Source organism: Arachis hypogaea, chromosome 1 (assembly GCF_003086295.3).
Source record: "Arachis hypogaea cultivar Tifrunner chromosome 1, arahy.Tifrunner.gnm2.J5K5, whole genome shotgun sequence".
Taxonomy (NCBI): Eukaryota; Viridiplantae; Streptophyta; class Magnoliopsida; order Fabales; family Fabaceae; genus Arachis; species Arachis hypogaea.
In genome coordinates, this window is record NC_092036.1 from 103,291,953 (window position 1) to 103,352,900 (window position 60,948).

The window sequence follows — 60,948 nt, forward strand, 5'->3', positions numbered from 1 at the left end:
AGTACCTGACTCAGATCACATACAAGCAATAATCGATGATTTTAATGAAGATTACACTGTATACATTGGTTCGGTAATGTCAAGGCTTGGAACCTTCAAGGTTGCAGAGGCTGAATCTTATCTGCTTGCATTTGATGATATGCTGGATAGATTCAAGAAACCTGATGTAGGTATGCCTGTAGCTCATTATGCTCAATCCTCCTCATCATTTGAATATCAAAGAGGTGGAGGCTTTCGAAGAGGCCATGGCGGCCGCAGTAATCGTGGAGGACGTTTTGGATACACTCAAAATCGTCCTCAATGCCAATTATGTGGAAGGCAAGGACATGTTGTGTGGAACTGCTTCCATCGTTTTGATACAGATTTTCAGCCTAATTCCACAACTAACTCTACCCCAATGCAAATTTCATATAATAATACATGACCACCCCCTCCATCCTCCAATTTTCATCAACCTAGGGCATATCTTACCCATTCCTCTTCAGTAAATGAAGCTTCTTGGCTACCGGACACAGGCGCGAGTCATCATGTCACTTCAGATCCAGGAAATCACCTCACAGCATCATCAAATTCTTCAAATAATGATCAACTCTTTGTAGGTAATGGGCCAGGTATTCTAATTACTCATTTTGGTTCTTCAATTCTTTTTGATTCCTCCTCAAATATTGCTTTTCGTTTAAAGAACTTACTTCTTGTACCACAAATTACTCAAAATCTATTGAGTGTTTCTAAATTCGCAGCTGATAACCATGTCTACTTTGAATTTTGGCCTGATTATTGTGCTATTCATGATCAGGATACCAGAGAACTTCTCCTACAAGGCATGTCTAGAAATAGCACTTACTCTTTTGATAACCTTCAAGTACCAAAAAATTTGTCTAATACCTCAGTACAGATCCTTGATGACCTGTCTAGTTCTAGATCTCAGTATTCTAATGCTTATACTACTACTACACAGCTAGCTAATCAGTCTTTAGATTCTAGTGCATATCCTGTTTTCAAATGTAATCAGAATAACACTGTGGATTTATGGCATAAACGATTGGCCCATAGTTCTCTTAAAACTGTAATGGATGTTATGAATAAAATTTTTTTGCATTTTAGTTCTCATTCTGTTGCTAATCATGTATGTGAAATCTGTCCTTTAGCTAAGATGCATAGATTACATTTTTCTTTAAATGATACTGTGTATATGACACCTTTAGAACTTGTTTTTGTGGATATCTGGGGGCTGCTCCTGTAATATCAAGAAGTAGATTTAGATATTATATTTCTTTTGTTGATACACATTCTAAATATACATGCATTTTCTTACTCACAAATAAATCTCAGTCTTTAGTTGCTTTTCAGAATTATAAAACATTTATAGAAAATCAAACTGAACAGAAAATAAAGGCTTTACAAACGGATTTGGGAATGAAATTTATGTCACGTGCTTTCACTGATTTTCTTGCAAATGAAGGTATACATCATAAAAAATCATGCCCCTATACTCATCATCAACAAGGAAGTGTTGAGAGGAAGCATAGGCATATTACAAAAGTGGTTAGGATAGGCATATTATAGAAAATCATGCCCCTATACTCAGTCTTCAACCATTTCTTTCGACTCAATTGTCTTAACTTCCTCTCCTTGTGACAATTCTTGCTTCAACCCCTCTTCTTCACCTTGAAGATTCAAGTTCACTCCCTCACTAAGCTCTTTGGTTGCTTCCCCACATTTAACAATGGGAGTGCCTTGATTGTGTAATCTTAGGCGGGAGGAGACTATGTTGCGAATGGCTTCCACCAAGGTGGCTATCTTGGCTTCTAGCTTCTTGAACTCCTTTTGGTTCTCTTCTTGCCTTTGGATGTAAGAGTGAACATATCCTTAGGGAGACTCATCCATAGGAGGTGGTGGGGGAAAAGAAGATTCATTGTTTGGGAGGAAAGTTTCATAATTGAAAGTCGGTTCATCTTGTAAGGGTATGGAGGTGGTTCTTGAGAGTAATTGTGTTGGAATGATGGTGGTTCCATGTACGGTTCATATGGCTCACAAGGTGGTTGGTATGGTGGATAAGGATTAGGGTCATATGGAGGTGAATAGTGGTATGAGGCTTGTGAGTATGGTGGAGGGCTATATTGAGGAAGGGGTTCATATGCATGTGGTGGTTGTGGTTGACAATCACAATAAGGGTCATCACACACATTAGATTGGTATGCATTAGGATTTGGATTATACCCATAAGAATCTGGAGAGTGGTCATGTTGGGGGTGGCGCTTGAACGGCTTGGATGGAATAAAATGTCTTTTAGTCCTTGCGCATCTCCGTGAGGAGAGTAGTCATATTTCCGAGCACTTTTTTCAAACTTGATTCGGAAGGAGGTTGTTGCCAAGAAGAGTGATCAATTCCTCTAGGCTCCTCCCACCTTTGATCTCCAAATCCTTGATGCACATCCTCATTGAAGCTTCCATTTCCTACAACATAGTTTGAACCAAACTTATAGCCAAAGGGGTGAGAATTCATGGTGAAAGAGAAAATAAAAACAAAAGCTAACAAGAAATAAAAAAAGACAAAGTCCTACAACTAGTAAAGACTAACAAATAAGCAAAAGACAAACATATTCACAATATTCACAATAGCCAATAATATAACACCATTGCAACTCCCCGGTAACGGCGCCATTAATTTGATGAAGAAAGAATCGTGTTGGTTATGAAGATGCAAGGGGATTTGATTTTTTTTATGAGCAAGAAAGGTAAACAACAAGAACTAAATAAAAGAAATGAAAAACAACTCTTGGCTAGACATAGGTAATTGAGATCACCATCCTTGTCTATAAATCATATATTGACAATTATGAGGAACCAAGCTCATTAAGTCTACTTCCAAAAGCCTTAAGTACGTAATATCTACTCCTAGGCTTGAAGTACGTCAAATGACTTAATCAACATCAAACCATAAGTCCCAACCTATCTACTAATTAGATTAGTAGTGGGTTAGTGTCAATGGGTATCAAATTGATCACCAAGGATTCTCAAATCACCAATTCATTGAGATCCAATGACTCAAGATCACTTAATTCCCTTAGCCTAGGCCAAGAGTAAAGAAAACTATTCAAAAACTAAGGAAAACATTTCATCAAACACCTAGAGTGCAATAAAAGGAAACATCACAAGATGTAAGAATGAGCAAAACCCATAACTAACATAAGCAAGAAATCAACAATAACAAGTGAAGTAAACATCAAAAGACATAGAAATATAAAATTGCATAAGAGGAAATTGAGATCCACCAATTGTCATAAACATAAAAGAGAGCAAAATATGAAATTAACAAGAGAAACTAAGAATATTAAGACAATAGAACACTAAAATATAAAGAGAGTTGAGATCAAAATAAGAATTGAAAGATGAATTTGAGAGAATTAAACCTAAACTACCCTAAATTCTAGAGAGAAGCGAGAGCTTCTCTCTCTAGAATTCTAACCTACAACCTGATGCAAAAACTAAACTATGACTACTTGGTTCATTCCCCCCCCTCAATCCTTGGATTCAATAGCATCAGAAATGAGTTGGATTGGGCCCAAAATGCTTCATAAATCGCCCCCAACGAGTTACCTTTAGTGAAGCATGTGTAACAACCCACGCGTACGCGTCATGTGCGTGTACACGTCCCTAGAAGCCAAGCAACTATAGAAAATTTTATATCATTTTAAAGCCCCGGATGTTAGCTTTCCAACGCAACTGAAACCATTTCATTTGGACATCTGTAGCTCAAGTTATGGTCAATTGAGTGCGAAGACATTAGGATTGACAGCTTTGCGGTTCCTTCATTTCTTCATGAGTTCTCTCACTTTGCATGCTTTTCCTTCATTCCTTCAATCCAATCTTTGCCTTTTAAACCTGAAATCACTTAACAAAAATATCAAGGCATCGAATGAAATTAAAGTGAATTAAATTTAGCTATTTTAAGGCCTAAAAAGCATGTTTTTACACTTAAGCACAAATTTAGGAAAAATTACAAAACCATGCTATTTCATTGAATAAATGTGAGAAAAGGTGATAAAATCCCCCAAATTAAGCACAAGATAAACCACAAAAATTGGGGTTTATCAGTCTCTTCCTCTTAGCTACAGCTTCTTTGCCTATGCAATTTTGGGAAGATGCCTTTTTGAGTTCTGTTTATATCATTAATCGACTCCCTACCCCAGTTCTTGATAACAAAAGTCCTTTTGAGGTTCTTTTTAAGCATCAACCAGATTATACTTTCTTTAAAATTTTTGGATGTATGTGTTTTCCTTTCTTAAGGCCTTATAGTAAAACTAAAGTTAATTACAAATCTGAACCATGTTTATTTTTAGGATATGATTCAAATTTTAAAGGCTATAAGTATATGGCACAAAATGGTAAAATTTATATGGCTCGACATGTGTTGTTTCATGAGTATACTTTTCCATATCAAAAATTATTTTCTAACACCTTGGGCAGAGATGATTCTTCCAAGAATAATCCAGAGAGTGGTAGCCAGCTTAAGGCCCCTGCATTTACCATCATTGATTCAACTCCACCATCAATGTCCTCATCTAATCAAGCTACAAAGTCTTTGAGTATACATTCAGATACTGGATTACAAATTACAAGTGAACCATTGCACAATACAGCATCTCCTTCTCACTCAGGCTTGGACACTCATGACACTACTTCTAGTTATGAGAATGAGGAGATCAGAATTTTAGAATGTCACCCACCTTCAGCATCTCCTACCAATTCTTCTCCGAACATGATTCCTATTAGTGGTATTGAAACTAGCATTCCTTCCATTTCTTCAACAAATGCTCATTCAATGACAACAAGATCGAAATATGGAGTGTTCAAACCAAAAGCTTTGACTGTTCAACAAACTGATCTACTACACAATACTCCAAGGACTGTGGCTGAAGCGTTACAATGTTCTCACTGAAGAGAGGCAATGGATAAAGAGTTTGCTGCTCTTCAAAAGTGCAAAACATGGGAATTAACAGAACCACCACTTAATACCACAATTATTGGAAGTAAGTGGGTGTTTGCTATAAAGAAAAATGCTAAAGGTGATATTCTGAGGTATAAGGCAAGACTTGTTGGATAGGGTTTTCATCAAGTGGAAGGTATAGACTATGATCAAATTTATAGTCCAATGGTAAGGCCTTCCACCATTAGAGTTATCTTAACTATTACTGTTTCATTAAATTGGCCATTGAGACAGTTTGATTTTGATAATGCCTTTCTTAATGGCACCTTAAATGAGACTGTATACATAATGCAACCTCCAGGATACTCTACAAAGGGTGAACAACTAGTGTGCAAGCTAAACAAGGCCATTTATGGTCTAAAACAAGCACTGAGGGCCTGGTATAAAAAATTATCTACTACTCTTCGACAGTTTGGATTTAAAGAAACCAGATCTGATGTGTCTTTGTTTGTTAGATTTTTTGATTCTAATGTAATTTACTTGTTAGTTTATGTAGATGATATAATTGTTACCGATAATAATGCTGCAGAATTAGATAAATTAATTTACCAATTGAACAATATTTTTCCATTAAAGGATATGGGAAAGTTTTGTTATTTTTTAAGCTTGGAAGCTTCATATTTGTCTACAGGTAGTGTTCACATTTCACAAACCAAATATGCATGTGAATTACTTAAGAGAGCTGGAATGGAGACTGTGAATTCGATGCCTACCCCAATGATGTCCAACACAAAGCTTTCAGCTCATTACTCGGAACCTTTTCATGATCCCAAACTGTACAGATCAATAGTTGGTGTACTTCAATATCTCACAATGACAAGACCATATATTGCCTTTGCTGTTAATAGAGTATCTCAGTTTATGCATCAACCAACATTGCTGCATTGGAAGAGTATAAAAAGAATTCTGAGATATGTGAAAGGTACAGTATATCATGGATTATTATTTTCTAAATCTACTGATTTTAGGTTGTTGACTTTTTCAGATGCTGATTGGGGTGGAGATCTAGATGATAGAAAATCAATCACTGGATTTTGTATTTATCTTGGATGCAAACTGATCTCATGAAAGAGTAACAAGCAGACAAAGGTGAGCAAGAGCAGTAATGAAGCAGAATATAGGGCAATGTGTGCTGCACAAACTGAGCTAATGTCCATACATCAGCTTTTGGGAGAGCTTCGAATCCCACAACCTATGTCACCAACCATCTTTTATGACAATCAGAGTGCCTGTTTATTAGCTGCAAATCCAGTTTTGCATAGTAGATGTAAACATCTTGAGCTAGATTTGCATTTTTTAAGGGATTTAGTAAATAAAAAATCTCTCTATGTTGTTAATATACCCTCTCAAGATCAGGTGGCCAATTCTTTAACTAAACCATTGTCTCTAAGTTTGTTTCAAAAATACAGGTTCAAACTTCGACTTCGAGATAAATCGTGCCTCAGTTTGAGGGGGAGTATTGAGAGAACTGTTTAGTGGATAGTTAAAGAGTTATAAATAGGTGTAAGGAATGCATATTTGTGTTTTTTTAGAGTGCTTTTCATTTTACATTTTTTAATAGAATTCATTTTTTCATTTTTCTCAAAAAATCTTCTCTATTCTAGAATCCTCTGCTTCTCAATTTCTTTCTGCTTGGGTTCACTGTAAAGTAGTTTTCTAGGGTTTTCAATTCTTCTTTTAAGTAGAATATTAAAACATGAAACAGAGCTAATTTTAAACACTCAGTGTAATGAACATACTTCAGCAGCACTTCTAGATTTCAATAATTCAAAAATTATATATCTGGTCACTTCTATGTATCATTTCTTAATAAATAAAACTTTTCATTATGTAAAATTCAGCCAAAAAATATATATAATGTAAGACTAATTTTTTTATTATAACATTGTCAAAAAAATTATATATCTGATCACTTCTATGTATTATTTCTTAATAAATAGAACTTGTCATTATGTAAAATTCAGCCAAAAAATATATATAATGTAAGAGTAATTTTTTATTATAACATTGTCAAAAAATTATATATCTGATCACTTCTATGTATCATTTCTTAATAAATAGAACTTTTCATTATGTGAAATTCAGCCAAAATATATATATAATGTAAAACATTGTTAAAAAATTATATATCTGATCACTTTTATGTATCATTTCTTAATAAATAGAATTTTTTCATTATGAGAAATTCAGCCAAAAAACATATAGGACAATTATTTCTTTAAAGTAATTTAATTTTATAAAAATGTCTCTATCTCTAGTTCTCTATAGTATTACCTGAATGACTATCAAAGAATACAAAACATCCTAAAATTAAATATCCTTCCTTTTTGTAAGTTTGAGTAATTTCTAGTTCAATTTTTTCTTGGTGGAACTAATGAATTTTCAGTCTCACCCAACGATAGCATTTGAGGGTAGTTCAACATTGTGCAGATGTCTTAATTACAAAAAACTAAACTTTCAAGTTTGGAAAGATCTTGTAAAGAACCCAAGAATACTTCTAAGGATTGCAATGCAAGCTCTTATTTCCCAAAAAGCAAAAATGCCATCAAGTTTTTTTGCACTTAATGGAAGGCGCATAATGAAAGAATAATACCTGATTTTGAGGCTCGACTCCAGTCATAACAATTGGCATCACAACAGTTGGCACAATTTCATCCCACCACGAACAACCAAATGTCTGTGTTTTGTTCCAAAACACGTAATTTGAGAACTCTTATATATCAGAAACTTAAGAAAACTCAAGTTCTTATTATTAAAGAGTTCTTATTATTGACAATGCAGCCACTGAAATACATGAAATGGATATTACAAAATCTATTGATGCCATGATCTAATTTCTCTGCAGGTCCATAACCATTTACAGTAGGATCATTCATGATTCCCAAAGAGTTGTTCACTTGAGGAGTTTCCTCCTACAGGGGTTGTGTGGAGTCATTTGTGTATTTGCTAGGAAGAATTTTCTCATTGTATGAACCTGGAATTCCATTTTCAGAAGCGACAATAGAAGAATAAAAGGCAGTTGTATGGTTGATACATGATGCAGATTGCAAAGATTCAGATGGTCCATTTCCTATATAGAGAATGTAAATCCATTAACATTGTTAGAATATAATTAGGATCAATTAGGATCAATTAGAATTATTTAGTATATCTGAATATTTATTATAGAATATTAAGTCTTTATTATTAAGATTCTCTTAGCCCCTATAAATACCCTTGTATATTGTATCATTGAAGACAATTTGAATAGACAACTTGAATACACTCAATAATATACCATCCTTTCTCCCGTTTAGTCTCTTGTTTCTAAAATGGTATCAGAGCCATGGTATCCTCCTTGAGGATGAGTTTGAAACTTATTTAAAACAACGAAATAAAGAGGAAAAAAACTGCATAAACTGATAAAACGAGTGCAGATAAAATTTCCGGAAGGAAGCGCAGATGGAACTGCTGCTAGTTTTAAGGAAACACAAACGGAACCGGCGCTAGTCTGAAGGAAGCATAGACGGAACCGCCGCTTGTCTGAAGGAAGCGCAGACGGAACTACCGCTTGTCTGAAGGAAAAGCAGACGGAACTGCCAGAAAGAAACGCAAACGAAACTGCCACAAGAAAACATAGACGAAACGCAAACGAAACTACCATGAGAAAACGCAGACGGGACTACTACGAGAGAACGCAGATGGAATTGCCATGAGAGAATGCAGATGGAACTGCCACAAGAGAATGCAGACGGAATTGCCACGAGAGAACACAGACAGAACTACCATGAGAAAATGCAGACAAAACTGCCACGAGAGAACACAAACGGATCTGCCACGAGAGAACGTAGATGGAACTACCACGAGACAACGTAGACGAAACTGCCGAAAGAGAGCGAAAACTATATGATTTTTTCATGAGAATAGGTAAACAGCGGATGACAATAGTATTTGATCATTCGACTCGAAAAAACACAAGATAGAGAAAACAGACTAGTCAGTGAGGTGAGAAAGCATAAGACAAAAGGGAAAGAAGAATGTCATAGAAAAAAATGCAAAAACTACGGTGATTTCACCACAAGAAAAAAAACTTATCCTCCTCAAGGAGGATACCATGGCTCTGATACCATGTTAGAAACAAGAGACTAAACTAGAGAAAGATTTGTGAGTATTATTGAGTGTATTCAAGTTGTCTGAATGATACAATATAGAAGAGTATTTATAGGGGCTAAGAGAATTTTAATAATAAAGACATAATATTCTATAATAAATATTCAGATATACTAAATAATTCTAATTGATCCTAATTATATTCTAACAAACATGAACTCGTGATAATAGCATTTGCACCACAACATGAGCAAGTTAATAAATAAATAAATAAATGAATCGCAATTAAAACCTGCTGTAATAAGGTATATACACTAGACAACAGATTAGCAATACGCTGGTACTCAAGACCCCCTCCAAGGATCAACAAGCGAGGATATTCACTTGAGGATAATGTCTCAACTCAGAGTCTAACTGATATACACCATACTCATCCTCATCGTCACTCCTGAAAAAAGCGCATACAAGCCACAATATAATCTATTAGAAAAAGCAACAGTCCTAATTAGCTATAAACACATAGTTATTACACACTATTTTTTAGTTTGTCATAGACACATGAAGAATATGATTGGCTAAAGACTATTTATATAAAATATAACACTACATGGAACACACCTAACTAAACAAATATATCAATGCTTTTGATGAACACAAGAAACAGAAAATACATGTTCATAGGGAATTCGAATTGCTTTTGTTATGGATCCCCTATGTCTCTTGCAAGATCATTCCTCCCCCCTAATGGAGGTGATAAACCTTCCCTATCAGTGTTGTTTCCACTCATAGGAAACTGATGCAAGTTCAGACACGGACCCTGTTGCATTTGTTGATAAGGCCAGACTGAATAAGGCATGGAGAAAAGAGTAATGTTAGTACCGTCAGCAGTGACACAGGTTTTACTTGAATTAAGTTTGAAAACTTATTCTCAAAGTTCTTAAATTTTGGAACTAAATTTGATAGGTGATATCAAATCAACTAGACAAAATTCTTATGAATTGTGTAACATATAAATCAGTGAACGTGCTTCAACTTTTTTCTCAAAGAGTAAAGTATTGTTTTTGTTTTTAACATTTGGGTAAATCCTAAAATTGTCCCTAACGTTTAAATTGTACTATTTAAGTTTTTAACTTTTTAAAATTGGCTCATCATTGTTGTTAGGGCTCCGTTAACAGAATTGACGACGCTTTCTTAAATAATTAACTAAGAAATTAGCGATTAATTAAGTTAAAGAAAAATTAAATTACCAAGAAATTGATATTTGATTATTAATGATTTGCCATAGATGTATCTTTGCATGATCAAGGTGGAAGGTGAAAAATATTGGTTAAGTCTCAACATCTCTAAAACTTTAACTCTCTTTTAATCATATCATCTTTTCAGTACTCACTTTTTGCTTTTGCTTATTTTACTGTTTATGTTAAAGCTTTCTAAAAACCAAATTTTGATTGTCTGACTAGAATAATTAATTGACTATTACTTACTTAATCCGTTAATTTTCATGTGAATGATAACCAACTCCTGTGGTATTACTTGAGAAAAATGATGTGGTATTTTACAACCACAAACTAACCGACAAGTGCACCGGGTCGTACCAAGTAATACCTTATGTGAGTAAGGGTCGATCCCACGAGGATTGATGGATCAAGCAACAATGATTGATTAATTGGCTTAGTTAGACAAACAGAAAAGAGTGTTTTGGTATTCAAAGAGCATCACACAGCATATTAAGAATATCAGAAAGCAAGCAACAATGAGTTGGAAATAAAATATGAAGAAAATAGTCAAGGCTTCAGAGTTATCTATTTTTTCTGATTAAATTTTCTTACTAACTATTTTAAACATGTAGGATTTAATTTATGGCAACTATATGTGACTAGACCCTAATTTCTTAGACCTTTCTAGTCTCCTCTAAAATTTATTAACTGCCAATTCCTTGGTCAATTAATTCCAATTAAAAGGTGAAGTTCAAATTCCAGTTTATATACCACAAAAACTCTAATTACCCAAAAATAAAAGGATTATATGTCACGTATCCCGTTAAATCCAGATAATTAAAATTTAGGAGAATATGTTTTCAGCTGTTGTTCAAGTAAAGAGCTTTTCCAAGTTTTACAAGAACTCAAATAGAAAGAGGGTCATACTTCCGTTCCACCCAAATTCATAAAATAAAGAGCGAAAACAATTCTTAAATTATAAATCAATGTATAAATTAAAATAGAAAAAGCAATAAAATCAATCCATACAAATAGACAGAGCTCCTAACCTTAACAATGAAGGATTAGTTGCTCATGGTTCAGAGAAGAAAATAAGGATTTTGGTAAAATGTACAGTGTTCCAATCTGATGGCATCAGATCCCTTTTTATAACTAATCCTAATAAATTTAAAATCTAATATCTAAAATTAAGATAATATCTTTTCCTATTTTTAAATTCAAATTTGAATTTAAATCAAAATTGATCATAACAATCATCAAGTCTTCAGTTGATGGGTGGGGACCACTTGATTCCTTCACTTTGCAGCCTCTGATCTGTACTCTCTGGGCTGAAAACTGGGTCAAAAGCAACCTAGAAATTGCCCCCAGCATTTTTTGCATTTTCTGCCCGTGGCGCATGTCACGCGTACGCATCGATGGTCTTTTTCGCGAGTCACGCGGACGCGTCAGTCACGCGAATGCGTCGCTGTAAATTTCTTCAAATCACGTGTATGCGTCGCCATGGAAAAGCTCCAAATCACGCGTACGCGTCAGTCACGCGTATGCGTCGCTCCTCGCTGCCATCTCCTTTTCTTGTGCTGCAGAAACTCCATCAAATTTCGTCGAATGCTGCCTAAAATAAACAAAATTATAAAAGACTCAAACTAGCATCCATATTGGCTAAAAGATAATTAGTTCTTTATTAAACTCAACAATTTAGATGCAAATTCACTAGGAAAAGATAGGAAAGATGCTCATGCATCACAACACCAAACTTGATTGTTGCTTGTCCTCAAGCAACTAAAACTAATAGAAGTTTAGGATGTGAATTTGCATGAGAATGAGAGTTCGATTAAGCCCATGTCTCTTCTTATAGTGGGGTTTATGACTGCAATCCTGAATAGTTTTGGCATCTCACTCTCCTTTGAATCAGAAGAATGTTACTGTCATCTGGAATTAGAATCTGGATAATATTATGAATTCTCTTATCTTTTGTGATTCAATTTAATCCTTGAACACATCAATTTTTTCTTTGGTGATTTGCACCTTGAGTCTAGCCGTGACTTTAAATGTTTTGTCTCAAGTTTTACTTGACACAGAAACACCACAAGCACTTAACTGGGGAACTCTCTTTAAGTTCTAAATATTTTATTATTATTATTATTATTTTAGTTACTCCTAGATAGTGGTGCTCAAAGCCTTTGGCGTACTCTACAATTGATCTTGACTCTAAATATTTTGTCTCAAGGATTACTTGACACAAGAACACCACAAGCATGTGACTAGGGAAACAACTCTTTGAGCTTTTAATCATGTCTGACATCCCTAACCATTGATGCTCAGAGCCTTGGACCTTGCTTTTATTATTATTATTATTATTATTATTATTATTATTATTATTATTATTATTATTATTATTATTATTATTATTATTATTATTTTGCTGTTTCTTTTGCTTCAAGGATTAAATTTTTGTTTATTTCAGAGAAGTCATAATAATTCTCTAAATTCCTGTTCCTTATACATCAACATCCCTTAATTCAAATTCAAATATGTACTGTTCATATCATGCATTCAAAAAATTACAGAAAATACCACCACCTTTAAGTAAATAAGACTATTCTTAAAATTAAACTCGATTTCTCATGCAATACATCATTTAAATTTTTTCTTTTTAGATTCAAACTCAGTGAGTGGTACATGAGACAATTTATTTTAATTAAATCTAAATATAAGAACTATACGAACTAAAAATCATGCATGCAATCAAAGTAACAGAAACAGAGGACAACAAAATATGAATGGAAGAGAAATATAATGAAAGGAACTTAACCACCTTAGTTATGTTGGTGGCCATTTCATTCCTCCATGAAGAACGTTCATCTCCCTTTGGTGCTAAACAGAAAAGTTATAAGCGAAGCATCAACACCAAACTTAAATGTTTGGTTGTCCTCAAGCAAAGAAGAACTGAAAAGAAAAGAAACAAATATTAATATGAAAGAAAAATAAAAGGATAAAGAAACAAGAGAGAATTAGGATTGAGAGAGAGAGAAAGAAAATTAAAACTGCGCGGCGAACTAGTGTAATTGTGCGGCGCAGGCGACGCGTACGCGTGCAGCACGCGTACGCGTAAGTCGCGAGATTTTCCTCAATAACGCGTGAGCGTCGGGCACGTGTCCGCGTTCCCTTGGTTTTGTGCGATTCGCGCAAAGCCAGCTGCACGCATGCGCATCTCTCTGTTCGCGTGGCTAGGGAACCAATATTGGCATACGACGCGTTCACGTCATGCACGTGCACACGTGGATGGCCGTTTGGTCAAATGACGCGCACGCGTCAGGGACGTGTCCGCGTGACAAAATTTGTGCATCTATCATACTTCCTGCCCCAAGCCAGCATAACTCTTTGCTCAAACACTCTTTTACGTCGATTTTTCAGGTCACGCGTACGCGTCGTTAACGCGCCTGCGTGAATGGTGAAAATCACAAATGACGCGCACGCGTGGGTTTGTTTGTGCTAGAGGAATCATTCTTGCGCCACTCCCGCGTAACCCTCTGTTCAAATTTATTTTTCACGCACACCCATCTGACACGTACGCGTCAGCGACGCTTGCGCGTCATGTGCCCTTTTTTTTTCGGTTCCTGTTCTAAAATAGATGCATGATCAGAAAATTATTAAGAATTCAATAAAAATCAAATAAGTAAGAAAACTACTACTATGAAAAATAACTAAGGATGCGAAATTATCGGGTTGCCTCCCGACAAGCGCTTCTTTATCGTCACTAGCTTGACGGTCAGCTCATCTAAGGAGGAGGATCATAGGGGCTCAGCTCTTCACCCTTACTTTGAACTTCTTTCCTGTGTCTCCATAACATAGCTCAATATGCTCCAGAGAGAGGATTCTGATTACTGTATAAACCCATGCAGGATTGCTGGTCAACACCACCTTCATTCTTGGGGAGAAACCTTCAGTGGGGATCTTTTTGTTTCTCAATCCTCTGGGTACTTTTTTCTTTTTGGGAACCTCCTCCTTGGTAGATGATGCATTCCCAACACCAAACTTAGGTTTGATGTTAGGAGGAATTTTATTGATTGTTGCCAAGGGAGGTTTGAGTTGCAGATTCTGCTGTGTATCATCAGGGAATTTTTGAAGGGTTGGATCAATAAGCTCAGTCTGCATGCACCTCTCTTCTTCACCTGCTGAATGTATATATTTGAAGACGTGAAAGACCAGTTGCTCATTATGCACTCTAAGCACTAATTCACCCACTTCTACATCAATCAGAGCTCTTCCCGTGGCTAGGAATGGTCTTCCTAGAATTATAGAGGCATTCTCATCTTCCCCTGTGTCAAGAATCACAAATTCTGCTGGGAGGAAGAACTTACCCACTTTGACCAAGATATTCTCCACTAATCCGTATGCAGGCTTCACAGATTTGTCCGCCATCTGTAATGCTGTCTTTGTGGGTTGTGCCTCTTGGATTTGCAGCTTCTTCATCACAGACAAGGGCATTAAATTGATACTTGCTCCCAGATCACATAACGCTTTCTCAAAGGTTGTGCTTCCAATGGTGCATGGAATTTGAAAGCTCCCTGGATCTGGCATCTTCTTTGGTAAGTTATTCTGAATGATGGCACTGTATTCTTTAGTCAGGACCACTGTCTCATCTCCCTTTAAAGGCTTCTTCTTTGACAACAGTTCCTTCATAAACTTGGCATAGAGAGGCATTTGTTCCAAAACCTCAGCAAAAGGAATATTGATTTGCAACTTTCTGAAGACTTCCAAGAATTTTGAAAACTGTTTGTCCTTGGTCTCCTTTTGAAGTCTCTGAGGATATGGTATTTTAGGCTAGTACTCAGGAGCCTTTGGCAAAGTAGGATAAGTGTCAAGAAAATCTAGGAATGGGTTGTCCGCACGCATTGGAGGGGCGTGCTCTACTTCTCCCTTCTTCTCCTCTGGAGCTTCTTTTTCAACTAACTCTTCATTGACCTTGGTGTCAGAGCCAGCTACTTTACCACTTCTCAATTGAATAACCTTGCAATCTTCTCCTGGGTTCACCACTGTATCATCTTGAAATGTACTTGCAGACCTCTCAAGTATTTGCTTGCTCAGTTGGCCCACTAGCACCTTTAAATTTCTAATGGAGGCTCTGGTTTCCTGCATAATTTGTGCTTCTGTACTTGCCACTTGTCCACTTATCAAGGTGATAGCCTTGCATTCCTCTCTTGGATTTGGAATTGTGTTACCAGGAAGGCTATTAGTGGTCCTCTGATCAATTTCAGTGACTTTTGTGGCTAATTGACTCATTTGAATCTCCAGGTTCTTGATGGACGCTCTGGTTTCCTGTCTAAAATCTGTCAATATTGCTTCCAAATCATTGTTCTACTGGACACCACCCTGACAACTATTGTTGAAGTTTTGAGGTCTCTGAGGTTGGTCTCTCCATCCAAAATTTGGGTGATTTCTCCATCATTGGTTGTATGTCTTAGAATATGGATCATTGTTGGGATTCCTAGTACCACTCCCCATGTAATTCACCTGTTTAAAAGAAGGTTGAGCATAATCATAATTATCATTTTGCACAAAATTACCTGCCATGTCATAGGAGATTTCTTGTGGTGAATTTTGTGTGTTGATAGCTGAGACTTGCTTGCCACCCATTTGTTGAGTAAGTAGATTTATTTGCTGAGACATCAGCTTGTTCTAAGCAAGAAGAGCATTAACAGCTTCTACTTCCAACACGCCTCTCTTCTGAGGGATTTCAGAGTTCACAGGATTTCTGTTAGATGAGTATAAATATTGGTTGCTTGCAACCAATTCAATAAGCTCAATAGTCTCCTCTGGTGTCTTCTTCTTGTGTAATGAACCTCCTGCAGAATTATCTAAGCACATCTTGGACATTTCACCCAAACCTTCATAAAAGATGTCTAGTTGTGTCCATTTGGAGAACATGTTTGGAGGGCATTGCCTAGTCAGTAGCTTGTATCTCTCCCAAGCTTCATACAGAGTTTCACCATCCTTCTGTCTGAAGGTCTGAACCTCCACCCTAAGCTTAGTCAGCTTTTTTGGTGGGAAAAATTTAGTAAGAAACTCAATAACAACCTTGTCCCAAGTATCCAAATTCACCTTGGGTCGGGAATCTAGCCATAGCTTTGCTCCATCCCTCAGGGTAAAAGGGAAGAGCATGAGTTTGTACACCTCTGGGTTCACTTCATTTGTCTTCACAGTATCACAAATCTGTAGAAAATTGGAAATAAATTGATTTGGGTCTTCGTGGGGTAGACCATGATACTGGCAGTTTTGTTGCACCAGGGTGACTAGTTGTGGCTTCAACTCAAAGTTGTTCGCAGCTATAGGAGGCACCACAATACTTTTTCCATAAAGATCTGCAGTAGGAGTAGAGTAGGAGCCAAGTACTCTCCTTTGTTGCTCATTCCCATTCGGATTGGTCACATTGGCATCATCATCATCATTAGGATCCATAATGGATTCTACAGCCTTGTAAAGTCTTGCTTGTTGCAAACATCGCCTGAAAATTCTTTCAGATTCAGGATCAAAGTCTAAGAGATGTTTTTTTGTCTCTGTTCCTGCGCATAAACAAACAGAAGACAAGAAAAGATGGGACTCTCTACGTCAGAGTATAGAGAAGTCCCTGTGAGGTAACCTATGTAAAATAATAAAATAAAGGTACTAAATAAAATAAATAAATAAATTTCAAAAATTAACAGAAAAAATAAACAGGAAAATTAAAATAAAAATAAATAGAGGACACCAAACTTAATTTTTGAAATTAAGAAAAATTTTAGTGCTATTAAATTTTTTTTAATTAAAGACAAAAATAAACAAAACTAATAGAATATAGAAAAAAATAGAAGGAAACAAAAACAAAAATAAAAGAAAACAAAAATAAAAAGAAAATAAAATAAAACTGAAATAAAAAAAATTAAAACGGACTAAAGTAAAAAAATATAAAAGCAAAAAAAAAGAAATAAACGAAACAGGAGGGGGAACGAACGCAATTGTACGGGAAAGAAAATAAATAAAAAAAATTAATAATAATAAAATAAAACTAATTAAAAGAAAAATTATTTAATCTAAGAAATCAAACAACGAGTAGTTGTCAATCACAATCAATCCCCGGCAACAGCGCCAAAAACTTGATGCGGTATTTTACAACCACAAACTAACCGACAACTGCATCGGGTCGTACCAAGTAATACCTTACGTGAGTAAAGGTCGATCCCACGAAAATTGATGGATCAAGCAACAATGATTGATTGATTGGCTTAGTTAGACAAACAGAAAAGAGTGTTTTGGTATTCAAAGAGCTTCAAACAGCAAATTAAGAATTTCATAAAGCAAGCAGCAATGAGATGGGAATAAAATATGAAGAAAACAGTCAAGCCTTTAGAGTTATCTATTTTTTCAGATTAACTTTTCTTACTAACTATTTTAAACATGTAGGATTTAATTTATGGCAACTATATGTGACTAGACCCTAATTCCTTAGACCTTTCTAGTCTCTTCTAAAATTTATTAACTGCCAATTTCTTGGTCAATTAATTCCAATTAGAAGGTAAAGTTCAAATTCCAGTTTATATACCACAAAAATTCTAATTACCCAAAAATAAAAGGATTATATGTCATGTATCCCGTTAAATCCAGATAATTAAAATTTAGGAGAATATGTTTTCAAGTTGTTGTTCAAGTAAAGAGCTTTTCCAAGTTTTACAAGAACTCAAATAGAAAGAGGGTCATACTTCCGTTCCACCCAAATTCATAAAATAAAGAGCGAAAACAATTCTTAAATTATAAATCCATGCATAAATTAAAATAGAAAAAGCAATAAAATTAATCCATACAAATAGACAGAGCTCCTAACCTTAACAATAAAGGATTAGTTGCTCATGGTTCAGAGAAAAAAATAAGAATTCTGGTAAAATGTACAGTGTTCCAATAGGATGGCATCAGATCCCTTTTTATAACTAATCCTAATAAATTTAAAATCTAATATCTAAAATTAAGATAATATTTTTTTCTATTTTTAAATTCAAATTTGAATTTAAATCAAAATTAATTATAACAATCATCAAGCCTTCAGTTGATGGGTGGAGACCACTTGATTCCTTCACTCTGCAGCCTTTGATCTGTACTCTCTGGGCTGAAAACTGGGTCAAAAGCAGCCCATAAATCGCCCCCAGCGTTTGCTGTATTTTCTGCCCGTGGCGCATGTCACGCGTACGCGTCAGTCACGCGTACGCGTCGATGGTCTTTTTCGCGAGTCACGCGAATGCGTCGCTGTAAATTTCTTCAAATCACACGTACGCGTCAGTCACGCATACGCGTCGCCATGGAAAGCTCCAAATCACGCGTACGTGTCAGTCATGCGTACGCGTCGCTCCTCGCTGCCATCTCCTTTTCTTGTGCTGCAGAAACTCCATCAAATTCTGCCGAATGCTACCTAAAATAAACAAAATTGAAAAAGACTCAAAGTAGCATCCATATTGGCTAAAAGATAATTAATTCTTTATTAAACTCAACCATTTAGATGCAAATTCACTAGGAAAAGATAAGAAAGATACTCACGCATCAAAAAACAATTGTGGAGATCTTGCCAAACAGATGAAGCAGAAGTAAGATAGATAATACTTTTTGTGATTGAGGGAGATATTGAGTGAAAGAGTAAAAAAAGTACTAGGTTATTGCATCTTTTCCAACATAAAGAGAGGGGATCATTTGTAGGAGGAGCTGGAATTGAACTTGTCAAAAGCCATACTGAAAAAATAAAAATTGATGTAGAACTCTGACTTGGATGTGATGGTTTTACAGTGGCTAAGAGAAGAGGGGTTGGATCTTAGCTCATTTTTCACTTAATAACACTTGCTAGTCTTTGAAATAACTTCTGGAGACTTTTTTATTTGTCTCGTACCCAGCCACGAGACTTTTTCTTTTTATCTCGTAACCCGGCACGAGATATTTTTCAGTTTTATCTCCTGTGCAGAAGAAACAGAAATGGAGTAAAAGAGAGATAATTACACCAAGATATATCATGGTTCAGTTGCTAAGTGCAATGCAGCCTACATCTAGTCTCCATCACAACAATGATAGAATTTCACTATAATCATCTTTGATTACATACACCAATTCTCCCTATAAACTACCCTTCCTATCCGGGACAAGTCCAGAATCTAAACCCAATCTTGAACTTGACTTGGTCACTGCCAAGCTTTCAACTGTAAAGTGCTAACCCAACTTACAAGGGGATTTCCACAGAATCATAATACACAACACAGATGTACAAAGGACCTTTAAGGACATCTATAGCTTTTTCTTTTAATTTTGCACTCTCTGCCTTTTTTCGCTCTATGACTTTTTTCGTATAAACCTCACTGTTTGCCTTTTTCCATGAGACTCAAGACAGACAAAATTAAATAGAAAAATACAAAACAGAATACATTGAAGGAGAAGAACTTCTATTAGCTTAGGTAGCTATGTGAACACTGTGCCTTGCACTCTCACTCCTTGCTCCTTACTTCAAGCCCTGGCTGTTCTCCCTTATTTATAGAAGGGGAAGCCTCCACGGTTGAAGTGTTGAACCAAGCCAAACTTCTTCTTCTTCATGCAAACCGGTTCGGCCAGAGAGAGAGAAGAGATAACCGAATGCAATAACCAACATGCAATTACCTTTGGGTCTTCTTTGGTCACCAATCTTCATCAATCCGAGCCTTCCATCTTGCCTTGCACTCCAAGATGGATCCCTAGCCCTTGATGAGTTATGATGATGACAGCTTCATCTGCCCTAACTTCTGCCTTTTCCATCACGTAGTTACTGTAGCTACCTTCTGTGGTGGTTGAGCAAACTCAGAAACAAGCCATACCTCCAAGGATCTTCTCCTTGCTGACCGAGATCTTCTTCATCCATTTTTGGTTATGGAAGGCTTGAGATCACTTTCCACATCTTACCTTTTGTGGTAAAGATCTTAGCCACTCCATACCTCAGATTTTCTTTTTCTTACTGCCATCATCACAATGGCTTCATACTTGCTTCTAGCTTCTTCTTTTAGCTTTTGATAACTTATATTAGCTTCCATTTTTCTTTTGTGAAGTGACCAAAAGCTTAAAGAAAGAAGAGAGAGAAGAGAGAGTAAAAGGAAAGATTTCAATGAATTTGAATAATTAAAATGAATTAATTCACTTCCCCTTTTTTTGCTTTAGGTAGCGTGCAGCACTAATGATGCTATCATATCAATTTCTCTTTCTCTTTCATGGTTCCATGGTCTGCATTAACTCTCTTTGATAAAATTTGAATTCCACCAAGTAAAGAGTGTGGAATCCGTTGGAGCATGCAGCATTATTATTAAAGGAATGGGTTTCATCAAGTTAAATGGATCTAGAAATATATTGTGCCCCATTTCCTTTTGATTTCGGACCAGCCCTTTTGTTGGGCTTTAAAATTGGATTTCTTGACCTAACAAGCATAACAACTCAGCTACATATTATATAACATATTGGACGAGGCTGAATGTATTTTTAGCACTATTTGGGCTTTAGTTTTCTTTTATGCCCAATATACATAACCTGCAAAACAACAAAATTATTAAGCAGCAAATATAACTTGAAGATTAAATTAATAATTTTGAAATTAATTGTTTTAATAATGTTTGATCATCATCAAATTAATTTAGAGTTTTCTAAATTCATCAATCTCCCACTTGATGACAAACATTATTAAAAATTGAAATGGAAAGAGTAGAGATTAAAAGTACTCCCTTTGAAGATTAGTATTCCTCCCCCTTTCCAAATGTTACATAGCTTCCCCTAAATATATGCTATTTTTACCAAGGGAAGCTTCACCTGTAACTTTTGAAATCAAGCTTAAGGCAACTATGTTATTCAACATATGAAATTTGAGATGTTGAATGGCTTGATTTATGAGCAGAATTGAATGACAAACAAAACTCATTTGTTATCATATAAATGACTTTTTGCTCAAACTCACAAAGCAATCAACCAAAAATTATTTTTGATGTTTCAAAAATTGATATTCAATCAGTTTTAAAATTTCCAGTCAACTTATCAGGGCAAAATAATTATGATAAGGAAAACATTTTTAATCAAGCATGATCATCTCAAAATACAGCAACTCTCAGAATTTATTTACATATCAAAGCTTAAAGGAACTGCCAAAAATAATTCCTAATCCATGATGCAGCAAACAAATCCACAAAAGTAAATCAAATGCATCAAATGCATCAAGCAGATCACCATAGCAAATAATTGAAACAAGGGTGATCATTAATCCACACAAGATTTCATCCCCTGTTTTCTCTCAATTTTAATTTTTCGGTCATTCCTCCCCCTTTTGTCATCAAAGGGACACCTGCAAAAAATGAAAACAACACACAAAAGGCAGAATATTTATTTTTCACCAAAATATAATGGTCCAGTCAGCACACATGCATTTGAGCAAATGACAATCAAATTTCAATTCGAAATTAATCTACTAACACAAAGTGCTCAAAACAGAGCCAGATCAGAGCATAAAACAGAGCAAAACAGGTCTGCAAAATAGTGCAACAAATCAATGAAACATAACAGTTTTAATTCAGCCTTTTTTCTCTTCTCCTTCCCTTTTTGTCATCAAGGAGGGACCCTGCAAAAAAATGAGGAAAAACAATGCAGTCCATAATAATTCAAGACAAGTGAAAATAGTTCCTAGAATCAAGGGATGAGGGAAGGATAAAGATTTGATTTGACAACTTCCTAAAAGCATGATTAAGGCAAACTCAAAAACGGGTCAGGGCAAGGTCAAAGAGATTTTTGTGGGGCCCAAGATAATTAATATCAGCGCAGTCTCCCCCTGTATCATGGCCCGTTTAACACATCCTGAAATTTGTCTCCTGCTTTCCTACGAGAAAAAACCAAACAGAATAAAAAAGTTAACAAATTTTCAACAGAACTTAATTCAATCATTCCCAAACTATTTCTCAGAGTGCAGAATCTGTCTTCACACAAGGGCTTAGTGAAAATATCCGTAAGTTGTTCTTCAAATTTTACAAATTGAATATCAATAGTTCCCTTTTGCACATGTTCTCTAATAAAATGATATTTAATTTCTATGTGCTTGGTTCGTGAGTACAGAACAGGATTTTTAGAAATGTTTATGGCACTCATATTATCACAAAATAAGGGTATACTATTGATCTTTAATTTGTAGTCTTCCAACTGCGTTTTTAACCAAATTAGTTGTGAACAACATGTAGATGCAGAAATATATTCAGCTTCGGCTGTGGATAGAGCCACTGTGGGTTACTTTTTGCTTGACCACATGTTGAGTGAGCTTCCAAGGAAGCAACACATGCCGGATGTGCTCCTTCTATCCACCCTATCTCCCGCATAATTTGCATCACAAAACCCTACTGCACAAAAATCATCAAATTTTGGATACCATAAGCCATAATCACTAGTTCCCTTAATGTATCTAATGATGCACTTAACAGCTGAAAGATGAGAATCTTTTGGGTGAGATTGAAATCTTGAACATACACCCACACTTTGAACAATATCAGGTCTAGAGGAGGTAAGGTACATGAGTGAACCTATCATTCCTCTATATCTTGTTTCGTCCACATCTTTCCCATTATCATCCTTTTCAAGTTTAGTGTTAGGATGCATTGGTGTTCCTATTGGTTCAGAATTTTCTAGGCCAAATTTCTTGATTAGTTTTAGTGCATAGTTTCCTTGGTGAATAAAGGTGCCACTAGGAGTTTGTTTAATTTGGAGACTAAAAAAGAAAGTTAGCTCTCCCATTAAACTCATTTCAAACTCACTAGTCATGAGTTTTCCAAACTCTTCACACAAGGGCTCATTGGCCGATCCAAACACAATATCATCCACATAAACTTGAACTAGGAGAAATCATCATTAGATGCTTTAATAAATAAAGTTGTGTCGGCGGTACCCCTTTGAAAGTGATTTTCCAATAAGAAGGCACTAAGCCTTTTATACCAAGCTCTTGGAGCTTGCCTAAGAACATAAAGGGCCTTTGAGAGTTTAAAAAAATGATTTAGAAATTCTTTATGTTCAAAGCCGGGGGTTGTGCCACATACACTTCTCTATCAATAAAGCCATTAAGGAAAGCACATTTAACATCCATTTGAAATATTTTGAAACCCTTATGGGCAGCATAGGCAAGAAGCAACCTAATTGCTTCCATTTTAGCTACCGGAGCAAAATACTCATCAAAATCTATACCCTCTTCTTGATCGTAATCTTGGGCCACTAATCTAGCCTTGTTACGAACAACTTGTCCATCCTCACCAAGTTTATTTTTAAAGACTCACTTAGTATCCGTTACCTTCTTACCATTTGGATGAGGTACTAGTGTCTAAACCTCATTTTTGTCAAATTGAGCCAGCTCCTCTTGCATAGCTTTGACCCAAGAGGGATCTTCAAGTGCTTGCTTAACATTGTTGGGCTCCATTTATGACAAGAGAGCAAAATTTCTTGGTTTGGATTGCTTTTTGGATGAGGATCTTGTTGTTACACCTTGTGAGGGATCATCAATGATAAAGTCATGAGGATAACCCCTCATGGACTTCCATTCTCTTGGTTTTTGGATTGAAGTTGAGCCTTGTTGAGCCTCATCACGCTGGTCTGTTTCAGTTTCTCGTGTTGATTCAGGAGATAAAACAGAAATATCTCTTCCATTCTGACAAGACAAAATTGGACAGACAGATTCATTCTGAACAGACTTGGATTTTTTCTCCATTGGTTTCTTTATTGATAACATCTTCACAATCTGAATCATTATCTATCACAGTACTGGAATTGAATTAGAATCACAAAATGATACATGTATGGATTCCTATATGGTTCTATGCTCTTTGAGGTAAATTCTATAAGCTTTACTAGTGGTGGAGTATCCAATAAACATTCCCTCATAAGATTTTGGATCAAATTTACCAAGATTTTCTTTGTTGTTAAGTACAAAACATTTGCATCCAAAAACATGAAAATACTTAAGATTAGGAGGGGTTCCTTTCCATAGCTCATAAGGAGTTTTCTTCAACCCTTTTCTAATGCTAGCCCTATTCAAAATATAACAAGCTGTATTTACAGCTTCAGCCCATAGAAATTTTGGAACCTCATTTTCACATAACATAGCCCTAGTAATCTCTTGAAGGCTTCTATTCCTTCTTTCAACAATCCCATTTTGTTGAGGTGTTCTTGGGCATGAAAAGTTATGAGCAATTCCAAAATCATCACAGAATTTTTCAAAGTCTTGGTTTTCAAATTCTTTTCCGTGATCACTTCTCAAATGGGCTTTTAAATCTTTTTTATTTTGAATTCTTTTGCAAAAGGTTGAAAAGGCATGAAAAGCATCATTTTTATGAGCAAGCAAAAGTATCCAACCAAATCTAGAGTAATCATCCACCACAACTAAGCCATAGTATTTACCTCCTAAACTTTGAGTTCTTGTTGGTCCAAAAAGATCAATGTGTAACATCTCTAATGGCCTCTTGGTTGAAATTTCATCTTTTGTTTTAAAAGAGGATTTTACTTGTTTGTCTAATTGACAGGCATCACAAGTAAAATCCTTATCAAATTTAATATTTGGAATTCCTCTTACCAAGTTTTTCTTAACTAGCTTAGAAATTTGGTACATGCTAGCATGACCCAATTTCTTATGCCATGCCATAGCCATTTTTTAGATTCAAGAGAGGTAAAACATGTTACTTTTTGATCTTTCAAGTCCTCAAGAGTTAATCCATACACATTATGACACCTTTTAGCCTCAAATAAAATATCCCCAGATTTTTCACGTACAACTAAACACACAAACTTTCTAAAAACAACTTCAAAACCTAGATCACACAATTGGCTAACACTAAGTAAATTATGTTTCAAGCCATCAACAAGAAGAACATCATTTATAGAAGATGAGAAACTTTTACCAACTTTTCCAATAGCCACTATTTTTTCTTTACCATCATCACCGAAAGTGACAAACCCTCCATCAAACTCATCAAGTTTTATGAAGAAGGTTGCCTTTCCAGTCATATGCCTAGAACATCCGCTGTCCATATACCACATATTGTTCTTCCGCTTGGATGCTAGGCAAACCTACAAAATGAGCTCAAGTGACCTTAGGTATCCAAATCTTCTTGGATCCTTTCACGTTAAACCATCTCCTATGTCCCAAACCATTGTAGTCAAATACAACTTTGTAAACTTTATCACCAATCAATCTTTCACCAAAAAAGCATTGAATGGGAAAGTGTCCACTCCTATTGCATAATCTACAAAATCTTGGAGTTGCTGTTTTGTTAAAGTAGGTTGGGTTTTGAAACCTTGTATCATTAGAAGATGAAGCTTTATTTTCAAAAGAAGGTTTCTCATCAAATTTGAAATTTTTGTGAAACCCCAAGCCAGCTTTATCAAAAAGAGATTTTTGACTAGCCAAGATTTGATTTAAATTTTCAGAACTTTGAGTAAACTTGGCTAAGTCATTTTCAAGATTTTTAACCTTTTTAAGAAACTCTTCATTTTCTTTAAAACAGTTTACGTATGCAACAACAGAATGATCACTTTCATAGCTTCTAAGTTGGGCTTTTAACTGCTTATTTTCTTCAACAAGTTCAACAGTAGTTTCGGTCTCCCTTAGATTTCCTTTGAGAAAACCGTTTTCAGCTTTAAGAATGGTGATTTGTTGTTCAAGATCTTGGTTATCAAGCAAGAAGAATTTTATTTTTTCAGAAAGGTGGTCTATCATAAGATGAAGATCCTCAGTGTCAGGGTTGTGAAAGACTACCTGATCAATGTGATCTGCCATGAGACATGGTTGTGACTTGGTCTCAGATTCTTCATCATCGTCTGAGTCATTTTTCAAGTCCTCCCATGAAGCCATCAGTCCCTTTTTCTTTCCTCTCTTTGGCTTCTCCTCCTTCTTCAATTTAGGACAATCAGATTTAAAATGCCTAGTTTCTTTGCAGTTGTAGCATGTCACCTTGCTGAAATCTTTCTTTTGTTTTCTTGAGCTGCTTCCTTTGCCTCTCTCCTTGAACTTCACCATTTTCCTAAATTTTTTGGCAAACAACACAAACTCATTTTCAGAGGAATTATCACTGGATTCACATCCAAGGGGTTAGTCACAGAAGTAAAAGCAATTCCTTTTTTTTAATCTTTTTTCAAATAAGTGTTTTCAAAAACAAGTAAGTTTCCTCTCAAGTCATCACATGTCATGAAAACTAAACTACTGCTCTCAGAAATAATTAATGCTTTAGTTTCCCACTCTTTTGTGAGACATCTCAAAACTCTTCTCACAGGCACAGAATCAGGATACATAATTCCCATAGCATCTAAGCCAACAATGATGATGTTGAATCTCTCGAACAGTTCATCAATAGATTCTCCTTCCTTTATTACAAACATTTCATATTCTCTGTTCAACATATCTATCCGGGTCTTCTTCACTATGGTGGTTCCTTCATGGGTGATTTGAAGTTTGTCCCAGATTTCTTTTACCGTTGTGCAACGTGATACCCGTCGGTATTCCTCGAAGCTGATAGCACAGTTGAGCAAATTGACAGCCTTGGCATTGAGCTCCACTTTCTTTCTGTCTTCCTCGGTCTAGCTTGCTTCGGGTTTAAGAGTGACCACTCCTTCAGAACTTATGGTGGTTGAAAATTGAGGACCATCTAGGATAATCTTCCAGAGTCTGTAGTCTACTGCTAGCACAAAAATCTTTAATTCTCTCCTTCCAATAGGTGTAGTTTTCCCTACTAAAAAGAGGAGGTCTGTTGCTTGACTGTCCTTCTGTCAGGTTGTAGGACACCAGATTAGAGCCACTGTTTTCTGCCATCTGGATCTTTTCTCCAAGCTGCAAAGCTTGATCTCTTTGAGACCAAGCTCTGATACCAATTGATGGTTTTACAGTCGCTAAGAGAAAGGAGGGTTGAATCTTAGTCCCTTTTTCACTTAATAACACTTGCTGGTCTTTAAAACAACTTCTGGAGACTTTTTTATTTTTGTCTCGTACCCAGCCACGAGACTTTTTCTTTTTATCTCGTAACCCGGCACGAGATATTTTTCAATTTTATCTCCTGTGCAACAGAAACAGAAATGGAGTAGAAGAGAGAGAATTACACCAAGATATATCCTGGTTCAGCTGCTAAGTGCAATGCAGCCTACATCCAGTCTCCACCACAACAATAATAGAATTTCACTATAATCATCTTTGATTACATACACTAATTTTCCTAGCAACTACCCTTCCTATCCGGGACAAGTCCAGAATCTAAACCCAATCCTGAACTTGACTTGGTCACTGTCAAGCTTTCAACTGTAAAGTGCTAACCCAACTTACAAGGAGATTCCCACAGAATCATGATACACAACACAGATGTACAAAGGATCTCTAAGGACATCTATGGCTTTTTCTTTTAATTTTGTACTCTCTGCCTTTTTCTGCTCTATGGCTTTTTCATACAAACCTCACTGTTTGCCTTTTTTCATGAGACTCAAGACAGACAAAATTAAACAGAAAAATACAAAATAGAATACATTGAAGGAGAAGAACTTCTGTTAGCTTAGGTAGCTATGTGAACACTGTGCCTTGCATTCTCACTCCTTGCTCCTTAGTTCAAGCCCTGGATGTTCTCCCTTGTTTATAGAAGGGAAAGCCTCCACGGTTGAAGTGTTGAACCAAGCCAAACTTCTTCTTCTTCATGCAAACTGGTTCGGCCAGAGAGAGAGAAGAGATAACCGAATGCAATAACCAACATACAATTACCTCTGGGTCTTCCTTGGTCAGCAATCTTCATCAATTCGAGCCTTCCATCTTGCCTTGCACTCCAAGATAGATTCCTAGCCCTTGATGAGTTATGATGATGACAGCTTCATCTGTCCTAACTTCTGCCTTCTCCATCACGTAGCTACTGTAGCTACATTCTGTGGTGGTTGAGCAAAGTCAGAAACAAGCCATACCTCCAAGGATCTTCTCCTTGCTGACCAAGATCTTCTTCATCCATTTTTGGTTATGGAAGGCTTGAGATCACTTTCCACATCTTACCTTTTATGGCAAAGATCTTAGCCACTCCATACCTCAGATTTTCTTTTTCTTACTGCCATCATCATAATGGCTTCATGCTTGCTTCTAACTTATTCTTTTAGCTTCTGATAAATTGCATTTGCTTCCATTTTTCTTTTGTGAAGTGACCGAAAGCTTGAAGAAAGAAGAGAGAGAAGAGAGAGTAAAAGGAAAGCTTTCAATGAATTTGAATAATTAAAATGAATTAATTCACTTCTCCTTTTTTCCTTTAGGTAGCGTGCAGCACTAATGATGCTATCAAATCAATTTCTCTTTCTCTTTCATGGTTCCAATATCCGCATTAACTCTCTTTGATAAAATTTGAATTCCACCAAATAAAGGGGTGGAATCTGTTGGAGCATGCAGCATTATTTTTAAAGGAATGGGTTTCATCAAGTTAAATGGATCTAGAAATATATTGTGCCCCATTTTCTTTTGATTTCAGACCAGTCCCTTTGTTGGGTTTTAAAATTGGATTTCTTGACCCAACAAGCATAACAACTCAGCTACATATTATATAACATATTGGACAAGGCTGAATGTATTTTTAGCACTATTTGGGCTTTAGTTTTCTTTTATACCCAATATACATAACCTGCAAAACAACAAAATTATTAATCAGCAAATATAACTTGAAGATTAAATTAATAATTTTGTAATTAATTATTTTAATAATATTTGATCATCATCAAATTAATTTAGAGTTTTCCAAACTCATCAAGATGTATATAGTAAAGACGGTTTGAATTTTGAGAAGGATTTAAAGTATTGTCATCCATTACGGGAGCTTTGTTATTGGGTTTTGGCATATATGGATGAAAAGGAATAATAACATTTTTAGAAGTTAAGAAGTAGGACTAACGGAAGTTATCAATAGGTCGCTTATGAATTATAAAGAGTGGATTAGAGTTGATCCTAACAGTTGTTGATGCAATGCCAGAAATGACCATGTGCTAAATTGTTATATTTGTAGTTAAGTTTTCTTAGTTTCTATTCTGTTGATCCACCTTATTATGTTGAGTTTCTTTATTTCAAAATTTTTTTTTACTATTATTGGATAATTGGATATTAATAAAGTTTTAAGTGTTTTGATACCATAACAAAAAAAATAAAAATAGGATTAAAAAAATAAAAAATATATATTAAAATTATTATTTTTACATAATACAAAAATTATTCTATTTATAAAAATATTATCAATTAAATTCAAAAATATTTATTTACTAACTATTAACTCTCAACTACTCAAAAAAATAAAAAAAAAAGTTATGTACCGAAACAAAATGTGCTTGGCTGATAATTCATTTAATACCTTCTACGGTTCTTCTTTTAGCATAACGGCTCCAATATTAAGGAAATTTAACAAAAGCCACCATATTTTAGCAAATCGTGTATGGAAGTCCAATATGAAAAAAAAACAAATCATTTTTTATCTTTACTTAAAACGTATATATACATATAGAATAATAGTAGGGAACCAAAAGGGTATTAGCCAAAAACCAGTCAAATATCTTTGGGTGAATTTAAAATCTTTACGAATTAATATATATGGATGTTTCTTCTGCTAAGTATCAGAATGTTTCTTTTTCATACTAAATGGATGTTATTTTATATATTTTTCAAAATTTTTTGTATTGCAAATGTGAATGTCTCTATTTTTTTAAAAATTTTATATTTTTTTAATTTTATAAATATTTAATTATTTTTGTTAAAATATAATTGGATGTTTCTTTTGTTAAGTATTAGGATGTTTTTTTTCATATTAAATAAATGTTTTTTTATAATTCTATAATCGTATAGTTTGCAGAAAATAAAATTGTTTAATTTTGTATCCTTTGTTTTATTCAACATCAACAAAGTCTTATTTCATTTTTAAAAAGAAAAAAAACCCGCCTTACTGCTATTGACTACATTGTGTGCGATGAAAGCAATGTATTTGTCACTAACAACAATGGCAACATGGCCAAGATTCTTGCCGGTCGAAGGAGGTATATGGGTCACAAAAGAACTATCAGACCAAATGCCAAGAGGCTTAGCACTCTGTTCATGGAGCGGCATCAGATGGACTGGGACACTTTCGCCGAAAAGGTTAAGGCATCTCAACGAGAATTCATGGGAGAGCCAGATGAGATCAGGAGGATTCATGGGAGAAGATGAGATCAGGAGGATTCATGGGAGAAGATGAGATCAGGCCTGGACGCGGTGGCACCTCCAGCAGCATTGGTGAGAGAGAGAGGTTTGTGTGTGTGATTGTTAGATGTGGGTAGGTTAATGTGAGAAAGAAGAGAAAGGTTTTTATAGATTTTAATTACGTTTACTTAATTAATTTTAAATTTTTTTAATTTTGAATTTAAAAATTTTTAAATTAATTATTAATATAAATTAATGTGGTTTTGTTTAGTTTTTGACTAGTAACCTTTTGTCTATATACTTTTCCATATATATATATATATATATATATATATATATATATATATATATATATATATATATGAAATAAATCTCTAGCCTAGGCCTTTTTTTTTCCTTGAAAAAATACTAGCGTATGTACGGGTGAAACACGATCCCAATTCGCAATGCATATTTGACGTAATTTTGTTAGAATGAGAAGTTACATCTTAATCAAAAGGGGTTACTAGAACTTTTAAAAATGATTCTAAATATGTAAATTGAGCCTAACACTTAAGCATATATTTTAGTTCAAGAGTAATCTTTTAATCTTCTTAAGAGCATTCATAGCGTCTTTCATTCTTGTCCTTTCAACCGGAGACTCAGCTGAGCAATTCAGAGCTAAAGTCATTATAGACAACAAGCAGTCCTGTTTAGTATCTGTTTCTCCTTCTTCCACCAATAATTTTGCATCAATGATATCAAGTAGTGAATCAGGGCACGACATTTTCACCCACTCTTTGATGCTAAACTCTCCCACAAACATTTCATCAGTGGGTTTTTTCTGTGTGAAGGTCTCCATAAGTAAAATTCCATAGCTATACACATCACCTTGCCTAGACACTCTTCCCTCAAGTCCATATTCTGCAAAATAAGAAGAAAAACAACAAAGTGGAAAACAAAACAAATTTTATTAGATTCATAGCTGATTGCTATCAAGGTTTATTACATAAAGCACAAGATTAAATAAGAAACTCACCAGGGGCCATATAGCCTATTGTGGCTAGATTCATGGTTTGAGTGATGGAGTCATCCCCACTCAGCAATTTTGCAATGCCAAAATCAGCCACATGGGCAACCATGTCTTCATCTAGTAATATGTTGCTGGGTTTCAAATCACAGTCTATAATTGGTACAGAACCACCATTATGCAGGTAATCCATTGCTTCTGCAACATCTATCATTATGTTTAGCCTCTGGATCATACTCAAGCCATGGTGTTCCGAGTGTAGCCACCTCTCTAAACTCCCATTAGGCATGAGGCTTAGGATCAATGCCTTGAAGTCCATGTTGCTGCAGCTGCTAATGATTTTGGTTAAGTTTCGATGGCGGACACTGCGCAATATCTCACATTCAGCATCAAAACTCCTAAATGCTCCTTCTAGCCCCAGATTATACACTTTTACTGCAACATTCGTCCCATCTGAGAGTACTCCTTTATACACTCTTCCAAAACTCCCTACACCAAGCAAGTTGCCATCATTGAACCTATCTATTGCTTGCTGAATTTCATAGTATGATATTCTTCTCCATCTTGCTTCTGATTGATTCACCTCTGAATTGTTGACCACCTTGTGCTTCCGGAATTTTAGGATGCAAAGGAATGCCACAAGAAGGGTGGTAACTATTGCTGCAGGTAAAATATATGTCAACACAATATGTGCATTCCATTTTCGGGATTTTTCAATTTTACATTCCGAAAAATGGAAACGTGGAGCACCACATAACCCTTTATTCCCCATGAACGACTGAGCTGAGAAGTTTGCAAAAGGTCCCCCATCAGGGATTTTTCCTTTTAACTTATTGTGAGAAATATTGAAATATTTCAGATATATAAGTGCCTCCAATGTTTTGGGAATGACACCAAACAAGTTATTTTCTGATAAATCAAGGAGTTCCAAACTTACCATACGACCAAATGATTCTGGGATGGGCCCTTCAAATTTGTTTCTTGCTAAGGTAAGAAGAGCCAAATTCATAAGATTGCTGAGGCTTCTTGGGATGCTACCTGAAAATTGATTTCCTGATAAATACATCCAACTTATGGCTTTTAGATTTCCACTCTCTAATGGGAGATATCCACTTAAATTATTGGAAGATAAGTCTAAATGCAATAAATTGGACAGCTCCCACAAGGTGGAAGGTATTGAGTTGAATTCATTTGAAGAAAGCCAAAGCCATCTCAATGAGGTAAGATTCCCTAAGCAAGAAGGTATAGGGCCAGAGAACTTGTTGCTTTTAACGGCAAATGAATCCAAGCTCGTTAATTGACACAATTGATTCGGAACAAATCCTTCCAATTGGTTGTCATGTAAATAGAAGCCTTGTAGCTTTATTAATTTCCCTATGCTAGTAGGAAAGGTTCCAACAAAATTATTAGTACCAAGGTCAAGTTTTATCAAGCTGCTCAAGTTGCCAATACTTGCTGGAATGGTGCCTCTCATTGAACAACCCCGAAGATTCAAGTCAACCAGAGAAGTAGAAAGGTTTCCTACCGATATTGGAAGAATGGAATCCAATGGATTTCGAGAAAATGTCAACTCTTTGAGAAATCTACAATTTGTCAAAGAATTTATAATGCTTAGCTCTGAATCGGATGAATCACTTGTCAAATTATTTTTACCAAGATTGAGCAGCTGGAGACTTCTTAAGCTGCCAAAAATGTCTGGAATGTATCCAGAAAATGAATTGTAAGCCAAATCTATGGTATTAAGCATAGTGGCATTGCATAAGGAGCTTGGGATTCTTCCACTGAGATAATTAATCCCCATGTACAGCCCAACAAGTTTTGGAAGCATGGAGCCTAGGCTTGCTGGCAGGCTGCCTGATAAATGATTTCCAGTAATACTAATTACCTGTAGGGTAGAAATATTATAGATTGATGGCGGAATGTAGCCACTCACATTGGCGAAAGGAAGACTCAGAATCTCTAAACTACGTAGATTACCAAACTCATATGGTATTGCACCTGCCACAACATTCGAACAATGTGATACGTTAAATTGTATAAACAATGATAACGTTAATCAAACTCAATTCGCAGAGTCATATTGGCATAACATACGATACCTCTGAAATTGTTATAGCCAAGATAGATCTCTTTGAGGCTTGTCAAATTCCCGATGGCAGATGGTATGTTTCCACCGAAGGTGTTGTAGGATAAGGATAAATATTGCAGTTGCTTGCAATCGAACAAACTGCGTGGAAGTTCACCGGATAAGGAATTACTAGTCACGTAAAGCCCTTTCAAGTTTGGAAGATGGTGGAAGATGCGCTCCGGCAGTTGTCCGGATAGGTTATTGTAGTTGAGTTCAATAACCTGCAGTAACGAACTGTTGATGATAGCTGAAGGGATAGCTCCTGAAATTTGGTTGTGAGTAAGAAACACATATTACAAAGAAGGAGACAAGAAAATGTTGGAAGGTAAGGGACCCCAAAACTGGTTATCAGAAAGTACAAGATATTGCAGGGAAGTCATGTTGAACAGAAAGTGTGGGACTGTGCCAGAGAAACTGTTCCCTCTCAGTAGCAGGTATTCTAGTTTGGGTAGAGTTTCAAACCAGGACGGGATGCTTCCTGTGAATTTGTTGAATCTGAGGTTGATGATGCTCAGTCTACGTAATCCAGCAAGTTCAGCAGGTAGAGTACCATGGAAGCTATTGTTGGGAAGACGCAGGCAAGAAAGAAATGACAGGTTTCCAAGATGCGGAGGGATGGTGGCATCAAGAGCCATGTATGAGAGATTCAAGGCGGTTACTCTGCGGTGGGAAGAGCCGCATGTGACGCCAATCCAGTTGCAAACAGAGGTAGTGCTAGACCAGTTGCTTGCGAGCACATTGTTGGGATCCAAGGAGTTAAAATGCTCCCTCATGGCAACCAAGGCCGATTCATCGCTAGCCATGTTCAGCCTTGTAGCTGATACCACCGCCACGTGCCAATGCAGCAATGACAACAGGGTCGGATATAAGAGGGACTTCATTTTCATTGCACCTTATCTTCTGCTTCAATGCAACATTTTGCGTTGTATATATATGTGTGTGGAGAGAGAGAGAAGAGATTCCTTTCCATTGTTCGTCGATCTTCCTTTGTACTCCAAGTGGCAGCTGAACCTGAGTTCGCAGCATCAGCCAATTACCAGGAGAATTAAAATCGTGATTAACAACAGTGCTTAACCATCTAAGACTACTTTAATTCGTTGGCCCAACTTACACTTAAAAAGACATCACGAGTTTTGATTAATTTAGAATAAAATCAAACTTGATTATTCTAAATCCGTTTCCTAGGAAGATCCGTCTCCATATTCCATTCAAATCTCTTCCTCTTCGATCTTGTCACCTTCCAAAGTATCTTTAGTAACAAACTTGTCAACTGTTGCTGATTTGGCTTCCTCGCAGTAATCAATGCGTAAGACACAAGAATCCACATCACATTGGTTTCATCAAATATACAAATACAAATACCCTTTATTGATTATATGAACATGTACAAACTCATCATCTTCTTTGTTTTACACCATCAGAAACCACCATGATATCATCCCTAAAGTACACAGCACCCTCACTCCTCGCCGGCTCTGCTGCATTCTCCTGCAGAAAGCGTGTTCCTGTTCCAAGGCTACCACCCTCTATTCAAAATCTTCAACAAAGCACTGCACTACCCTCTCTCTCTTCCCATAAACCACTTTACATTATTCCATGCACTCAGAACCTCACATTCTCAACTAAACCTAGAAGGAAGGTTGCAGAGTGTCATGCCTATGAGGCAGATAAGTCACAACCACAAGCAGCAGGGACATCAGAGGCGGCTCAGAAGCTCAAGATTGGTTTGTATTTTGCTACATGGTGGGCACTGAACGTTGTCTTCAACATATACAACAAGAAGGTTCTCAATGCTTTTCCTTACCCTTGGCTCACTTCCACTCTGTCCCTCGCCGCCGGCTCTCTTATCATGTTCATCTCCTGGGCCACAAGGCTCGCTCATGTCCCTAAAGTTAACATGGATTTCTGGAAGGCCTTGTTCCCTGTAAGAAAATTTTAGTTTATAATCCACTTTTTGTTTCCCTTCTATGGCTTTGTTACTAATTCTGTGTCTGTGTCTGCAGGTTGCAGTAGCACACACCATTGGACATGTTGCAGCTACTGTGAGTATGTCTAAAGTTGCAGTGTCATTTACTCACATCATCAAGAGTGGAGAACCGGCTTTCAGCGTCCTAGTATCGAGGTTCTTGCTCGGCGAATCGTTCCCTATACCGGTTTACTTATCACTGGTGCCAATTATTGGAGGTTGTGCTCTTGCTGCTGTGACCGAACTCAATTTTAATATGATCGGTAAGGCCATTACTTATAGCAAGGTTGATTAAATTCTCATCAAGATCAAGTAGTAGTCTAAGTAGAAGTAGAACTCTCTTTTGGTTGATTGTGTTTTGCAGGGTTTATGGGGGCTATGATATCAAATTTGGCATTTGTGTTTAGGAACATATTCTCAAAGAAAGGAATGAAGGGCATGTCCGTTAGTGGAATGAACTATTATGCTTGCCTTTCCATATTGTCTCTATTGATTCTCACACCTTTTGCCATTCTTGTGGAGGGTCCTAAGATGTGGGCTGTTGGCTGGCAAACTGCCCTCTCTCAGATTGGTCCAAATTTTGTTTGGTAATCACTAATCAATCCTCTTTTCTTATACTATCAAACATTAAACTGATCAATTTTCTTTGTCAAAAATACTTGAGGACATTACATTTGGGCTGTAACTTTTTTCAGGTGGGTAGTTGCTCAGAGTGTGTTCTACCACTTGTATAATCAAGTCTCTTACATGTCTCTTGATCAAATATCTCCCTTGACATTTAGCATAGGGAACACAATGAAGAGAATTTCAGTAATTGTCTCTTCCATTCTTATCTTCCACACGCCAATTCATCCCACCAATGCACTTGGTGCTGCCATTGCAATTCTTGGCACCTTCCTTTATTCACAGGTGCATTCTTATTTCCTCTATTTTTAGTTTGCCTTTGCTATGTACTACTTGAATATTCAGAGACACATTGAAATCAAACCCATGATTGAGAAATTTTTCGTATTGCACAACACAGGAAACCATATATAGTCACTATCAATTTTATCTATGCTGGCCAAGTAAAATGGATAAAATGGAATGGCTTAAATGTAACACAACAACTGAGAGCTTTTATGTTATTTCTTTGAACAGGCAAAACAGTGAGGCCTAATTCAGATGCTAAGTTAAGTGAATGCTTATTCAGGGATGGAGCTAGAACTATGAGCCTGTCAGTGTTAGTGAGAACAGTTGATGTTACTAATCATGTTTTGATCTTTGTCATTGTAGACGAAATTTTCGTTTCTTTCGTGTAATCCAAGGTTGAGAAGAATTTACCTGATTCAATAAGGACTAAGAACGAACTCTGGAATGTGAGTACACTAATTAGGATTTCTATAGCCCAAAATTAGTTACACTTACCAAAAAAGAAGAGGATTTGTTGGATTAGATCTCACTAACTATTTGTGAGTAGGTCTAATAAGCTAATTATTGCAGTTGTGCCTGTATAAAAAGTTTGCTTGCTGTGTGTATATTCAATCATTCATGAAATTTGCTGGCAGGAATATAGTACCTCCCAAACACAATGTTGCTTGTCATAATTATAGGGTATGGGGGGACTTGTCACCTTGTCGTATATACCCTAACCAATATGAGGCTGTGATTACCTGATTAGTCCCCAGCCTCATGATTTAGGCTAGCCTAACTCTAATTACAATTATGTTATGTATATATTAAAAGTAGTCACCAAAATTAATTATCAGTAAAAAGTATATATTAAAATATAAATACACATTAAAAATAAATTAAATTATACATATACGTAAATACATCATTATTAATATTAGTATTGGTATTAGTTTAATTCACATCATAACCATAATTCCCAGGCAAATAGTGTCCACTCATCATTACCACTACACATTTTAGGATCATACATGTCATGACCCGAACCAAGCCATGACTGGCGCTCAAGGGACAAGTCCCTCAGCAAGCCAAACGATCAAATTCTCAGAAAAACGGACAGAATCTCCTCTGTTTCTAGGACTTTACCAACATAAATATTAACTCCCTGTATTAATAATAAACCTCCATTTCCAAGACAACAACAACAACATACTCCAAATTATATCCACAACCAAATATATCCAAAATGCGCATCATATATATATATATATCAAGTTGATAACTAGAGTATATAGTTAAAACTATAAGTCTTACATAACCAAATCATAATCACTACCTAAACAGTTCAAGATTCAAAATAACATAACCCACACGAGGATCCTGCCTGTGACATATGGAGCATTGACATAGTCTAGATTTTGAGCAAAGGTTCCATTACATAATTATTTAGCCCTTGTAAAGAAGAAGGGCTCACCAAAATGACTAAGATCTACTGAGGGGCAGGTGGAATGGAACCTGGAATGACTCCTGAATCTGAAAAACATGGGAATATAATAGGGTGAGTTTTGCAACTCAGTGAGCAAACATTACATCTATAACCCACACGAGACAATACAGAGTTTACCTTGAAAATTATATTTCTTTTCAGAGATGAGGAATTCATATTAATTAATTATACAAACATTGGATAAATGGTTAAGCGGATGAACTGAAATGGGAGTTCTCATTCCAGAAGTCAAATCAAATCAAATATTACACACCTAGGGCGGCTCCACCTCTAAGGGTAGCCCTTTCCTCTAGTGTGCCCGTACGGTATAACAGATCCAACGTGTGGCCTACACGTTAGGCTAGCAACGCCCCTGCTAGCTGAGGTCTGAGCCAGATGCATCTAGGTTAACGTCATAACCGCCGTTAACTACGGTTTTCTAGTCAGAGTCTCCCAAACCAATTCAAACCAAATCACTTATAAAAATCTCTAGTGCTTATAACATACTACTAAATTCCATAACAAATCAATATATATAGGATTGCATACTAAAATTTAATTAAAATTTAAATAAGGTCAAATAAGAAAACATTTATACTTTACAAAATATATAAATATCATCTCGTGTGTATTTTTATAAAATTGTAAGTTTCACAAATCAATATTTATTTTCAAAAATTCAGAAATCACAATAATAAAATATTTTCAAACTCCAAAATTAATGATTCAACATAGATATTGATAATAATATATTTAAAAACAATTATAGATATAATATCCACTCACAACTTGATTCAAAAGAACCGGAAGCAACTCTGAGCGCGTCAACGAGCTACCAAATGATGTCCAATAATTCTACAACTCTAGAAATATGACAATAATGATATTTGTGAGCTACTAATATTGTCAATTAACATAATCTTACTCACCTTGACAAAAGCCCCAAATTTTCTAACCCTAATAACCCTAATTCGGATTTATACATACCCATAAATATATAGATGACAAAAATTGGGAATATGGCTAATTATTGAGTCAAAAAGTTACCTTGAAGCCTCAATAATAATTGGAACTCAAATTTGAATGCTTCCTTCACTCATTAGTATGAGCTTCTTGATTTGGGGTTGTGAAAAATAAAAATTTACTTTGAATATAGATGATATATTAAAATAGAGATAAAATAAAAGGGTAAAATGAAATCTGGTGTGTTGTGGTTGGATGAAGATTTTGAAATGAAAAAGATGAAATGGAAGAGGAGATGAAGGAAAAGAGAGGGTTTGGTTTTGATTTGTATGAAGGAAATGAAAATAAAAGAGAGAGGGGGGGATCAGGGAAGGCTCGAGAGAATGAGGGGGGAAGGGGTTTAAGTGGGGACATGTGCCACCCACGTGACTATGCACTTCTGTTTCCTTTTTTTTTTTTCGTGGGTATAACATTCTCTCCCCCTTAAAAAAATTCGGTCCCCGAATTTTGAACTTATATACTACGATAGATGTAATTATTACCTTCAGACTTAAATAAATATGGATATTTGTCGCGCATGGTATCCTCCACTTCCCAAGTTGCTTCTTCTACCGAATGATTCTTCCAAACAACTTTCACAGATGCTATCCCTTTAGAACGTAGTTTTTTTACTTGGCGATCAACTATAGCCAATGGTTCCTCTTCAAATGATAAATCCTCTTGTAGCTCTATGGCTTGTGGTGCAAGCACATGAGATGGGTCGGGAAGGTATTTGCGCAACATTGATACATGAAAGACCGGATGAATCATAGACAACTCAGGCGGCAATGCCAAGCGGTAAGCAACTGCACCTATTCTGTCCAGTATCTCAAATGGACCAATGTATCGAGGACTAAGCTTGCCTCTTTTCCCAAACCTCATCACTCCCTTCATAGGCGACACTCTCAGAAATACCTGATCACCCACTGAAAACTCTAAGTTACGCCTTCTGTTATCAACATAAGCCTTCTGCCTACTCTGAGCTGCTAATAAACGTTCTCTTATTATGCGAACCTTCTCAACCGCATCTTGTACCAAATTTGGCCCTAAAAGCTTAACCTCACCAACCTCAAACCACCCAATAGGTGACCTGCATCTTCTCCCATAAAGAGCCTCAAATGGTGCCATTTGAATGCTGGCTTGATAACTATTATTATAAGAGAACTCGATCAAAGGTAGATAGCTGTCCCAATTCCCACCAAAATCTAGAACACAACACCTTAACATGTCTTCCAATATCTGGATCGTCCTCTCTGATTGCCCATCGGTTTGAGGGTGAAAAGCTGTGCTAAGATCTAGACGGGTTCCTAACGCTTTTTGAAAAGATTTCCAAAAATGAGAGGTGAACTGGGGCCCGCGATCTGAAATAATGGACACTGGAATTCCATGTAGCTTAACTATCTCATCAACATAAAGTTGAGCATACCGAGCTGCACTGAAAGTTGTTTTCACCGGAAGAAAGTGAGCTGACTTCGTCATTCTATCCACAATTACCCAAATTGAATCAAAACCTTTAAAACTACGAGGTAAACCTGTTACAAAATCCATTGTAATCCTTTCCCACTTCCATTCAGGTATCTCAATCTGTTGTAATAACCCAGCAGGTCTTTGATGTTCAGCTTTAACTTGTTGGCAAGTTAAGCAATGAGAAACAAAAACTCCTATGTCTTTCTTCATGCCTTCCCACCAAAACAATTGTTTCAAATCTTGATACATCTTATTGGAGCCTGGATGAACGGTATACTTAGAATTGTGAGCCTCCTCCAAAATAGCTTTCTTCAAGTCGGGGTTATCTGGCACACATAAGCGTTGACCACAACGCAAAACATCTTGATCAAGAGAAAAGTCTGAGTTCCTCCCATTGCGAACATCTTCCATAAGCTTTCTTAGTTTCGGATCATCACTTTGTGCAACCTTGATCTGTTCTATCAGGGAAGATTGGGTTCGAACATGTGCTAAGAAAACTCCTGATTCTCCAAGATCAAATTGAATTCCACTGGCCTCCAATTGATGGACTTCTTCAACAATTGGTCTCCTTCCAAGAGTGATATGGGCCAAGCTACCCATAGATTTCCTACTGAGGGCATCTGCTACAACATTTGCCTTTCCAGGATGATACAAAATGGTACAATCATAATCTTTTAGCAACTCCATCCATCTCCGTTGCCTTAAATTTAAATCCTTTTGTTGGAATATATACTTCAAACTCTTGTGATCCGTATAAATCTCACAGGTCTCACCATAAAGGTAATGTCTCCAAATCTTTAAAGCAAAGACGACCGCTGCCATCTCCAGGTCATGAGTTGGATAATTCTGCTCATGCTTCTTGAGTTGTCGCGAGGCATAGGCAATAACGCGGCCATGCTGCATTAATACACAACCAAGTCCAATCCGAGATGCATCGCAAAAGACTGAGAATCCCCCAGACCCAGAAGGTAAAACAAGAACTGGTGCTGAGGTTAGACAAGCCTTAAGTGTCTGAAAACTTTCCTCACAAGCTTCTGAGCATTGAAACTTTACATTCTTCTGAGTTAACTTGGTTAATGGTGCAGAAATTCTCGAGAAGTCCTTGATGAATCGCCGATAGTAGCCGGCCAACCCTAGAAAGCTACGAATTTCTGTCACTGTAGTAGGCCTTGGCCACTTTTGAACGGCTTCAACCTTCTTTGGATCCACCATGATTCCATCTTTTGATACCACATGCCCCAAGAATGTCACTTGATCAAGCCAAAACTCACATTTAGAAAACTTAGCATAGAGCTTGTGATCCCTTAAGGTTTGTAACACAATCCTCAAATGATACTCATGCTCCGTAGCACTTTTCGAATACACCAAGATATCATCGATGAAGACGATAACAAAGCGATCTAAGAAAGGTTTGAAGACTCGATTCATTAAGTCCATGAAAGCTGCAGGCGCATTCGTCAGACCAAAGGACATTACTAAGAACTCATAGTGCCCATAGCGAGTACGAAAAGCAGTTTTTGGAATGTCTTCCTCTTTTATCTTCAATTGATGGTACCCTGAACGCAGGTCGATTTTTGAGAAACAGGTAGCTCCTTGAAGTTGATCAAACAAATCATCAATCCTTGGCAATGGATACTTGTTGCGAACAGTTATCTTATTGAGCTGACGATAATCCACACATAGTCGCATCGTTCCATCCTTCTTCTTTACGAATAGAACAGGAGCTCCCCACGGAGAAGTGCTAGGACGAATGAATCCTTTCTCTAGCATATCTCCCAATTGAACTTTTAACTCTCGTAACTCAGTTGGAGCCATACGATAGGGAGGAATGGACACAGGTTGGACTCCCGGAGCCAATTCTATAGAAAACTCAACTTCACGGTCAGGCGGCATCCCCGGTAGCTCATCAGGGAACACGTCAGGGAATTCTCTAACAATAGGAACCTGATCAAGACTAGGCACTTCGGCATCAACATATCTAACAACTGCCAGAAATCCTTGGTTTCCCTTATCCATCAATTGCATAGCACTCATAGATGAGATGATGCTAGCTAAAGTGGGACAGTCATCACCCTTAAAAACAAAAGGTGAGATACCCGGTATGTCAAACTTCACAGTTTTGGAGTAACAGCCCACATCAGCATGACAAGCTGCTAACCAATCCATGCCTAAGATGACATCAATATCTTCCATTGGTTCTAAAAGGATCAAATCAGCTAAGGTTTCAACGGTATTAATTTTAACAACACAAGACCGAAATACGACTCAAACCATCGTGGAGACTCCAAGCGGAGTGCCAACATGAAATGGGTGGGATAACAGTTCAGGTTGTTTATCGAAACGAGATGCAAGATGTGGAGATACATATAAATAATGAGAACCCGTATCAAATAACACTCGAGCATCTAAAGAACAAACTTGTAAAGTACCTGCCACCACAGCATGAGAAGCTTGAGCATCTTGACGTGTTAAGGCATACACACGTGCCTGACCTCTTCCTCTTTGGCTCCCTCCTCTGTTATAAGTCTGACCCCTGCCACCTGCTCCTCTGCCACTAGGACCAGAAGAATTTCCAAGAGACATAGCTGAAGATGATGGCATTGGTGTTGTAGAACGTGCAATACCTGGAGCAAGGCCTCCTCTAGGATTTGGACAATCCCTCCTAAGATGACCAGATTGACCACAACCAAAACATGCACCAGTAGCCTTGAAACATATACCGGAATGGTAACTTCCACACTGAAGACAATAGGGCTGAGCTGGCCTTGTCTGATTTGAACCCTGTGCACTAGATTGAGAGGTGCTCTTAACAAAAGGTCTGGGATTCGAAACACTCATGGGAGCAGATCCAGAAGAAGCAACCCCACCAAAAGATGCTTGAGGACGAGCTCGATACCCCGAATAACCTTGCTGATTAGTTTGACCATGATGAGACTGAAATCCTCCTAAACTAAATCCACCAGAAAATTGTCCCTTCATCTTGGGCTTCTTACCAACATCCTTAAAAGCATTTCTCTCCGCTATCCCAGCTTCAATTCCATAGGCAGAGTTTAGGACATCCTTAAAAGACATGCGTCCGACTTCAGGCATAAGAGTAGTGAACATAGGTTCTGCCAATCCACGAACGAAACGACGAACTTTCATCTCTTCTGAATTCACCAAATACGGAGCACTCTTAGAAAGTCTAGTAAACTCCTTAGCATACTCAGTCACTGTCATATTCTCTTGCCTTAATCTTTCAAAGGCAATTGCATCTTCTGCTTGCTTGTTAGCTGGATAGAATCGAGCAAGAAACTCTTCAGTAAACTCTTCCCAAGAAGGAGGAGGAAGTCCAACTTCTTCTTTGCTCTCAAGAAGAGACTCATACCAATATCTTGCGGAACCACGCAAGTTGTAGGATACTAACTCAACAGCCCATTCTTTGGTGCACTTGAGAGCTCGAATAGCTTTCTTTGCATCCTCTAGATATTGTTGTGGATCTTCATCCAATGAATCTCCATTGAAAGTGGACGAATTCAACTTCAAATACTTTTCAATTGGCGGCTCTTGATCCCCAAACAATTGATGAACCCTATGAGGCTGAGGATTTAGCGCATTAGGAAGTCTCGCTTCACCCCTATTTTGATTTGTTAGAACCTGTAACACCGCATTAAGAGTTTGATTCATTCCCCTCAATTCAGCTGCTAAGTCCGGTTGAGCCTCTCTTACTACGGGGTTCTCTTGAACTCTCTCGCGGGGTATCTCTCCTTCGCGCCTATCAGCTATCCTTTGGCTCCTTGGCCTTTGTCGAAGCGCTCCAAGTGGTGGAGAAATTGCCCTATTGGATTCAGCAGTATCAGGAGCACCAACAGTTCCACCACGTCTTTTCTTAGGTGGCATCTTCCACCTATCGAGTAAGTAGAGCGATTGAATCACCAATGACATATATATATGGAGTTTGAAGACAATAGAACAGACAGAAAGAATTATGAGACCAAAAGATTGAGGACAACTTCCTATAGGCCTCTAGTAACATCACACTTTATGAAAATGGGCCGGCTTCCATTTGCACAATTGTGATCTTACTAAAGGACACTTGCTCCATATTACACAGGAAAACCTAAAGCTCTGATACCACTTTGTCATGACCCGAACCAAGCCATGACTGGCGCTCAAGGGACAAGTCCCTCAGCAAGCCAAACGATCAAATTCTCAGAAAAACGGACAGAATCTCCTCTGTTTCTAGGACTTTACCAACATAAATATTAACTCCCTGTATTAATAATAAACCTCCATTTCCAAGACAACAACAACAACATACTCCAAATTATATCCACAACCAAATATATCCAAAATGCGCATCATATATATATATATCAAGTTGATAACTAGAGTATATAGTTAAAACTATAAGTCTTACATAACCAAATCATAATCACTACCTAAACAGTTCAAGATTCAAAATAACATAACCCACACGAGGATCCTGCCTGTGACATATGGAGCATTGACATAGTCTAGATTTTGAGCAAAGGTTCCATTACATAATTATTTAGCCCTTGGAAAGAAGAAGGGCTCACCAAAATGACTAAGATCTACTGAGGGGCAGGTGGAATGGAACCTGGAATGACTCCTGAATCTGAAAAACATGGGAATATAATAGGGTGAGTTTTGCAACTCAGTGAGCAAACATTACATCTATAACCCACACGAGACAATACAGAGTTTACCTTGAAAATTATATTTCTTTTCAGAGATGAGGAATTCATATTAATTAATTATACAAACATTGGATAAATGGTTAAGCGGATGAACTGAAATGGGAGTTCTCATTCCAGAAGTCAAATCAAATCAAATATTACACACCTAGGGCGGCTCCACCTCTAAGGGTAGCCCTTTCCTCTAGTGTGCCCGTACGGTATAACAGATCCAACGTGTGGCCTACACGTTAGGCTAGCAACGCCCCTGCTAGCTGAGGTCTGAGCCAGATGCATCTAGGTTAACGTCATAACCGCCGTTAACTACGGTTTTCTAGTCAGAGTCTCCCAAACCAATTCAAACCAAATCACTTATAAAAATCTCTAGTGCTTATAACATACTACTAAATTCCATAACAAATCAATATATATAGGATTGCATACTAAAATTTAATTAAAATTTAAATAAGGTCAAATAAGAAAACATTTATACTTTACAAAATATATAAATATCATCTCGTGTGTATTTTTATAAAATTGTAAGTTTCACAAATCAATATTTATTTTCAAAAATTCAGAAATCACAATAATAAAATATTTTCAAACTCCAAAATTAATGATTCAACATAGATATTGATAATAATATATTTAAAAACAATTATAGATATAATATCCACTCACAACTTGATTCAAAAGAACCGGAAGCAACTCTGAGCGCGTCAACGAGCTACCAAATGATGTCCAATAATTCTACAACTCTAGAAATATGACAATAATGATATTTGTGAGCTACTAATATTGTCAATTAACATAATCTTACTCACCTTGACAAAAGCCCCAAATTTTCTAACCCTAATAACCCTAATTCGGATTTATACATACCCATAAATATATAGATGACAAAAATTGGGAATATGGCTAATTATTGAGTCAAAAAGTTACCTTGAAGCCTCAATAATAATTGGAACTCAAATTTGAATGCTTCCTTCACTCATTAGTATGAGCTTCTTGATTTGGGGTTGTGAAAAATAAAAATTTACTTTGAATATAGATGATATATTAAAATAGAGATAAAATAAAAGGGTAAAATGAAATCTGGTGTGTTGTGGTTGGATGAAGATTTTGAAATGAAAAAGATGAAATAGAAGAGGAGATGAAGGAAAAGAGAGGGTTTGGTTTTGATTTGTATGAAGGAAATGAAAATAAAAGAGAGAGGGGGGATCAGGGAAGGCTCGAGAGAATGAGGAGGGAAGGGGTTTAAGTGGGGACATGTGCCACCCACGTGACTATGCACTTCTGTTTCCTTTTTTTTTTTTTTTCGTGGGTATAACAATACATTCTCGCATTTAGCAGAATTCTATAGGGTCCCGTTCTCTCCATCAATTAATTAACTTTTCTGATCCTTATCCAAATACTACGTGGCAATTTTTCCCCCTCATTTTTCAGTACAACAACTATTTGTTTATTGATTATATAATTAATCCTGTAACTCTAAAATCAAAAAATAATTTCTCTACCAAAGAAAAAAAAATGAACAACTCTCTGAAAACTTTGCAAAATCATTGAAACAAGATAATACGACAATTACTAACCCAAAAAAAAGAGTTACCATTGTAGGAAATTAACGTGTAAATACGAAATGATACGGCATTTTTATCGTGTACGTTATATACGAACTAGTTCGCTCTTCCGTCGCTTTCAGATTGTAAGCTGTGAGCATTTTTCAACTAACAGCACATCTATTATTTGCTCTAAATATAATTAGCAATCGTCAACTTAATTAGTTTGTCATTCAAGGCATTAAGCTTGCAAGCTAATAATAAGAGCTGCAGAAGAAACTAATAAGGTGGAGGATCCAATAATGGTGGTGTTTTCCACAATTGAGAGAGCTATGTCTGTGAAGATACAGATACTCCTCTTCTTATGCTTCACATTATCACTGTTATGTGGCTCCATCACTCCCATAGAAGCAATCTCAAAACACTTAGATCCGTCTCCATCTTTTCCAAGCAACTTTCTCTTTGGCACTGCTTCCTCTTCCTACCAGGTTTTTAATTTACCGAGTCTTATACCTCTTTTAAGAATTTTTTTTTTCAGTGTGTGATTAATTGTGAGTATTGTTGGTAGTACGAAGGTGCTTACTTGAGTGATGGCAAAGGAATCAGCAACTGGGATGTCTTCTCTCACAAACCAGGTCAATAATAATCCAACAATAACACTCTCTCTAATGTAATCATCTTGGTTGAGGGGATTAAGGATACCAATATAATTATTGCAGGTAATATTGTTGATGGAAGCAATGGTGATGTTGCAGTTGATCAGTACCATCGCTATCTGGTAAATCTTTTTAAGCTTTACTTCTATCATTGTTTTTCTTAATAAGTCTACTTATCTTTATTTACTGCCAAATACGGTGATTATTATATGGATTCCGCTAGCGAGATAAATAGATTATTGAGTGTTATTGAGTTATAAAATGATTTTGGAATTCACCAAAAATCGAATTTTTGACTTTTCAGATATAATGTTCTAATATCATGTCATGATACCACTCATTCCAAAAATTTTAACTGATCAAAAAAAGTAACATTAATGATTATATCTCTAATACTTTATAAATCTCTATTGTACACATTATACAAGTATTCCATTAGCTTCTCATACTTTCTCTTATTATATAGCTTAAAAAGTTGTGTATGTATAAATTGCTAAAAAAAATTAAAGATTAATATTTTATTTATAAAGTATAAAAATAAATCATTTTAAAAAATTTAAAATTTATTAAAAAAATAAATTAGACAAAAATTAAATACCAACTTATAAATACTGTAGAATTCATATATATTCAAAGTCAACATTTAAAGAAATTCTTTTAAACATGATAATTTATTAGTATATATTTTTTTCTTTCAATTTATTATGTATATGTATAGACTTTATATAATGTGAGTTGATCATTTATGGGTGTATAAGTATTTAAGTGTATGTGTACAAAAACCAATAAAAATATAAAAGTATTAGTGTATTGCACAATTAGTTCTCATTATTTTCTAAAGAAGTAACAATATTTTCCGGTTATTTTTAAGAACAATACTTTTTTACTTTCTTTTATCTTCCATGTGCTCACAAAAATAAAAATTAATTAGTTTGTATTTATACTTCTACGTAAACTATATATATGCTTTCTGCGTTGTAAAGTTAGGAGATTCCTCTCTTTTAGATTATTTAACAATTTCTGTACAGGGTGTTAGGATAAATAAAACAAAAACTCTTGGGACAAGTAATTTTTAATATTTTTGTTATTATTTAACTAATATAAATACTAAATTATTTTTAACAAATAAAATTATTAATTTATTTGTGTAAATTTTGAAAAATATAGGTATAAATTATATTAATATATATGTATAAATTTTAATAAATATAAGTATAAATTATATAAGTTTTTATATATAAAATTTTGTAAATATTGGCATAAATTATTATTAATCAAATACTAAAAAAAATAATAATATGTACTGATGATATGACATTATTCATGAAAAAAATATCAGGGGGTAGGTAATCATTTCTTCTTGTTTTAAACATTGCATGATTACTATATTTCTTAAACGTTGAAATGTGTAGCATAATTGAAAAAGATAGGCACCTACTTTTACCCGACAAAAGCATGCGCACTGTTTCCCCTGATCGATTATCATAATTTAGCACTAATTTAGTCTTAGTCTCTGAAAAGAAAGTTTTAGTTACATGACCAGTTTATTAAATTAGCGTTTGATTAAAATTTAATAACTGTGTACTATCAAGTGTATATAATAACATACTTTCGGATACCAAAAATAAAATAAAAATCAAGCAATTGATTATACTTGTATTGAGTATGTGGAATTTGCGATGGAAACAGGAAGATATAAATCTAATGGAAGCTATCGGAGTCAACAGTTACCGGTTTTCAATTTCATGGGCAAGAATTCTACCAAGTATGCTTTTAACTTGAGGGAAAAAAATAATAATAAACTTATAGAGCGTTAATAAATTATTTTAATTACTTATAGTGCGTTAATAATTGAGAAGCGGAATTTTCAATGACTGTGATGAGCAGAAGGTAGATTTGGAAAAATCAACTTGGCGGGTATCAACTACTACAACAGACTTATAGATGCATTGCTACTCAAAGGTTTTATTTCAATTCGGTAACTAGCTTTTGCTTCGAGGTACTGAGACAAAGATTAAGAGATTAAGACTCAGTATCATGTTTGTTGATGTACTAAAATTTCGGTCTCTATCTCTAAAATTTTAGTATTTTAGAATTTCCAAAAAGTAAGAACACAAGGGACTAAAATTTTTAGAGATGGAGACTGAAACTTTAATAAAATTTTATATCTAAAATACCCTTATTTCAATTAATTAATTTCAATTTTACCCTTTGTGCAAATTAAATTAGAGTTTCGTTCTTATTTCAATTTCTGTCTCCTATTTTGTACCAAATAAAATACTATCTTTTAGTCTCTGTCTCTCAGTCTTAGTCTTCCCGTCTCAGTCTTCCTGTTTCTGTCTCTCCACCAAACACTACCTGATAACGTTATTATTCCGATGCAGTATTGTTTGCGAAAATAATAGTTACAAATTGTTAGATAATTTGATATGTTTGACTAAATTATTTGTTGACTCGCAGGTATCCAACCCTTTGTAACATTGTCTCACTTTGACTTCCCTCAAGAGCTTGAGGACAGATATGGCAGTTGGCTAAGTTCCCAGTCACAGTAACCAACTAATTCCCTTGCATAGGACTCATTAATTAGTTGTTAATACTTAACACAAATGCCATGCTTATGTTTGAGACAATAATGCCAGGGAAGATTTTCAGATGTTTGCGGACATATGTTTTAAATCATTTGGAGATAGAGTGAAGTACTGGATTACTTTCAATGAACCAAATCTTGAGATCCCATTTAGTTACCGTAGTGGAATATACCCACCATGTCGTTGTTCTGCTCCTTTTGGGAATTGCACTGATGGAGATTCAGAGAAGGAACCTTTTCTTGCAGCCCATAATATCATACTGTCACATGCTGCTGCTGTTGATATTTACAGAACCAAATACCAGGTAATTTGATCCCACATTCAGAACAAGAATAGTTTGTTAAATAAATTCTTACATTACTTTCTTTGTTGTTATCAATGTCTAATCCAGAGTAAGCAAGGGGGGAAAATTGGCATTGTCGTGCATATTGACTGGTTTGAGCCTTTCAGCAATTCCACAGCAGATCAATTAGCAACAAAAAGAGCTCAAGCATTCACCATAAATTGGTAGAATTTCCTTAAGTTGCTAGAATGTATATATAGACTAAACTAAACTACATTATAAATATATAATGCAGGATTTTAGACCCGGTTATATTGGGAAAGTACCCAAGAGAGATGGAAAAGATTCTAGGACCCATCTTACCAAAATTTTCAAGCACTGAGAAAGAAAAACTCAAGAGAGGAGTGGATTTCATTGGCATCAATCACTACTCAAGTTACTATGTCCGAGACTGCTCATCGCCGGCATGCCAAGAACAGCCCAGAACCTCCAGAACAGAAGGTTTATATCAGCAAACAGCAGAGAGAAATGGTGTCCCACTTGGAGAGCTTGTAAGCACCTCAAACCTCAATCTCATCTAAAAACTTGCATGACCATTATTGACCAAGGACAAGGTGGTTCTAACTTATGAGGCTTCTATTGCTAATGCAGACTCCATTTGAATGGCTGGTTGTTTACCCACAAGGCATGAAGAACACTCTTATCTATCTTAAAGACAGATACAACAACACTCCAATGTTCATTACAGAAAATGGTAACATCAAAATTAACCTCATTAGGCAAGCCCTTTCATTAAATCTCCAAGCATTATTTTCTCATTTCTAACTAGCCAATGTTTTATAGGCTATGGCTATTCCTATGATTCAAATCCCCTGGAGGAAGATTATAAAAGCGATATTACCAGAATAAACTACATGTCAGGTCACTTGGAAAATCTAGCTGCAGCAATAAGGTATAGACTATACAATATAATGCATTAAAATTCAAATTGAAATGTGTCTAAGTGTTGAATTTGTTGGTGTATCATGTGAGCAGGGAAGGAGCAGATGTTAGAGGTTACTTTGCATGGTCTTTGCTAGACAACTTCGAATGGAAATATGGACAGTCAGTGAGATTTGGACTATACCATGTTGATTATGAGACACTGAAAAGGACTCCAAGATCATCTGCAACTTGGTACAAGAATTTCATTGCAAATCATAAAACCCAGAGCATTGTGCCTGGATCATATGATGGTGATCACAAAGATAAAGAATTCCAGTCAAATATAAAGATTATTAGACCAAGCTTGAACCGTGAGACCAGTGCCTAGAATGAAAACATTTTACACTTGGATTAATTTATTTGTCTCATTGATGAAAAATGCTCCTGTGTCAAAGGCCTTCTCGCACTATCATCTCTTCAGGCATAAACTCCTCGTTAAATATTGAGATAATACTCAATTTGGTCCTTGAACTTACACGCGAGTCTCAATTTAGTCCCTGAGGTTTCAATTGTCTCTATTTAGTCCCCGAAGTTTATAAACGTGTCTCATATTAGTCCTGAGACCAATTTTAGTATAAAAATGTTAATAGAACGCTGTTGTAGACTATCACATGTCACGTTAAAACTTGTAAAATGATGCAGTTTTGGTTTTGACATTTAAATAGCTCAAAAACGGCATCATATTACTTATTTTGTTAGGTAAAATTTTAATAAACACCATTTAGGATGTTGTTTTTAGATTATTTGAGTGCCAAAACCAAAACGACATCATTTTACAAAGTTTAGTGTGGTATCCGGCTGTCACGATAGTGTTCCGTTAACCTTTGTACGTTGAAAATTGTTTCAAGGACTAATATGAGTTGTATTCACAAAGTTTGGGGACTAAATAGAGGCAATTGAAACTTCAGAGACTAAATTGAGACTCGCGTGTAAATTCAGGGACCAAATTGAGTATTATCTCTTAAATATTATTAATCAATAGTTTGGATGGAATTAGAAGATAATTAGTGTTTTTGTTTGTAATAACAATATGAATCTTTTAAAATTAAAGACCACTTTAATAAAGACACTAAAAATATTTTTTTTAAGACGTTTATATGTGTCATGTTATTATTAGACATTTTTATTAAACTGATTAATAATTTATTTTTTAATAAATCAGAACAAAATAGTTTATTATAGGAATAATAATAAACCCAATTGTTTGCATTATAATTATTAGATCCGATTTGATCCGATCGAATTACACAATCTAAATCGAATATCTTTAAACTTTTTGATAAAAAGACAAATATATCCCTGATTTTTTGTTTTGTGGACATTTAAATTCCTAAAATTTAAAAATACAATTAAATCTCTAAAAAAATGAGTTTATTGTTATTGTTACAAAAAAATCGGTTATAATTTAATTTGTTAAAAAATTTAAAATAATCGGTTCATTAATACGTCCAATAATAATATGAAATATAAGCATCTTTACAAAAAGACGTTTTAAGCGTCTTTACGGGAGCATTTCTCTTAAAATTATGTTATCTTTGTCATGACATTATATATTATAACATAGAAGATTTATAGAATTAAACTACTTTTACAAAAACGTCGCAGGGAGACAAAAAGTCTCCGTCAACTAAAGAAGAACAGGATCTCTATAGATTAAAAAATTATATAATAAATTTTTTAGTTATTATTTTTATATAAAAGGGTTTAATTTTTAACTAATAATTAATTTTAACATTCATTATAAAAAAATTTAATGTATATACTTTTATATTTGATTAGGTGTTAAATCTATTACATAAATAAAAATAATTAATTTTTACACTTATTATTTAAAAATAATATTTTTTCTCTTTATATATATAAAATATAATTAGATATTAGAATAAAAAAATTTATATTGATAGTTATAAAATTAACCCAAATTAATTTTTTTTAAACAATTGAATCTTGATCTAATTATTAATAATAACATTAGTATTTTTTATAAATTATATTTAATAAATATTTAAAAAAAGAAAAATAAAAATATCGTTTAAAAAGATAAATAATAAAAATTTAAAATTAAATAAAAAATTAAAAAAAATATACATAATAATAATAATATTAATAATAATATTTTTTATGTGAATAATATTGTGTGATTATTTTTAATTATATTTAATTATAAATTTAATGTATTTTTTATAATTTTATGAATTTATTTGATTTATATTATTTTATTAATTTTATTTTTCTGTAGCACATAAAAGTAAAAAGAAATAAAGAATGAAAGAGAAAAGAGAAAGATAAAGAAGAAGAATGAGAGAGAAAGTTTCTTAATTTTAAAAAAATTTATTTTAATTGTAATGAAAGAATATCTCATGAAATATTTTGGTTTGTCAAATTAATAATGTAAAATTCCTATAATACTTTTATTCCTCTTTTTTTCCAAACCAAACCCAAACTTCTTAAATTACCACACTCTCCCCCCAAATCAGAGAAGAGAAGTAAAGAGAGTGACCGAGAGAAAGAAGGAATAGAAGAAAGGAAGAAAAAAAGGAAGAAGGGTAGCAAGGCTGGAGCCACTGTCGTTGTTGACATCGAGAGAGAGCGAGAGAGGTTTGAAGGTTGTGGTAGGCTTAGAGAAGGGGGTTGAATCTATGCCTTCCTTTGATTTTTGATGTTATTACCCTTTTAAAATAACTTTGCAATTCTGATTCTGTTCGAACTGAGTAGCGAAAATTTATGAGACAATTTGTTTTTGTCTCATGAAAATCAGAAAACAGAACACAGCAGAGAAGAGAAAAACTAACACCAGCAAGTATCCTGGTTCGGTTGCCTTGTGCTATGCAACCTACATCCAGTCTCCTCCACAACTATGGAAGAATTTCACTATAGTTAACAGTATTACATACACCAATAACACAGGATTGACCCAATCCTTTCACACTCAAGTTCTAACCTAACTTGACATTGGCTATGCTAATACATAATATACCTCTTAGTGCTAACCCAACTAAGAAAGGGATACCTTACAGGTACAAGATACAAGACACAATCATACCTAAAGAAATCAGAAAACAACTCTAGACTTTTCTCTCAAGTGTATCTCTCAGCCTTTTTCCACTCATAGTTTTTTCTCAAGCTTTCTCACACTGCCTTTTCTCTCAAGAAATTACAGAAAGATAAGCTTAGAAAAGTACATTACAATCAGTAAAACATGAAGGAGATTGACTTCATCAGCAGCCTCTTTGCTATGTGCAAAACCAGATTCACAAACCTCAACTTGAGTTCTTCAGTATTGGCCGAATGCTTCTTTGAAAGAAAGCATTATCCAAGTAGATGAACTTCCTAACAGAACACTGTTCTCACACTCTGGTTTTTTTTCTCCTTGGTTTCTGAATGAACAACAAACCTCTTTTATCTCCTAGCATGTTGATGGGTTTATCTTCCTAGGTCAGCTCCTTGAGCACTGAGCTTTTCCAACCCCCAAGCTCACTTTTTCTTCTCAAACATCAAAGTAGGACCTTTGCTTCTGACTTTTCCAACTTGACCGAAAGCCATGAAGGAGTAACCGAAAATGTCTTCCAATGGTCAACCAAATCTGAACCATATAGATGCAACTTGGTCCTCAAGAATCTCTTGTGACCGTGGATTTGTAGCAGTGAAGAACAGAGATCAACTTTTCCTTTGAATGCCATTTTTTGGATAGAGCAGAGAGTTGGGAAGAAAGGATGAAGATCTGATGCATACAAGATGAGATGGATTACCTTTCTTAAGCTTGATTTAGCTTGGAATTTCTATTTTAGCTTCTGTGCTTCAAGCTTTAACTCTCTCTCTCTTGCTTCTTTGGTTACTAGCTTAGGGAGGAACCTTTTTCTCTCTTTCTCTTTCTTACTTTTCTGATGCCATGATTTGACTTGATTTGAGAGGAGAGGAACGTTGCTTACTTTGGAGGAGTGAAGAATTCAATCTTACAAGAGAAGCTTTGTGGGATGGATACGGGCTTGGATCCGGTTTTTATTAAGCAACTCGTTTGGCCTATTGGATCCTTTGGCTTTGTTTCTTTTGGGCTGTGCTAGTTTATTTACCCATCAGCCTTGCTATATTATTTTCATACCATTTGGGCTGCTTAACTTGAATTATGGCCTGCAACATAACATAAATAATTAGCAATGTATATTTATTAATTAAACAACTCTAATTATTTATTTTGCCAAAAATAATGTTTGTCATCAATAATTAATTTAGTTTCTTAACTCAACAAGGTTCAAATCAGAGAAGAGGTAATGGCAAGCACAAACCCGAAAGAGAGAGGGAGGGATGAAGAACGAACTAGAAAGAGAGACATTGAGAGAAAAGGCACGACGAGGAGAGGGAAGAGGCGCGGCGTTGTCGCCGCTGAAGAAATCGCCGTTGGAGGGAGACCTTGTCGTTGCAGCGAAAAGCGCAGAGAATGAAGAGAGGGTGAGAGAGCTACAAGATAGAGGGAAGGAGGGTGGCAGTCGTGAGAGGAAGAGATGATGGAGGTTTCTGCCGTTGCCGTCGCTGGAGCTCACCGCTGGTGCACCTGGAGCTACTTCATCCCCTAACTTGCTCCACCGTGGCTGACCCCTAGCCTCCCTGTTTCTGTCGGAGTTACTGATGCCACTGTCAGAGCAGAAGATCTAATGCCACCGCTGTTTTGCTTCACCAGTATAGCTTTTACTGTTGCTGAAAAATATGCTACAACTTCCAAACTTGTCGGCAACACTGTTTTGCCATTGTTCTAGTCTAGCTTCTTCCCTTGATCTATTCTATTTTCACCTTATCTCTGCCGTCATTTTGTTTCTCTGTCTTGCTCTTATTTTGATTTATTTTTTGCCTCTATTCTGTTTTGGATTTTCATAACTATATTTGTATTTGTCTTTTATTCGATTTAAATCTACTGCATTTGGTTGGTGTTGTGGCCATTGTTGCTATCGTCGGAATTGAATTTGCTGCACTGTCCCAGTTCAAGTTCTGCGCTCTTTCATATCCTTTTAATTTGGCACCCGAGTTCGACCGCTTCAGTCCCTTAGGACCATGTTATGAGTAGGATTTACATTTATAATTATTTGACTTTGCTATAATTATTTTGATATACGATGCCTGAATTTATAATTATACTTACAAATATTTTTATCAAAAGATTTTAAATTAATTTGAATGATTGATATATTAGAACTAAATATTTATCCTTGTTAAGCTCATTTTAATATGCACATGAGACTATATGTATGTTTGAAGAAGTTTTATATTATTTTAAAGCATTTGATTTTACTCGAATATGTATTTTTGAAACATTGAAGTATTTGTTGGTATTCACTTATTTTGAAATTGTGAAATATATTTGAAATGCCTTAAGATTGAGAAAATATAATTGAATATGATTTGGATGAGAAAGTATTATTTGATTTGATTTGATACCTCGTGTTTGAAAGACCGAAGAAATTGTTATAAAAATTTATGTTTGAATTGGTTTGGGAGGCTCGGATTAGAAAACCATTGTTAGTGGTGGTTATGACGTTAACCTAAATGCATCTGGCTCAGACCTCAGCTAGCAGGGGTGTTACTAGCCTAACGTGTAGGCCACACGTTGGATCTGTTATTCCGTACGGACACACAAGAGGAAAGGGCTACCCTTAGAGGTGGAGCCGCCCAAGTGTAGACTGTTTGATTTGATTTCTGTATGAGAACTCCCTTATTGATTCAATTATTCATATAAATTATTATTTTCTAAATAAAACTATTTTTATAATAATGTTTATATGGTCTCATGTGAATTATAAATATACTGTCTAGTCACTGGGTTACAAAACTCACTCTGTTTTTTTTATATTTTTCAGGAATAAATATTTGATTATCTGAGTATTTCTATTCAAGAGTAATGATCTGCAATGGGTATCTATTCCTTGTTGAGTTTTTAGGCGTCATTTGCTCCATATATCACAGGCAGGATCCATCCTTATTTATTTATTTTATTTTTGTTAAAAATATGTAATTATTCATTCAAAAAAATTGTAAATTTATAAAAAAATATGTGTAACCTTCTTATTTATCTTATATTCGAATAAGTTAGGCTTGATGAGGAACTATTTTCCTGAACGTCAGTCATGGCTCATTTTGGGCTGTGACAAGGTGGTATCAGAGCTTAGGTTTAATCTGTGTAATATGGAGCAAGTGTCCTATGATAAGATCACAATTGTATAAATAAAAGCGCGCCTATTTGTACAAATTGTGACACTATCAAAGGCCTATAAGAATGTCCTCTTTGTCTTCTATGTCATTGTTGTCCTATGATAGGATCATGTGTCCTCTGCCGCTTCTTACTACTCTTGTCCTTTTGTACCCAATTTTAATATATCATTTGGAAGATTTTCTCGAATGTGTTTTTTCAATGGTTTCAGTTTTGATTGCGGTTCGTGATTTCTCTCCTAACTAGTTCTAATTTTCTCTGATTTTGTGAATGTGTGCTTTAATATTCTTTGTCTTTGGGTTATTCTCTATGATTCTTAATGTCAATAGTTCATGAATTACTTAGAAGATTCAATTTATGTTTGCTGTGAATTACCATCTGATTTCCTTATAGAATTATATTTGGATTTGTGGATTGCATAAATTTGCTGAGTTTCTGATGAAGATATTTTGTTCTGGATTTGATCAGTGATATTGAGATTTTTCTTCTTATGTTGATGATTTTTGAAGTTAACATAATTTTGATTAGCTTTTGATTTTTTTTTCAAATCAATAATTTTGAAAACTGCTATTTAGTTGCTCAAGAAGGATTATGTGATGAAACATATGAATAGAGTGTTATTGTTGTTTGTTTGATTGTTGATTTTCTTTGCTTAAGTGTAGTGAATTATTTGGGTGATCAGTTAGCTGGATCGTAAGTCTTTTTCGATCTAGAAGTTTAGTTGTGTTTTTCTAATTTGATGATCTGTTTTCGCTATGATTCTTTGTTGCTGAACATGACTTTTTGTCACGGAACTATTTCCTGCTTGATCAATTGAGAGAAAGATTGTGAACGCTTGCCTTTTGGTTGGTGATTATAAGATGAATTTTTCTTTTGACTATAATCTGAAACCTGAAAATTTTCTTAATCCTTGTTTTTCTGAAAATTTTCTTATTCTCAATTATTATTCTTATTCTCAGAGATTTAGGGAGATTAGTTTTCTTGATTTATAGTGTCTTTGTGATATTTGGATTTTATATTTTAGAGATCGGAAAGAATTGTTGACGGTTTTTGATAAAAAGACTAGATATCTAATTTCTTAAAGCAAAATAAATTATCTATAAGAATTTTTTTTCTTATTATATTCAACTAATTAGTATAAATCATACTTTCTTATTATGTACCTCTTAATAACTCTAGTTTTAAAATTATCTGATTTCTAAACTAGACCTAATGTTTCATGATTTATATTTAGTTGGGTTCGTGGAATAAAATAATGTAAGTAAAATTATGTACTTACTTGAGTTATACAATAATACTTTAAATTAAATTTTCAGTAGAATTGAAAATATATTATTTATTTTAATGTAATAAATATCAAATTTTTGTGAACCTTGTTGCTTTTAAAATTATAAGTGGAAATCAATATTAAAATAATTTAAGATTTTATTAGAATAATCATAATATATAAAGACTATTTTGGTAAATTTTTCAACAAGTTAAATTTTTTTATTGAAAGACTAATAGTTTGAAATGTCTATTCTCTTGTAACAAAGTTATTGCTAATTTTATTATTAGTATTATTGAGTATTTACTTGAATATTTCTTTCCCTTGCATCTTAATCATTAACCTCAATGTTACGATTATGGAAGCTCAATTTTTTTACTCTACACTTATTTAAGTATTTAATTATTATATTTCTTGATTGTTTGCGAAGTTGTTAAAAGTATTTTAGCATTTGATATTTTGCCTTTTATCAAAGTGTAATGTATACATAAAACATTACTATTACTTTAAGTTTTTTTTTCTTTTGAAAAATTTCTTTTACAAGGGTTCCATATCTTCCTCCAACCATTGATGATTATATGCTCCAATTTTCATTATATTTATTCTTATGCATATTAACTTTTTAAGAATCATTAATATCAGTTAAAAACTACTGCATATATAGATGTAGATATTTGTCTATATAAAATATGTGTATTAGTGTATGTAAAATGACTGGTTTATAATTGGCAACTTATAATTTATAGTTGTTGTTCTCCTTTTCACATAAAAGATAGCCAACCTTTTTCTGTAACTACAGTTATATTTGCATGTGTGTTACCTATTTATTTATAAAAAAAATCAAGGATATATACATATATATTTGAATTTTTCTTTAGTTCGTGGCTTTAAGTTCTATTAATTATTTATGAAGATAACTTTTTTTTGGTGTTTTATCTTTACAAGAAATTTGATCTCATACTAAATTTTTAAAATTCTTTTGCTAGGTATTTTAATTATGTTAAAAGCAAATTCATAGTTGGAGATTTAGATTAAAAAAAAAGTAGTTATTATAATTGATCTTAGTGTGTTAATTGTTAGTACTTTAAATTTTAGTTTTATTATTGTCATTATTTTATATATGAATTTATTTGTAACTTCATACTAAGTCTAGCCGCATGATTATAGGGAATCATTTAACTTTATTTTTTAACAATGACAAAAATGAGTTGAATGTATGTGTGAATTTTGGCATAAGGGACAACAAGGAAATCATTGCATTTCTTGTCATATTTTACATAACCTATCTATTATTTAGAGTTAGGAGATATTAAATTTTATTAGCATAATTACTTAATATCCAAAGTTATGATAATAATCTCAAAGGCACTTAGTTGAAGGTTTCAAAAAAAAAAAAGGAAGCATACTAATTTTGTGGCAGTTACTGTTTTTTTATTTTTATGACTGTTAAGTTGTCTATCCCGAAACATGTTGTCATATTTTTAATTTATGTTTTACTTTGTTTTCTCTGTTATTGATTTTATCTTTTTGTTTATACATATCCTTGCATGGTTGTACACCGAGGTATTCTCTAAGGTTTTTGAGGGAAAAAAAAAACTTTGCTCTAACCTTTATTAATCTTCAATTTATAAACCTTCTATTTTTGCTTCAACTTGAATTTGTTTGACGTGATAGCATTTATGTTAGTTTTTAATGATTCTCTCATAGTTTTATCCATTGTTGATGGATGTCCTATTTGATTGTGTTCCTAATCATTCTTTTAAATCTTTGTGAATATTACCATTGATTTTAGTAGCCATCTCTTGTGAACTTCGTACTTCTTTGATCCAACATAAACTTGTTTTGACTTTATACACTATCTTTTCTTTTATTGTTCTATCAAAATTTCTTGATTCCGGATTTTCTTGCTAAGATGTGATTGATTCTCTTTTTGGCATGCTTCACTGTTTTTGTATATCCTTATTTAGTTGCGATCCTACGCATCTCCCTGAATTCTTGCGAACACTATCTGTGATGTTTTCTCTTTTCTGCCTAAGTTTTGAATCCTTTTAAGCAATTTCGTGATTGTTTCAGTGTCACGTGCGATTTCCAGATATAGCAAGCGATACGTTAGTTCTTTATGATACAGCTAATCGATTCTGAAGTTCGAAAAGTTGTAATTCAAACACTTGACATAAGACTGGTTGCTACCAAGAATATGTACTACAGAACCAAGATTGTATTTAGAAAAGATTGACGAACGACGTGATGAGGGCTATGTATATCTGAGTTATCAAGGGAACGAGAGTAGGAAAATAT

At 35.1% G+C, this 60,948-nt stretch overlaps 4 protein-coding genes across 4 annotated transcripts; 3 read left to right on the forward strand and 1 right to left on the reverse strand.

The window, feature by feature from the left end:
• The first annotated feature begins 4,950 nt into the window (after window positions 1-4,950).
• On the forward strand, window positions 4,951-6,057 carry LOC140183791 (uncharacterized mitochondrial protein AtMg00810-like). The gene is made up of 2 exons (XM_072232985.1): window positions 4,951-5,088; window positions 5,224-6,057. The coding sequence occupies exons 1-2, from the start codon at window positions 4,951-4,953 to the stop codon at window positions 6,055-6,057; spliced, it is 972 nt and encodes a 323-aa protein (XP_072089086.1).
• Window positions 6,058-30,961: 24,904 nt separating this feature from the next.
• LOC112763458 (putative receptor-like protein kinase At3g47110) lies at window positions 30,962-33,528 on the reverse strand. Its single transcript, XM_025809145.2, has 2 exons — window positions 31,511-33,528; window positions 30,962-31,395 (listed from the first exon to the last, which is right to left on the reverse strand). Exons 1-2 carry the CDS (start codon window positions 33,327-33,329, stop codon window positions 31,058-31,060), a joined length of 2,157 nt encoding a protein of 718 aa, XP_025664930.2. The 5' UTR covers window positions 33,330-33,528; the 3' UTR covers window positions 30,962-31,057.
• A 1,379-nt stretch (window positions 33,529-34,907) lies between these two features.
• LOC112705604 (glucose-6-phosphate/phosphate translocator 1, chloroplastic) lies at window positions 34,908-36,930 on the forward strand. Its single transcript, XM_025756479.3, has 5 exons — window positions 34,908-35,553; window positions 35,633-35,858; window positions 35,960-36,182; window positions 36,291-36,504; window positions 36,736-36,930. Exons 1-5 carry the CDS (start codon window positions 35,059-35,061, stop codon window positions 36,745-36,747), a joined length of 1,170 nt encoding a protein of 389 aa, XP_025612264.1. The 5' UTR covers window positions 34,908-35,058; the 3' UTR covers window positions 36,748-36,930.
• Window positions 36,931-46,602: 9,672 nt separating this feature from the next.
• On the forward strand, window positions 46,603-51,662 carry LOC112705587 (beta-glucosidase 46). The gene is made up of 12 exons (XM_025756461.3): window positions 46,603-47,164; window positions 47,245-47,311; window positions 47,396-47,454; window positions 49,022-49,097; window positions 49,220-49,294; window positions 49,793-49,880; window positions 49,972-50,224; window positions 50,312-50,427; window positions 50,499-50,754; window positions 50,855-50,957; window positions 51,047-51,155; window positions 51,239-51,662. Exons 1-12 carry the CDS (start codon window positions 46,979-46,981, stop codon window positions 51,513-51,515), a joined length of 1,665 nt encoding a protein of 554 aa, XP_025612246.1. The 5' UTR covers window positions 46,603-46,978; the 3' UTR covers window positions 51,516-51,662.
• The last annotated feature ends 9,286 nt before the right edge of the window (window positions 51,663-60,948 follow it).

Bases quoted from the DNA above. Each gene is read 5' to 3' on its own strand.
- LOC140183791 (XM_072232985.1), top strand. From the start codon at position 4,951: ATGGATAAAGAGTTTGCTGCTCTTCAAAAGTGCAAAACATGGGAATTA. The intron at 5,089-5,223 runs GCAAGACTTGTT...CCATTGAGACAG, and splicing joins GTGATATTCTGAGGTATAAG to TTTGATTTTGATAATGCCTT.
- LOC112763458 (XM_025809145.2), bottom strand. From the start codon at position 33,329: ATGCTTCCAAAACTTGTTGGGCTGTACATGGGGATTAATTATCTCAGT. The intron at 31,396-31,510 runs GTGAGTTTCTTA...CTTATTTTGCAG, and splicing joins AATAGGCTATATGGCCCCTG to AATATGGACTTGAGGGAAGA.
- LOC112705604 (XM_025756479.3), top strand. From the start codon at position 35,059: ATGATATCATCCCTAAAGTACACAGCACCCTCACTCCTCGCCGGCTCT. The intron at 35,859-35,959 runs GTAAGGCCATTA...TGTGTTTTGCAG, and splicing joins ACTCAATTTTAATATGATCG to GGTTTATGGGGGCTATGATA. The intron at 36,183-36,290 runs GTAATCACTAAT...AACTTTTTTCAG, and splicing joins ATTGGTCCAAATTTTGTTTG to GTGGGTAGTTGCTCAGAGTG.
- LOC112705587 (XM_025756461.3), top strand. From the start codon at position 46,979: ATGGTGGTGTTTTCCACAATTGAGAGAGCTATGTCTGTGAAGATACAG. The intron at 49,098-49,219 runs GTATGCTTTTAA...TGTGATGAGCAG, and splicing joins ATGGGCAAGAATTCTACCAA to AAGGTAGATTTGGAAAAATC. The intron at 50,755-50,854 runs GTAAGCACCTCA...TTGCTAATGCAG, and splicing joins GTGTCCCACTTGGAGAGCTT to ACTCCATTTGAATGGCTGGT.